Consider the following 72,089-nt stretch of genomic DNA (forward strand, 5'->3'; position numbering starts at 1 on the left):
GAGTCCCATTCACAAATTTAATTGTTGTTACCATTTTCACGACAAACAAAACTTCAACTCACAAAATTTCATATGACATAGGTATAAAACGACCCATACTAGTGAAATAATTGTAATGCGACTATACCACATGCTGATAAAGGGAAGACCATATACCAAGCTTGTCCGAGCAGTCAGGTTTGGTCCTCCGGGCAGCAACCCGGCCAGTATACACCCCACAGAGGAAATTAGGCTGTGAGGTAAGTAACTATATTCAACAATCATTTTCCAACATCGTTCCTAAGCCCTACTAAGTAAAGGGGGATGTGTTCAGTCCCAAACATCTTCATTAATACTCCATCCGCCCCTCGTCGGGGGGTTAAGGGGGAGGATGTCAAAACGTCACCAAATTGATCTCAAACTCAAGGACGAGCTTCACCCAAATATTTTTAGCAATATTAATCAACACACATTAAATTTTCTTCACCAATATAAAAATCTTTCTCAATATGTACAGAAAACCTCAGAAATTGGAATAGCCTCCAAATCTGAGCTAAACTATATATACCCAGCACTTCAATCTTGAAGTGACTTTAACAAAATTCAAGAACTCAGCTCATCTTCTCTTGATTTCATCTCACCAAATTCGTTCTGAAACAGTTGCAAACTAGTCTCAATTGAACTAAATCTCTAGAATGAAGCTTGTTGGAATATTATCAGCTAATTTCAACATCATCTATTCGGATTTGAGCACAATTCTTTCATAGAATTTCATATATGAAAAACTTCCAACTCCCCTAACCTAAGTATTATTTCGATATCAAAATCTTGACTTCACAATAAACCTAGAAGATGTGGCTAGTGAAGTGCGGCGAAGAAGAAGAAGAAGAGGAAGAGGAGGAGAAGAGCAAAGATGTGTTAGCTTAAGATCGGCAAATCAAAATAGCAGAAGCAAACATGGGGAAAGTAGTTAATGGGGGATCAGGGTGTTAATTCTTAAAATGACCGGCCAGGTCATTACATCTTCCCCCTCTTAAAAAATTTGTTCGTCCTCGAACGAGCATAGAGACATAACTGAAGTAGTGAAAAGATGAGGGTAACATCTGTGCATATCCTGCTCGGTCTCCTAAGTCACCTCCTCGACCGGCTGACCCGCCACTGAACCTTCACTGATGCAATGTTCTTTGACCTCAGCTTTCGAACCTGCCTATCCAATATCGCCACTTTCTCCTAGACATAAGATAGATCCTTGTCCAACTGGACTGAACTGAAATCCAACACATGCGACGGAACACCGTGATACTTCTGGAGCATCAAAACATGAAATACCGGATGAACTCCTGCCAAGTTGGGAGGTAAGGCAAGCTCATAAGCAACCTCCCCAACATGTCACAATATCTCAAAAGGGCCAATAAACCTCGGACTTAATTTCCCCTTCTTCCCAAATCTCATAACGCCCTTCGTAGGGGAAACCCGAAGCAAGACCCGCTCTCCAACCATATAGAAAACATCATGAACCTTCCGGTCCGCATAACTCCTCTGCCTGGACTGGGCTGTACGGAGTCTATCCTGAATCACCTTAACCTTCTCCAAGGCATCCTAAGCCAAGTTTGTGCCCAATAATCTAGCCTCGGTCGGCTCGAACCAACCCACCAGAGATCTATACCGCCTACCATACAAAGCCTTATACGGTGCCATCTGAATGCTGGGCTAATAACTATTGTTGTAGGCAAACTCCGCTTGTGGCAGAAACTGATCCCAAGAACCTCCAAGCTCTATCACACACGCACGGATCATATTCTCGAGAATTTGAATAGTGCGCTCGGACTGTCTGTCCGTCTGGGGTTGAAATGCTGTGCTCAACTCCACTTGAGTACCCAACTCATGCTGTACGACCCTCGAAAATTGGGATGTGAACTGTGTACCTCTGTCTTAAATGATGGAAACTGGAACACCATGCAGACGAATAATCTCCTGGATATAAACATCCGCCAACCGCTCCGAAGAATAGGTAGTACATAAAAAATGAAGTGTGCAGACTTGGTCAGCCGATCCACAATCACCCAAATGCTATCGAACTTCCTCAAAGTCTGTGGAAGTCCAACTACGAAGTCCATGGTGATCCGTTCCCACTTTCACTCTGGAATCTCTATCTGCTGAAGCAACCCACCTGGTCTCTGGTGCTCATACTTTACCTGCTAAGAATTGAGGCACCAAGCTATGAACACAACTATATCCTTCTTCATCCGCCTCCACCAATAGTGTTGTCTCAAATCCTGGTACATCTTCGTGGCACCCGGATGGATGGAATACTGCAAGCTATGGGCCTCCTCTAGAATCATCTCCCGAAGCCCATCAACATTGGGTACACATACCCGACCTTGCATCCTCAATACCTCGTCATCACAAATAGTCACATCTCTGGCATCACCGTGCATAACCTTGTCGTTAAGGATGAGCAAATGAGGGTCATCATACTAACACTCCCTGATACGATCAAATAAGGAAGACTAAGAAATCATGCAAGCTAGAACCTGACTGGGCTCCGAAAGATCCAATCTCACAAATTGGCTGGCTAAGGCCTAAACATCCATCGCCATGGGCCTCTCCGCTGCTGGTAAATAAGCCAAACTCCCCAAACTCTCCGCCCGATGACTCAAAGCATCGGCCACCACATTGGCCTTGCTCGGGTGATACAAGATAGTGATATCATATTCCTTCAGCAGCTCTAACCACCTCCTCTAGCGCAAATTAAGATCCCTCTGCTTGAACAGATGCTGCAAACTCCGGTGATCAATGTTGATCTCACAAGGAACATTGTACAAAAAATGATGCCAAAGCTTCAAGGTGTGAACAATAGCAACTAACTCGAGATCATGGACAAGATAATTCTTCTTATGCACCTTCAGTTGTCTAGACGCGTAGGCAATCACCCTATTGTCCTGCATCAATACCGCTCCAAGGCCAATCCTCGAGACGTCACAATAGACAGTATAAGACCCAATACCTTTAGGCAATATCAAAACTGGGGCGGTAGTTAAAGCTGTCTTAAGCTCTGGAAGCTCTCCTCACACTCTTCCGTCCACTAGAATGGAACACCTTTCTGGGTCAGCCTAGTCATAGGTGCTCCAATAGATGAAAACCCCTTAACAAATCGACGGTAATAACCTGCCAAGCCAAGAAAACTGCGGATCTCTATAGCTGAGGATGGTCTGGGCCAACTCTGCACTGATTCCACTTTCTTCGGATCCACCTTTATCCCCTCACTCGATACCACGTGACCCAAGAATGCCATGGAATCCAACCAGAACTCACATTTCGAGAACTTTGCATATAATTTCTTTTCTCTCAAAGTCTGAAGCACTGTCCTTAGGTGCTGCTCATGATCTTTCTGACTCCGAGAATATACCAGAATATCATTAATAAAGACAATGACAAACGAGTCAAGATATGGCTGGAACACACTGTGCATCAAATGCATGAAGGCATCTGGGGCATTGGCCAACCTAAATGGCATAACAAGGAACTCGTAATGACCATATCGTGTCCTGAAAGTAGTATTCGGTATATCTGACTCCCGAATCTTCAACTGATGGTAACCTGAATGCAACTCAATCTTAAAAAACACTTGGGCACCCAGTAGCTAGTCAAACAAATCATCAATACGAGGCAAAAGATACCAGTTCTTCATTGTAACTTTGTTCAACTAGCAATAATCAATGCACATACGCATATAACCATCCTTTTTCTTCACAAACAAGACATGGGCACCACAAGGTGATATACTAGGCCGAATAAAACCCTTATCAAGTAGTTCCTACAACTACTTCTTCAACTCCTTCAACTCAGGATGAGCCATACAATAAGGAGGAATAGAAATGGGCTGAGTGATCGGCAACAAATCAATGCCGAAATCAATATCTCTATCGGGTGACATACCCAGAAGATCAGCTGGAACACATCAGGGAAGTCCCGTACTATTAGGACTGAATCAATTGTAGGGGTATCAACACTAACATCTCTCAACGCGTCACACCCCTTCTCAACCATTCATTGAACCTTAAGGAAAGAAACAACTCTACTGGGAGTGTGATCTAAAGTACCCCTCCACTCCACTCGCGGTACACCTAGCATAGCCAGTGTCACGATTTTGGCATGACAATCAAGATTAGCATTATAATTTAGTTTGCTTTCTTGGAGTCTCTTACTTTGTTCTTTATACTATGGTATCAGAGCCAGCCCATCCTTTCGGAGGGAGGAACAGTTTACTAAATATGTCTGAGTCATTTCCATCATCCTCTTCCCTAACAAAAATGAATATGTCTCCTACTCTATATAAAACCTTGTCCAAAAAATATGATTACCTCTATGAAGTAGATATCCTGCCCGATGAACAAAAAGTATCCTCCACTGAACTACCCCTCATAAACCCCTACTCAGCTTTTGCCAAAAAAGCGTTTGCACCTTGGACCCAAATTCGTTCCTCAGTCCAACACAAACCAAAAAGAGTTAAAGAATATGTTGCTGCCTCAAAACTTGACCAACATCCTATTCTTGCCACTCGAGAGGAACAATTTATCACCCTTCAAATCCCAGATGATTTTCCCAGTTAATGGAGAGATCATGGTTTTACCCATATCCATTTTGGCGCTATCCGAATCGCTTTAACATATCACGAAAGAAAAGGTCAACCTGTTGTAGCTCGACTTTCTCTTCTAGATACAAGATACTTGGAGTACCAACATGCAAATTTGGGTACTGCAGAAGTTACCCTGAATGTTGGGATTGTCTTCATAACTATATTTCCAAATTTCAACATGTCCCTTTATGATCCATACTTAACCGAAGCACTAAAAATTTAAGTCCAAATCCAAGGAGCCCCTCAAGCCAAAGATTCCATCCAAGCCACTCTTCATCACCAAATGGCGTGGCGAGTCCAAAATCATGCCATGGATCTTTGACTTCCCGGAGGAGAAAATGCTTTACTCTTAAATATTGATTCTACCAAAGGAAACACCATGTGCACCCACATACCCAGATGAAATTCTAGAGATGAACTTGTCAAAATTCTTCCTGATTCCTGGATCACAAATTATGAAAAGTTAAGAGAACCGGAGGAATCTCTGCAATCTGGTGAACCAACTTTTACCAAAAGAAATGACAAAACTGTCTGCATAAGCTTTGACCATTCCCATCTCAAAAAACCCAATAAAACCATCTTTTTTGCCAAATGATTCAACCCAAAGATACAACAGATACATGCCCTGAACCTAATGGAGAGGTTTTATGGAATATACAAAGCATCATTGAAGAACATGACTGGTGTCAAAATTTACAGAGAAGGAAAAAGAGCTTGGTGGTTCAAATGCCCCTTTACGGGACATTGCCCTTGGGATCTTGATTGCGACTGCCAAGACTGTTTGGAAGATCCAATTGGAGAATATGATGAACACCACCAGCGTCATTGGGAAAGGTTCAGCCTCAATAAAACCAAACCAAAATCTAATAAAAAGGGGAAGACCACTGAAAAACAATTTCGAGCCAAATATGAAAATAAAGATCCTTCATTTGGCTCATTAAGCCGTCCAGGTAAATATAAATTTCTTGTCGGTTACAAACCCCAAGAATGGCCAAAATTACCAGAAAAATTCCCTCAAAGGTGGGAGGATAGTGAAACCACACCCAAAACCAAATCACCATCAGCTCATACCACAAAATCCAAAAAGCCACCTAAACCTGAAACTTCACCAACTCAAAAAACCACAAATTCCACACAACCACAGATATTCATGCTAAGTCCTTCAAGCTCCAATCATACCCTAGATTTTCCTTCAATCCAACCTTTTGAAAAGAAGGGTATAATCCATGCTCCAAAAAGCCCCCAACAAGTGACATCGAAGCAACAATGAACTGGCAATTAGAAAACTCCATCTGCCAAAACAAAGTATTGAACAACATTGGCAACACCATAAAAACGTGGCCCATACACAAAACAAAATGATGAGAAAAGTGGAAACAATTGAGAAAAAGATGGAGCAAACATCGTCTCACCATGCCGGACTAATCAAAGCCTTGGAACTGAGGTTGGCAAATTTACAATACGAGATTTGTCCTCCAGGAACTTCACTTTTCCAATTTTTCCAACAACAACAAAAGGAGACAATTTCCACTAGAGAACAAATTCAACTTTTGAGAAATAACCGCTTTGAGCCACAAAAGACCCAAGTTTTCCCCTCAAAACCTACCTTCTTCCCTATGTCTCCACAAGCATATTCCCCACCTAAATTAGACTACACCTTTTCTACTTTTCCATCTACCTCACAAAATCCAATCACTTTCACCAAACCCTTAAAAGAAGAACATGATTTTGATATTGCAAAAATGGTTTGGGAAAGGAAGGACGCTCTTGCGGCGCAAAAACAAACAAAGAAAAGGCGAGACCAAGGAGAAAGTTCAAAAGGATTGAACCCCGAAAATCTGATGATTTCTGACCAGAAGGTTCCAGACCTCTATGTCTCCAGCCAAGATACATATCAGAAGAAGATACTCCATGGTCGGAATATCTGAATTCATCAGACGATGAAACAATGGAAGATAGCTCTCAATCAAGCAATGAATCCACAACAAACTCTTCCGAAGATGACAATCCCCCAATATTTGTAAATCAGCCAAGAGACCCAGAAGTATCTGAAGTAGATGAGGAACAAGAAGGAATTCTAGATGAACTAATCCCAGAAAGAGATATGAGCCCATGCCGTCAAAACCAGTTGGAACTGGCTTCCACACTTTCACCTTAGATGATGTCAAGGTTTCAAGATGTCCTCAAAGGATCCAAGACTTCTATACTTGGATGGTGACCAAAAATTTGGTGGAACGAGAAAAGTATATCATCCTGTCAGAACTCACTACACTGTTCTCAGGAATTCTCAGAGATTGGTGGAACTTACTTGGAATTCAAGACAAAAATACTTTTCTTACTTTCCAAGATTTTGCCTTCAACATCAGAATCCTACATAAAGTTTTCTGCGGAGATACTGGCCAAAAATAGGAGAAAATGCGAAGACAACTCTTCGAGATGAAATGTGTATCATTCGACAAAAATGACATTGGCAGGCATTTTCAAAAAATGGCGAAGATTTACTTCGAGAACGGTGGAGACATTAATCTAAAGCAAGCCTTTGTCTCTTCCCTTCCAAAGTTGTTGGCAAGCTGAACCATGAACATCATTGAAGAAAAGTTTCACTCTATAACAATCCTTCAAATTGGTTATATCAGGCAAGCTATTTTCGTTGCATTAGATGACATTTGTATGAAGCGCTCTTCCCTAAAACAAATTATCCAACATAATCCAGCACTTGATAAAGCATGGCGCAAATCTAACCTAATCACCGGGTAAGGATGTTCCTGCCACACATCTAGGCGACTGAAAGAATTTAGGAGGTTCAAATGGCCAAGAATTCCAAACGCAAAATCAAGGTCCAAGAGACGCACAAAATATTTCAGTCGTACAAGGCCATGAAATTTTCAAAAGAAAAATAGATGTTTTATTTGCCACAAGATTGGACATTTCACTAAAAACTGTCCCCAATCGAGAAGATCTGTCAAACTCCTTGAAGAGATTGAAGATTACACTGCCATACATCTCGAAAAAGAGGATGACCTTGAATCCATATTCTCTGTGGATGATAAACCTAATGAAGGAACTTTATTCTCTCTTGATGTCTATGAAGATCAAGGCAATGATCACTACCAAATTTCAGAACCAGTAATCGAAGCCCGAGAGGATATCAACGCTCTCATAGTCGTTTCTCAAGTAGAACTCAAGGTCTATTCATCCAAATGGGATAAACCAACTTGAGTTATTGCTTTCATCGACACTGGAGCTGCTTCCTCACTCATAAATCCTGTTGTTCTCCCTGAAGATCAATGGGTGCCACACTTTAAGGATTTTAACACTGCATCAAATGGAATCCTGACTACCACCGTCATCACAAAGCATCTAGTCACAATTGAGTTCTTTCCAGGATTGAAGTACAGAACCAAGCTGATAGGGTCTGATGTACCAGGAAAAGATCTTATTGTTGGATTTGACATTTACAGACAACTTAGGGATCAACTCCAGATCAAGGCTAACGGGATAGCTTTTAAAAAGCAGTTCAAACTTTATTCTGAGATTCCAAGGCTATTCCAAATCACCAATGACGAACAAATCAAAGAGATTGAGCAAAATCTTATTGAACATTCATGTGCTGAATCCCACAAGGATTTCATGAAGAAAAGGAAAAGCCCATTATGGAAAAACCAAGAGTTTTTTTATCAAGATCCCTTTCAATAAAAATGAAAACATCAATCTGACAAAGGCCAGTCATTCAGGCATGAATCCAGATCATCTTCAGCTTGCAAAGAAAGAATGCAAGAACTTTTGAAAGTTGATCTGATAGAGCAGTCGGATTCACAATGGGCATGCGAAGCATTTTATATCAACAAAAGAGCTGAGCAGACAAGAGGAAAACTCAGGTTAGTTATTAATTACCAGCCACTTAACCATTTCCTCCAAGATGAAAAATTCTCCATCCTAAATAAACTCACTCTTTTCTCCCACTTAGCCTAGGCCAAATATTTTTCCAAGTTTGATTTAAAATCTGGATATTTGCAATTGGGAATCCACCCTGAAGAACGATCCAAAGCGGGATTTTACATCCCCGATCATCACTTCCAATGGAAAGTCATGCCCTTCGGATTGAAAACTGCACCCTCCTTGTTCCAAAAAGCCATGATAAAAATCTTCCAACCCATCCTCCATACCTCCTTAGTTTACATTGATGACATCCTGTTATTTAGTGATACATTGGAAGAACATGTCAATTTTCTTCGTCAATTTGAGGCATTGGTAACACAGTACAGGATCATGCTTTCAGCAAAAAAATGGTTCTTGCTCAAAAGGAGATCGATTTTCTCGGAATACATTTTGTCCAAGGTGAATACAGTCCAGGACCACATATATGTTAGGAATTACTCAAATTTTCGGATACCAACCTCACAACAAAGCAGAGCCAATAGTTCTTGGGTGTAATAAATTATGTAAGAGATTTCATCCCAAATATCTCTACATACATTTCACCGCTCACAGAAATGCTCAAGAAAAATACTCCATCATGGGGAGAGAAACATGATGAAGTAGTCAGAAAAATAAAGGAGATATCTAAAAATGTCAAGTCCCTCTACATCCATTCAGATGGAAAGAAGATACTACAAACTGATGCCAACAATGAATATTGGAGTGCTGTTCTATTTGAAGAAAAAGATGGCCAGAGGAAAATATGTGGATACGCCAGTAGAAAGTTCAAAGATGCCGAGAAACATTATCACTCCACTTTCAAGGAAATTCTTTCAGTAAAGAATGGAATCAAGAAATTTAATTTCTTCCTTATTCATACAGAATTTCTAATAGAGATGGATATGAAGGCCTTCCCAAAGATGATCTAGATAAATGCAAAAATTATTCCCAATCCTCAACTTCTCAGATGGGCTCAATGGTTCTCTCCATACAAATTTCAAGTCAAGCACCTGAAAGGAAAGGATAATATTCTCGCGGATTTTCTGTCTCGATCGAAAGAATTCTCAAAAAGATTTTCCCTAGCAAAACTGAAGTCAATGGAAAAGCTAATAAGCCACATCTTCATGCTTTCAAATATACCATGAACAAGTTCATTAAAGCCAACAGATCATCCACCGGAGTTGTTCAACCTCATGGATCCCTTTGATCCGTCAATTATTATGGAAAGAATAACTTATTATGAGCTCCAAGGTTTCCGGCAACATAGAGGATCCATTCTCAAGCCATATGGGGTCAATCCAAAATATCCGTTCTGCCATATATTCATAACTCAAGCCAAGGATTTTCCATAAGAACTATTATGGTTTTTCTGGTACCTATGCCATCAGTATCATATTTTCATGGAATTCAAATGCAACGTCTTCAAGGATTTTGATAACATTGCACTAACCCTTAAAGTATTTTTGCTATGGTTCAAACCTAGAAGATATAGGATAAAATGTTTCAACGATTCCTACACAACAAAGGTATTCATGTTCCACAGGCCAGTGAAGATTATTAATGGAAAAGTCCAGCCGCAAGTAGAGGCTTGATTCTGGTGGAAATTTCCCGTGTCCATTTTATCAATGGAGGAAGAATATAGCGAGGCACAAAGAATCCTTTTCCAGCAAAATAGGTGCATCCCGAGAGAGATATGGCCAAAAGATTAGGCAAGCTGGAATTATACCAACACTTATCCTCACTGGGAAAGAGTCCGGGAAGTAGCAAAAGAGTATCAAACCCCATACGAAGTCATCCGAGAAAAAATCACTCACAACATTTCCAGATTAAAGTTGCGAATTACATCTCTCAATCCAAAGGAGAAAGAACACAATGGAGAAGGACCGTCAAGTTCCAGGAATTACTACACAAGGTCTTTGAAAAGATGCCTAGAAGACAACCCTAGAATCAATGAAGGATAATTATCTAAATCCCTACTAATCCCACCATAATCCTACATTACCCACCAAAAAATCCTTCAAAATCATCTACCCATGCCAAGACAAATTTCCACATCTTTCCATACTATCCGGGCCCCACTTCCACTTGTTTTCACATGCTTCCACATGCTTCGTCACATGCAACACCCTACTTTCACATGTAGTCACATGCTCCCTCATACTTTCACATGCTACACCATGTATATTTCGCCCCTTTCACATGTTTTCAGGAGCTTTTTAGTTGTTTTGCCTAAAGTCCTTCACATTCCAAGAAGGACCCACATGTAGATAAGTTTGCCATGTAAGATAGGTTTATATTATCACCTCCTAGTCCTATATAAAGGAGGCCTTGTAGTAGTTGGAAGATCATCTTGTAACCTTTGTAAATCTTTTGTGATACATTACATATGAGTGCTTTCTAAATTTCACTCTTGTTCTTTCTTTTGAATGGATGAAAAGGCCGGTCCATATATGAAAATAGAGAAAGAATACTCTTTGAAATTTAGCTTATTGTAGTACGAAAGTTTTCTGAGTTATAAACAGCTAACGTTGGTTATAGTACAAAGATTTTCTGAGTTGTGTAGCTTGGAAAACCGTCCCTTATGGGTTGTTGAAGCCAGCCCCTTTGTAGGAAAACTTTTGCGACTATAAACAAATTAACTGTTTGTGTAGCTTGGCAAACCGTCCCTTATGGGTTGTTGAAGCTAGCCCCTTTGTAGGGAAACTTTTGTATCTATAATTTAGTTTGCTTTCTTGGAGTCTCTTCCTTTGTTCTTTATATTGTCCAGTCCATGCCCAAGATAACATCGAAATCTATCATGCTGAGCAATAATAAATCGGCTCTGGTCTCAAAACCACTAAGATCAACCAAACACGATCGATAAATGCGGTCCACAACAAGATAATCTCCCACGGGAGTAGAAACATAAACAAGGGAACTCAAGGAATCCATAGATACGCCCAAATGCGGGGAAAAATTAGAGGACACATAAGAATAAATGGAGCCTGGATCGAATAAAACTGATGCATCTCTATGACAAACTAGGACAATACCTGTGATGATAGAATCGGAGGCGACAACCTTGGTACGGGCAGGAAGGGCATAATATATAGCCTGGACTCCCCCTCTAGGGCGACCTCTACCTCCCCGACCTCCACCTCTAGTTAGCTAAGTAGGTGGGGTAGCAACTAGTTCTGTAACCATAGCCTGGGAACTTTGCGGGGCACGCTGTGGCTGAGAAGTCTATGGAGGTGCACCCCTCCTAAGTCTGGGGCAATCCCTCACCATATGGCATGTGTCAGCACACTCAAAACAAGCTTTGGAAGGATGTGATGGCTGTGACTGGCTCGGGCTTGGTCTGCTGGACTGACCATTGAAAGCACTCCATGTAGGAGGTGCACTAGATACTGGAGGTGCGTAATAAGGCTCCTAAGGTCTAGGAGGAGCTGGAATACCACTAGCTGCTGGAAGAGCTAAATGAATGGGGTGACTCATATAACCCTTACCGTGGCGAACTGGAGCTGGGGCACGAGTACCAGAATAATGGCCCGACTCTCGAGACCTCTTAGCCTCCCTCTCCTCTCTACCCCAAGCATACATGCCCTCTACTCTCCTAGTAATGCTCACCACCTGCTGATAAGAATATCTACCTCCAACTCCTGAGCCAAGTTAGACCTGATGCTAGGAATGAGCCCCTCAATAAATCGGCGAACTCTCCTACAAACTGTAGCAACCAAGGCTGGTGTATGCCTAGCTAAGTCAATGAAACAGACAACATACTCTAAAACAGTCATAGTGACCTGGTGCAAATGCTCAAACTCTGCACGCCATGTGTCCTTGAGGCTCTAAGGGACAAACTCTCTCAGGAACATATCTAAATACTGAGTCCAAATAAGGGATGCTGCCTTGGCTGGACTATCCAACTCAAAAGTACGCCACCACTATTAGACTGCTCCTCGAAGCTGGAAGATGGTGAAATAAACCCCACTCGATCCTGATATACCCATAGTGCGGAGGATACGGTAATACTCCTCCAGAAATCCCAGGGCATCATCTGATGCTAAACCACTGAATATAGGAGGCTTGTACTTCTTGAACCTCTCAAGCCTCCGCTACCTTATCCTCAGGCTGATCTGGGGCCATATGTGGTACCTAGTCTCTACGACTAGGTAAGCCTAACAATTTGCGGAAAAAAGTAAATAAAGATACAAAACTAGCAATTTACGGGAAATATAATAAAGAAAGTTTAAAATGCCGCTCGACATATACCATAATAACATTCTCGACAAATAAAAATGCTCCCAAAAACCGGAATCTCATGAAATCACAAGCTGTAGAATAACTACAAAGTATTCTAACTCTAGAATGTCTCAACAAAAGTAATTACAGGAGAGCTAAAGCTAGAGGGGAAAATAGAGAGGGACTCCTCGATCTGCGGACGTGGTAGATATACCTTGAAGTTTCTGAAGGTCGCCTCGCCTCACTGATAATATGGATGGGCCGAAGAACCTGGATCTGCACATGAAAAACATGTGTAGGAAAGGGCATGATTACACCATAGTGGTACCCAGTAAGTGCCAAGCCTTACCTCGATCGAGTAGTGACGAGAAAGGTCAGGGCCCTACTGGTTATATACATTAAATGAGGTAAGACAATATAAAATGTAACAGTATAATTAAAGCACTAACAGTTGATAGAGAATAAAATCACAAGGAGAATGTAACTCAGTACACAGAAATAGCAACAGGGGATCTCCCGGGATATCGTCCCGTAGTCCCAAACGTAAATGTGCAGAGGATCTCTCGGAATACTAATCCGCAGTCCAAAAGTAAATATCTAGTACATGGGAATCTCCTAGGTGTCATCCCGTAGTCCCAAATATAGACGTGCAGGGGAATCTTTGGAATACCGATCCATAGTCTCAAAGTAAACATGCAGGGGGATCTCCCAGGATATCATCCCGTAGTCCAAAAGTAAACAAACAACAGTAGCAAGAAGGAAACTATAGTTCTGTTCGTGAATAAATAGAAATTCTACTCTAAACATGCTGCACAAGATACAAGTAAGCAGTTAAAGAAGGTAAAACAATTAGAACACATAGGCATGTTTTTCCTAAGCTAAACAAGAGGCTTCAAGTACAAGAAATGCTCAATTACAAGAAAAACATGAATATTTACTTAATAAAAATGGGGGTTTTCAACAATTAACACGTGTACACACTCGTCACCTCTTGTACGACATTCATATAACAAACAACACAAAAATCTTAAGGGGAGTTCCCCCACACAAGGTTAGGCAAGCCACTTACCTCGAACCGACTCAAAATCAATCTGAAATCATGCTCTTGCCATGAATATCCAACTTCGGGTGGCCCAAATCTAATCAAATTATTATCATAACGTAAATACAACTACAAACAACTAATTTATCTAATGAAATCGAAGCTAAGACAAGAAAATAGAAAAATACCCAAAAATCCTCCCCAGGCTCATGCCTAAAATCGGGTAAAAGTTACAGATTATGAACCCATATTCACTCACGAGTCTAACCATAACAAAATTACTCCAATCCGATACCAAAATCTTGATCAAAACCCCAAAATTAGGCCGAAGAACTTTTCCTAATTCCCCCTAATTTGTCACCCTAAATCCGAAATTAGATGATGAATTCATGTTTAGATTAATGGGTTATAAGCAAAACGGAGTTAAGAATCATTACCCGCAAACTCCCTCCGAAAATCTATCCAAAATTCGTCTTCTACCGAGTTCCCAATTCAATTTTGTGATATGAACTCAAAACACTCGATTTTGAATTTTATGTTCTGCCCAGACGTGACCTTAATCGCGATCGCGGAAACTCCCATATGATCGCGAAAAGCAACTTTCCTGGCTCCCAGATTTACCCTATGCGAACGCGATACTCTCCACGCAAACGCGATGCTTGCACGACTCAGGTCTATGTGATCGCGGTTGACCTCACGTGATCGCGAAGAGTAACTCCCACTCCACAGCGGCCTCACTCCTTCCTCTTCGCGAATGCGGCATTGTGAGCATGTGATTTTTGCCCTGTATGAATTACTCCTATAAAATTTAAGAAAAATAAATTATTCCATTATTTTCAATTTTATAAGATTTTGTGAGAATTTGAGCTAATTGTTTGCATTTCTGTGCATGTTTATTTCTGTTAAAAATCATGAAAATATCAAAAATTCCATTCATTTCTGTTTAAGATTTATTTTCACATTTTAGGGTTAAGTAGTAAATTAGTTGCTTCATTAAAAAATGAAAATCACAAAATTGGCCTACTTTTGCATTTTAGCATTTTAATTCTAAATTAGTAATTTTCCCTTTTAATTTAGAAGTAATTAATTCTTGTAAATATTATATTAGATAATTAGCTTAATTTTGTAAATTATTTTAATTTAAGAGTTTAATTTTTGTTTTTAATCAATTGAAAAAAAAGAAAAGATAATCAGCATAAGGCTGTTAGGGCCAACATTTGTTAAGGCCCAAAATGAATTCCCTCTCAGGCCCAAATTTTTCGTCCAGTCCAACCCATACCCTTGAAACGACGTAGTATGGGGGAAATACTATGTCGTTTTGAGTTCAGTTGTGTAAGTTAATCTTGACCATTCATCTTCCATCATCTAACAACTTTAAGAGCTTCGTCCCTTTTAATTAAAACTGTCTAAATGTAACCAAATTAACCTAGGACCCCTGTGTTAGCTTCTTTTTCATCTCGTCTCTCACCACCATCCGCCACCCACCGGATTTCTCCATCGGCGGCGGTGACGCTCCAAACTCTACCAAAAACTGACCATACACTCTCCATACTCCCTCAAACACTAGGCCAGTGTCGATTTTCCCAAAATCTCCACCCGTCTCCCTTAATTTCAGATCTAAAAGCAAAATCCTAGATCTGTTCCCGTCCTTGATTCATCATGCAAAGACCTGGGTTCATGTTCTCTAATCTTTGAAGACAAATTTTGCTCGAAATGAGTGTTAGTCGCTTGTTCTCACAAGAACAATCGATTAAGACTTATTTCGGTCTTAATCGGAAAACCCGGGGTGTTGCCTAATCTAAGTCATCTGTCCTCCCAAGTATTAGGTATTTCTTTCTCTTGGTTCCTTTTCTGGTTCTCTGTTCCCCTCTTTTCTTTATCTTCTTCTCCTTTTCTTTCAAGAATAACGAAATTTAGTTTTCCTTTCTTTGTGCTTGACATCAGAGTCAGTTAGTTTATCAAATTACTATTAAACGTCTTAACGTGGTTTAGTTTTGTTTAGCCTTTAAATCAGTGTAAGTCTTTACTGATTAGTTCTAATTTCTTTGTTTAGTTTTGTTACGATTCCTTGGTCCAGATGAATTGGTTCATTGTGGTTATTTTTTAATTTTGTTTAGTCAGATTATTGTTGTTTTCTTCTTCTTCTTCTTCCAAAAATTACTTTGTTTTGGGCTTTGTTTGGTTTAGGGCCTGCCTTGCATGCAGACAGGCCCATTAGCACCAAGGCCCAAAGGGTTGTGGGGGATTTTGGGATTCTCAGTTGTATAAAGGGTTTCAAGTCCCAGCTGTGTTGGAAGGTAATTAGAAGGTGTTTTAAGGGTATTTGGGGGAATTTAATAAGGGAAATCTTCCTTAACCGTTTGGAAAATTTCCAGGAAGGTGGGATTGAGGTTGGTTCAATAAACAGGCTCTAATTTCAGGGCTTGAAATGAAAAGATAAAAATTAGGGAAGGGGTAAATAGTGAAGGAATAAAGTCAAGTTTGCTGCCCTAAAGGCTGGCTATAAAGGGCTCATTTCCTGCATGTGCTAGGCAGAGATTAGAGGTCCAAAACACAGAAATGGCTGAAAGATTTCTGACCTCACTTTCTCTGCATTAACCTTCTGAAAAGGCCATTTTCTTACTCTGAAAAAAAATACTAAAAACTCTTGCATCTTTTGGGTTGTAATTGATCTTGATCTTGCTCCTTTGTTTTGGTTGTTAGTCAGAAATCAAAAGCTTCAAGGAATTCTTGTTTATCTGGGTTAAAAATGGTTTGAGTAGGTGAACACTGCTGTGTTTGGATTTGCTGATTCACCTACTCTGCTGCTACTGCTGAACTCTTCATTTTCTTTGGTTTATTTGGATATCCAGGTACCTCTTTGGACTTTATTGGATGTGAAGCTCAAACTTGAAGCATGTAATTGAATGAGGAGATTTAAGCATTAGTTCAGCTGATATTGTGTTGAATCTATCTTTGTTTTTCTTTGCATTACACTGGTTTTACTATGTGATCTACTGAATTTACCCATGCTGTTGATAGTATCTTTTAGGGCTGTATTAAACTTTAGCTTAGCATGTGAGTTTAGTTTTGGATGAATTCTTCCTGTCAAGTATATTATATTTGGACTTTAGTTTTGTCATTTAGTTTTAGCTAATTGAACTCTTACTGTTGTGTCTTTGATTTTGGACTGTTATGGTATGGACTTAATTTAAGTGAATAACATTCAAGTTAATGGTGATGTTGAGTTCCATGTCAACTCTCAGCATGACCTGGTTGTTTTAGATTTTGGTTTTTCATATTTGAATGAATTCAAGAATTATTGTTGCATTGTAATGTCTGGTGTAAATGTCTGAAGTATTCTAATGTGGAAGTCACTATATGTATGAATTTAACATCAGTTAGTAGTAGCTTTGATCTTAAAAATACATGTAGCTTGAGTATTCATTGAGTGCTAGTGTTCTAATGTTCTGCAATTTAGATTTTTAATAGATGGCGAATCTTTTATTTGGTTTGATGAAATCAATTAGTCTAATGTAAATTAATGTTTGATTGATCAAAGTGTAGTGGATATTTGAAATGTTAAACCACATCCTTTAAACAACCAGGCCCATTAAATGGCCCAAGACCGCCTGGACCTAGCTGGCTTGTGTATCTCAGGGACAACCCTTTGTCACTGTCTAGTAGATTTGGTCGCCTGGCCTTAACAGCCCAATGATCTTATACACTAGGCCATTTCTTTGAAACGATCCATGGCCCAATTGTGCTCACAATCAATAGCTTCCTTTAATTTCAAAGCATTTACAGATTCAAGTGTCTTTAGGCCTAGTTAAATATGACCCTTGTAATTAGATTGAGGTGTGCCATGTTTACAAAACCTATAATGTATGGCCCTGAAAAACTAGATCAAGACATCATTTGAGGAAATAGATTTGAGGCATGCCATAAGCAAATTAAATCATCTATGGCCCTCACAAATGTTAATTTAGATATTAAAATGAACTTTGAAGTTTGCTTTAGGCGCGTTAATTATATAATTATCACGGTTACTAAAATCTGGGGGTACATTTCATGTAGCCCAGTTTTAATTTTCTAACAAGGTTAAATAGAACGTGTCGTGACTCACGGGTGCATTTCATGTAGTGTGGCTTATGATGTATTTTAAATAACTTTGAATTAATTCTTTAAATAAATAAAAGCGGTTTTAAAGTGTTAAAAAATACACATAGGTTTAAAAATGTTTTAAAATCAGATAATTAGGCCAATAATAACAGTTGAGCGACCGTGCTAGAACCACGAAACCCGAGAATGCCTAACACCTTATTTTAATTAAAATAATCTCGTTTCGATTGTCACTTAAATTAGAAAACTCCCTTATACCCTTCCGGGGGTACGGAAAAGGAGGTGTGACAGCTCTGGCGACTCTGCTGGGGATCGAACCTAGAATCTCTGGTTTAGAGTTCAAGAATTTGAGCTTAGAATAATTGTTATATTTGGATTTATTTATTATCTAGTTTTATTTACATGCTTGGGACTAATGTGCTAAATGTTGCTTTTTACCACTTTGATATTGTTGAACTGTATATAAATTGCCACGAATCCCTCCTCTCTCTGAGTCTTCTAAATCATTTGAGAAGGATGCACTTCGTGTAGCTTCTCTTCTGTTAGACTCATATCCCAATTTTAGAATGAGGTTCGGACAAGTTGCAAAAACCGGTGAAGCTTCTATATTCCCGGTACGCTTCCCCTCTCGGCTCGAGCTGTCCGCTCGGGTAAGCCAGGTCTAGAACAAGTAAACCCAGGTTTTCAAACCTAGTATAACATAGCCTCATGCCGGACCCCTAGTAGGAAAGCTTGTTTGCATCACGGGCATTTGACTTTAGGGACTCAATATAGGGGTTGGGTTCGTCTAGGACATATGCACCCGAAATCAAAAGACCATCAGATGCATTTTACTTGCTACTTGCGCATTTATTTGACTCGGATTGCATGTTGATCGTCTTCTAGAATAAGTGATAAAAAATTGAGAAAAACCAAATTGATGTGACAGAGGAAATTACCCGCCTATGAAAAACCTAGTGTCCGAATACCCCGAAACTCTGTCGAAATTTTCAGAAAAAAAAGGAAAAAAAAGCTATTTCAAAAGTTTGTGTTTTCTGTTGCGTCAAAATTGACCGAACTACGCAAGTTTGATTCTCACCGAATGTGGGATACATAGGCAACCCTCATCGGGTCCAACTCTATTTTTGCAAAAATAACCCAAAAAATATGAAGTGTCGCTATTTTGTCATAAATAAATTAGGTGACGCCGTTCTTGTCCAAAATAGCCAAAATGCCCCCAAAAAGGCGCCGGAAGGCTGGTTTTGAAAGAATAGCCACCTACGGTCCTTTTTCAAATCTTGGTTGATTAACAAACACAACCCTAAAATTTTCTTTCTTGAGGTGCTGAAGGCCTGTATTCGCAAAAGTGTTTTGTTTTAAATTTTGTGAATATTGGTGTTTTTCTCTTGAGTCGAAGTAAATCACAGTCTTTTAATCAATCACTTAAAATAAATGTGCAGGAGGAGCACGATGGAAAATGAACCTTTCACGGTCCTCGAGGAAATCTCGTTAGAACTCCATATGTGGTGGAATAATTTGGGAGAAGTCAGTAGAGAAAATGTGATAAAAGATTTGGGCGGTCTTGTTGGTCTTCTGAACATTAAGCTGAGGAAGGATATAATTGAGGCTTTGATACCCTTTTGGGACCCAACACATAATGTGTTCCTTTTTGCTGATTTTAAGCTAACCCTTACGCTTGAGGAAATAGCGAGCTACGCCAGTTTTAGTGGGAATCTCAGAAATCAATACCCGGTGGCACCTAGAATAGTGACTCCTTATAAGTTTTTGGACATTCTAAGCTTCAGTCAGAAAGTTCAAGACGCAAATTTGGCCAAGGGATTCTGCACATTCTACTTCTTATACTAACGTTATGGGAATCCCCGTGGTTTTCAGATGCCAGATACCAATCTTACTCATTCGGGGAACAAAGACAAGTGGGAAGCTCGACGGGGATTGGCTTTTATAGTGGCATTTTTGGGTGTTTTGATTTCCCCAAGGAAGGATGGGAACATAGAATTGGGGCTTGTGGGGATAGCCGACTTCATGACTAAAAAGGCAAATGGCACCATTGTACCGATGATGTTGGGGAGATTTACCGAGCTCTAACTGTTTTCCGAGAAGGAGGAAAGTTCTTTGAAGGATGCAATATGCTTCTACAACTCTGGATGGAGGAACACCTGTGCCACCGTCCGGGGTACACGAACTGTGGCATGACCGGTCTTAAATGCATTGAAAAAAATGAGCAACAGGTGGAGGGCTATGAGTTTCCGGATGGTACGGAAGCATGGTTTGCACATTTGATCTCCTTGATTGCAAACAAGATTGAATGGACATTCAGGTGGCTCTCGGTCAGCGAAATCATTTATATGTCGGTCAAAGTATGTTTTCTTCTATTGATGGGTCTCCGTAGCATTCAGCCTTGTGCCCCGCACACAGTTCTACACCAGCTAGACAGATACCAGACCATCCCACATGATGAGGATTTGAGTAGGCTAGTCATCGAAATAGAACCAAAAGCTGCTTTCCCAGAAGAAAGGGTGCGTCAGATTTGGCATCAATATAGGTTCTTAGAGCCAAAGACTTAGGTACGAGATCTGTCCAAAAGTGAGTTGGAGCCTAGTTACACAATTTGGTATGGTAAAAGGTTCCAACTCCATCAAGAGCCCGAACGGCCCGCAAAAAGGCCCCATGTCCAAAAATTCATTGATGGGCGCGGGAGCAATGGGATTGGTTGGCAAAAGAGGCAAGCTACAAGGCCAAAATAAGCAAATTGGAGGGACAAGTCCGAGATCTTAAATTTGGTAAAAGTGTACAGGCCGCTGCCGATGAAGGGGAGAAGAAGAAATTGGCTCAAGAAAACAAGGCCCTTCGAGTACAGATCCAAAAGATGAAAATAGCTGCCGAGAATCAGGAAAGGAGCCAAAAGGATGAAAGACTCATAAATGGTCTTAGGAGGAAAATAGTTGAGTGTGAAGATGATTTGGAAAAATTCAAGGGTAATCTGGCAAGAGACCGGGCACAGCTAGCGAAGAACGCAGAGGGATGAGCAGAGTTTGTCCGTCAATTAAAAAGGAAATATGAGGGAAAATCCACAAATTTGAAGAAAAGGCTAACTATCCTCGAAAATGAGATGGCCAAACAAGCTAAGAACTTTAAATCAAAAAAGGAACATTGCTATGAAATAATGTACCAGCTAGAGGAAGATATGCAACAGTTGCAAGGTCAAACCCACCATGATGCATAGGTGCTAGAAGCTAGGTCTCAGCAAATAGGGCGTTTGCTCCAAGAAAAGGGTATCATCAGGGAGAGGGTTAGAGCAATTGCTGACTACATCATCATGAAGTGCCATGAATGTGAAGACATGACTAGAACCACCTTCTTTGCTGCGATAATGACCTTTGTTCGTCAAATAATGAGTGACCTGGTGCGTCTTCAAGGGGATCTTGCGCACAGGCCCGTGGCAAGACCGACTGATGTCGCATGGGCCCCTGGAGCAATTGAGACACTTATATATTCATGATTTTCATTTGAGTTTGTATATTCACTTTTCTTCCAGAGTCTGTCCTTTTTCGAATCTGTATTTTCATTTTTCTGTTGGAGTCTGTTAGTTCCCCTTTTCGAGTCTGTTGGTTTTTATGATTAAAATCTATAGAAGAAGTAATTGTTATTGAGATGTTTTGTTTTTTTCATTTTATTTTATGAAAATTTGAAAACCCCAAAAATGTTTGTTTTGTTTATTTTTTTTATCTTACACTTATTCACAGAACTACGCTTGGTCTAATTCATGCGGTGTCATGATACGTAAGCAATCCCCATAGGATTCGATCATAACCATGAAATAAGAAAAAGAAAAAAGAAAAAAAAGAGAGAAAACAAGAAAATTGTGGGGGAAGAAAATAATGGCAAAACAAGAGTGTGAAAATGAATGGACCAAGCAAAGAAAAGCAGGAATGAAAATAGAAAAAGAAAGGAGAGAATTTGAAAAATGAAAATTAGTGAAAGCAGGGATGACGCAAGCAGCCGTTCAAATGCATAATAGAAATGGTTAATTGCTTAGGTGCATTGCATCCCCAACATGTGGTTTCCTATCTGTTAAGCTCTAATCGCTAACAAGTTTGATGTTGTCATCTAGTTCAGGCAGGTGGTTAGTTTGTTTGGCATTCTGGTAACTCACCCGTACAACACTAGGTCCAAAGACAAGTTGATCATGGCTAACCAAGAACTGGATGCAAGTGTTATTAATCCCTCAAGAGAGGGGGAAGAGTCTGATGTTAATATGAAAGAGGAGTTATATAAGTTGAAACACCAGATGACAGAGATGTACCAGGCATGGGTGAAAGAGCATCCACCACCATAGTACCCCGCCAACCCTGCTTTCGTCCCGCCGCTGGCTCAATCCCAAGAACCTCCCACTGTTTATTCATCTCTCGGCTTCCCCATTTACCACCACTACCAAGGCACCAATTCCCAAACCCCACAAGCTCCACCACCTAAACCAGTCCCATACCCTCCTCCACCAGCCACCCCTATTTTCGTGGCACCCCCACCCGCTACACTCCATGGATCCTCCAGTGAGCCCTTATTCTAGACCTAAGATAACCAATACTACTCCCCAGAGCCTACTTTCAAGGCCCCAAAGCATTATTCTTACACTCCTCGTTTCGACCTCCTTGTCGAGACTGAGAAACACCTAAAAACCCAAAACAAGAAGAGATGTTCAGGAAGGTAAGAAGCCTGGAACAATCATTCAGAAACATGCAGGGATTGGGAGGCCAGGTGAGCATGGACTACAAAGATTTGTGTCTATTCCTCGATGTTCAGTTGCCTGTGGGGTTTAAGATGACGAAGTTTGATCTGTACGACGGGCACAGAGATCTGGTGGCCCATTTGAGGGGATTCTGTAGTAAAATGAGAGGAGCTGACGGGAAAGGTGAGCTATTGATGGCATACTTTAGCCAGAGTCTGAGTGGCTCGGCATTGGAGTGGTACACTCATCAGGATCACAACAGATGGTTTACCTGGGATGATTTGGCCCAACCATTCGCTCATCATTTCCAGTATAACATCGAGATTGTCCCAGATCGTTTGTCTTTGACTAAAATTGAGAAGAGGCCTAGTGAAAGTTTTAGAGAATATGGTTTTCGCTGGAGAGAACAGGCGACATGAGTCAACCCTCTGATAGAGGAGAGCAAAATGGTAGTGTACTTTCTGCAGGCTCTGGAACCCACTTACTTTGGCCATCTGATATCGGCCATAGGCAAGTCTTTCAACAAGGTAATGAAGATGGGTGACATGGTGGAAGAAGGGCTTAAATCAAGCCAAATCATGAGTTACTCGGCTATCAAGGCAACTACCCAAGCCATTCAGAATGGTACTGGGGGAGTGATTGGAAAGAAGAAGAAAGAAGACGTGGCAACAGTTGATTCAGGATCGTGGTTTGGACCTAGGGCCAGTCACACCATTATACCCAGCCTCGACCCCCTCACCAAACCTACACCCAAACCCCATATAATCCACCCCATCACTACTTCCCATCACCAAACCCTCATATTTATGTCCACCACGACCAGGGATATACTCAACCTCCCGCCTACGCACAACGGCGTGCCCCAGCCCCACAAAATACCTACCCAGCTCCACAAAATGCTTACCTACCCCCACAAGCCTACCGAAACCCTGCCGGCCAAGGTTTCCGGCCTAATCCAGCATTCAAAAATGAGAGGTTGCAGTAGAAGAAAACCTTCACCCCGTTGGGAGAGTCTTATACCAGTTTATTCCATAAGCTGAGGCAGTTGGATATGCTGAGGCCAATTGAGTCAAAATTACCAAACCCTCCTCCAAAGAATCTTGATTACTCCTTGAGTTGTAAATATTGTTCTGGTACTCCGGGGCACAATACAGAGAAGTGCTGGCACTTGAAAAATGCCATCCAAGAGCTCATTGACACAAACCGAATTGAAGTCCAAACCCCAGAAGCACCCAACATCAACCAGAACCCGTTGCCAACCCATCAGGAAACGAACATGATCGAGGTAGTACACAAGGGTGGGGGTGTTCAAAACTGATCCGAAACCGAAAACCGAACCGAACCGCAGTTTAATGTCTTACTGGTAACGGGTTAACGGCTTAACGGACAGGGAACGGATTGAAATTTTTTATTAACGGCTTATCGGTTTAGGGGTGGATTATTCAATTTTCTTAACGGATATTCTGTTAACCCGTTAAGAATATATATATATATATATATATATATATATATATATATATATATATATATATATATATTATTTATATATATTAAATATTAAAAAGACAAAAACCCTTGACCTTTCTGTTCCAGTCGACCAGTACTCTGTCTGTCTTTAGAGCAATATTTGTATAAAATTCATTTTTCTTTTACTGTATCCTCCATTGCCTCTTCCATTTTAATGTGTTGGTTGCTTTTTGCTTATTGAAGGGTCGTTTGACATTTTTGGAGCCAAGTTAAGCAGCATGTTTTTCATTCTACAAGTTGCAGTAACTTTAGGAGAGCAGAGAGACATGTAATCTTGTGTGTTGTTTGCCACTTCTTCTGTAAACTGTAAAGTAAACTTCTCTTGTGCCCTGAGGCAATTCTAAATGCCCCTAATACTTCACTGGAATATGTGGGATAATCATACAGTTGTACAGCTAAACATTGAATGGCATATTGTTGCTGGATCATTACTTCAGGGTATTGCTAGTTTCACTCTCAAATGATTTGTTCTGCTTTTTAAATAGACATGTATGTCTAGTATAATTTCGATTTCTGAATATGTATGCTAGGCCGATAAACCGCCCGATAACCGTCTGATAAGAGCTATACCGATACCAATCCGCCCGATATTTTATTGGGTGGCTAGCGGATTAATACATTTAAAAGACGATAACCGATAAGCCAAACCGTTAAGAGTAAATGACCGCCCAATCCGTCCGATAAGCAGCCCTACACAAGGGAGGGGAGCTCAAGAAGCCTTCACAGATCGTCATGATGATTCAGTCCAATAAGATCAAGATAGTTGAAAAACCAACGGTTGAAGGATCAGTGAACAAGTTGAGTAGGACAAATAGTGAACCATCTGTGGTAGTCAAGGAAGGATCCCCGAGTGATGTTGTGGCGAAGCAAGAAAAGTCAAAAGTGGTTTTTCCAGGAGTGGAAAACAAGCCTATCATAATTGTAGAGGGTGCCCGTATGGATCCTGTCATCATTAAGCCTGTAACTTAGTTGCCGGTAATCAGCACCAAGGCCATCCCATGGAACTATGAATGGGTGATAGTGACCTATAAGGGAAAGGAAGTGAAAGAAGAAGTCAATGAGGCCCAGGGATTAACTCGTTTGGGGAGATGCTTTGCCTCGGAAGAGTTAAGGAAAGATAAAACATCCAGAGATAATCCAGTCCTAGTAAAGAAAGCAGTGGCTGAAGAAGAGGAGGAGGAGTTTCTAAGAAAAATGAAGGTCCAAGTTATTCCATCGTGGAGCAGTTGAGAAAGACGTCTGCTCAGATATCCTTGCTATCATTGTTGATCCACTCAGACGAGTATCGTCGGGCCCTGATGAAAATTCTGAACAAAGCTCATGTCCCCGACAAAAGTTTAGTGAACCATCTGGAAAATATCGCCAACAAAATATTTGAGGTGAACATGGTCACATTCTCTGATGATGAGTTATCGGTGGAAGGTACTGAACACAACAAAGCTCTCTACCTTACGATAAAATATGAAGATTCTATGGTCACCAGGGAGTTAGTCGACAATAGTTCCAGTGCAAACTTTTGTCCTCTCTCTACTCTTAACAAGTTGAAAGTTGATGATGAGAGGATTCACAAGAACAACATCTGCGTTCGAGGTTTTGATGGTGGAGGGAAAGATTCAGGTGGTGATATAGTGCTTGAGTTGACAATAGAACCGGTGGAATTCACCATGGAGTTCCAGGTATTGTACATGGCCGTCTCCTACAATTTGTTGTTAGGTCGACCTTGGATTCATGCCGCCAAAGCAGTCCCATCCACTTTGCATCAGATGGTCAAGTTCGAATGGGATAGACAGGAGATCGTCGTGCATGGCGAGGATAATTTGTGTGCTCACAATGATGCCTTTGTCCTGTCATTGAGGCTGAAGATGACAAAGGGTCTTGGGTCTATCAAGTCTTTGAAATAGTACTGGTCGGGAAGGTTCCAGAAGGGAAATGTGTTCCAACTCCAAAGATAGCCCCCACATCAGTCATGGTGGTTTTTGAAATACTGAAAAATGGCTTTGTGCCCGGTAAAGGTCTGGGTGCATTTCTGCAGGGTATTATACAGCCAGTATCCCTCCCTGAAAATTTGGGTATGTTCGGTCTTGGATTCAAACCTACAACGGCAGATGTGAAAAAAGCTAAAACGTTGAAGCAGAAGGCGTGGGCACTTCCAAAGCCTGTTCCGGGTCTCTCTAGGTCTTTTGTCAAGCCCGGTGCCAAGAAATGCCCAGTGACGGCAGTTCCAAGTTCTCTGGTTCACATTGATGAGGAGTTAATTGAAAGGTTCCAGAGGTTGTTCAATGATGTGAACATGGTAGAAGTTGGAGAAGGTTCTAGCAAAGCGGACGTGCAGTTCGTCGGGCCGAATGTAAAGCTTAACAATTCGAAGGCTACTCCTCTCCCTACCCGAAAAGAGTCTTGGTAGTTTGCTTTGTTTTCCTTTCTATCTGGGTCATTCCAGGGTTGTGATCCAGATTTTTATTTTTTCGCTTGTTGATGTACAAACCCTGTTATCCTTTATTTTCAAGGAAATGCAATTTCCCTTTTCCATCATTCCTAGTAGTTTCCTTTTTGTTTTTCTTTTCTTCTCTGTACAATTCTTTTTATGCTGGTTTCAATGACATGACATGTATGAGGAATCTTCGGCCTAGCCTTAAAAGTCAATCTAATCCTGAAATAATAATCCAAGAAATAGAGTGTGATGATGATCCAAATATGATGAGGATGAGGCCTTTGATGAGATTAGTAAGGAACTAAATCATTTTGATGAAAAACCCAAGCCTAATCTAAATGATACGAAAGCAATCAATCTAGGGGGCCCAGATAATGTCACAGAAACTAAGATAAGTGTCCATCTTGAACCGCAAATTAGGGAAGAAATAGTTAAAGCATTGTTTGAGTATAAGGATATTTTTGCATGGTCGTATGATGACATGCCAGGCTTGAGTACCGATTTAGTGGTCCACAAATTGCCTATTGATCCATTATTTCCCCCGTTAAGCAGAAGTTGAGAAAGTTCCAAACTGAATGAGTGTGAAGATTAAAGAAGAAGTCACAAAGCAGCTTGATGCAAAGGTCATTTGAGTCACGCGGTATCCCACGTGGTTAGACAACATTGTGCCTGTGCCAAAGAAGGATGGTAAGACCAGAGTGTGTGTTGATTACCATGATCTCAACAAGGCAAGTTCAAAGGACAACTTCCCATTGCCAAATATCCACATTTTGATTGATAATTGTGTCAAGCATGAGATTGGGTCTTTTGTGGATTGCTATGCGGGCTATCATAAGATTTTAATGGATGAGGAAGATGCGGAAAAGACGACTTTCATCACGCCATGGGGAACATATTGCTACAGGGTCATGCCTTTTGGTTTGAAAAATTCTAGGGCAACTTATATGAGGGCAATGACGACCATATTCCATGACATGATACACAAGGAGATCGAGGTTTACGTGGATGATGTGATCATAAAGTCCAAGAAGCAGTTTGAGCATGTCAGAGATTTGAGAAAGTTCTTCCAAAGGCTCCACAGGTACAATCTTAAGCTCAACCCTGCAAAGTGTGCATTTGGTGTTCCATCCGGAAAACTGTTGGGTTTCATAGTCAGTCGTCGAGGCATTGAGTTGGATCTATCAAAGATCAAAGCTATCCAAGAATCTATCAAGGAATTACCACCTCCAAGGAACAAGACAGAGGTGATGAGTTTGCTCGGGCGGTTGAACTACATCAGCAGGTTTATTGCTCAACTCACAACAACTTGTGAGCCTATCTTTAAGTTGTTGAAGAAGGATGTTGCGGTCAAGTGGACTGATGAGTGTCAGGAAGAATTTGATAAGATAAAGGGGTACTTGTCAAATTCACCTGTGTTGGTCCTGCCGGAACCTGGAAGACCTTTGATTCTTTATTTGACAGTCTTGGATAACTCATTTGGTTGTGTGTTGGGTCAGCATGACATCACTGACAGGAAAGAGCAAGCTATCTACTATCTCAGCAAGAAGTTCACATCTTATGAGGTTAAGTATACTTCCCTCGAAAGGGCATGTTGCGCCCTGACTTGGGTAGCACAGAAGTTGTAGCATTATTTGTCATCCTACACTACTTACCTCATCTCTCGCCTGGATCCTTTAAAGTATATCTTTCAGAAACCCATGCCCACAAGAAGGCTTGCAAAGTGGCAGATCTTGCTCACAGAGTTTTACATAGTATATGTGACTCGGACAGCGATGAAAGACAAGCTTTGGATGATCACTTGGCCGAGAACCCAGTGGACGAAGAATATGAACCTTTGAAGACTTATTTTCTTGATAAAGAGGTAATGCACATTGAAGAGGGCAAGAATGAGGAAAAGCCTGGTTGGAAACTCTTCTTTGATGGGGATGCTAACATGAAAGGCGTTGGGATGGGAGTTGTACTCATTTCTGTAACAGGGCATCATTACCCTGTTACGGCTCAACTTCGTTTCTATTGTACCAACAACATGGCTGAGTACGAGACATGCATTTTAGGTTTAAGGTTAGCTGTAGATTTGGGAATCCAGAAAGTCTTGGTCTTGGGAGACTCGAACCTTCTGGTACACCAGATTCAAGGAGAATGGGATACACAGGATTTAAAGCTTATACCTTATCGACAATGTCTGCATGATCTTTGTAAACGGTTTCGATCTGAATTCAGGCACATTCCAAGGATCCATAATGAGGTTGCGGATGCTTTGGCTACTTTGGCGTCAATGTTGCACCATCCGGACAAAGCTTATGTTGACCCTTTGCATATTCAAGTTCGTGATCAGCACACCTATTGTAATGTGGTTGAGGAAGAACTCGATGGTGAACCATGGTTCCATGACATCAGGGAGTATATCAGGATGAGGGTATATCCGATACAGGCCACGGGGGATCAAAAGAGAACAATCCGTTGATTGGCAAGTGGATTTTTCTTCAGTGGGGGAGTTTTGTACAAAAGAACTCTATATCTTGGATTGTTAAGATGCATAGATGCTAGACAAGCCACGACCATCATGACCGAAGTGCATTCCGGAGTTTGCGGACCGTATATGAGTGGGTATGTTCTGGCAAAGAAGATTCTTCGAGCGGGTTATTATTGGCTCACCATGGAGCAAGATTGTATCAACTTTGTATGCAAATGTCATCAATGCCAAGTGCACAGAGATTTGATTCATTCTCCGCCATCTAAATTGCACACAATGTCCGCACCCTGGCCCTTTGTTTCTTGGGGTATGGATGTCATCAGACTAATTGAGCCAACAACATCCAATGGACACCGGTTCATTCTGGTGGCCATTGACTCACTACTAAAAAATCAGGTTTTAGCGACAGACAAAATTTGTAGCTAAATAGAAAAATCCATCGCTAATCTTATTAAGCGACGGATTAGCAACGAATTATCAAGAAATTGTACTAACTACGAGCATTTTAGTGACAGATTAGCAACGACGTTCGTAGCTAATTCTAATTTTTTTATAGTGACTATTTCACTAAGTGGGTTGAAGATAAAACTTTCAAATCTATGACCAAGAAGGCAGTGGTCGATTTTGTTTATTCAAATATCATTTGTCAGTTCGGAAACCCAAAAGTGATCATCACAGATAATAGTGCTAATCTTAACAGTCATCTGATGAAAGAATTGTGTCAATAGTTTAAGATTACACATCAAAATTCCACCCCATACCGCCCCAAGGTGAATGGAGCAGTCGAGGCAGCTAATAAGAATATAAAGAAGATACTTCGGAAATGGTACATGAGTCCAGGAAATGGCATGAGAAGTTACCTTTTGTTTTGCTGGGTTATCGCACTACTATTTGCATTTCAGTAGGTACAACTTCTTATTTGTTGGTATATGGCACTGAAGCAGTGATACCCACAGAAGTTGAAATTCCATCCCTTCGGATTATTGCTGAAGCCGAGATTGATGATGATGAGTGGGTCAAGACCCCTCTGGAGAAATTGAGTTTGATTGATGAGAAGAGATTGTCAACAATGTGTCATGGACAATTATATCAAAAGAGAATGGCAAAGCATACAACAAGAAGGTGCATCCCCGGAAATTTGAAGTGGGTCAGCAAGTATTGAAACGCATCCTTCCACATCAGGCTGAAGCAAAAGGCAAGTTCACCCCGAATTGGCAGGGGCCATTCATCATAACGAGAGTGTTGTCCAATGGTGCTTTGTATTTAAGAAGGCAAATGTGTAGATATGACTATCAATTCTGATGCAGTCAAACAATATTATGTATGATTTATGTGGTTTAAATTATGTTTGTTTGTACTTGGCATGTTTTGAAGATTGGAATGACGAAGGCATTTTATTTTGCTATCTAAACACTTTATCCTTTGTTACCCCTTTGAGCCTTATTTATTTTCTTTCATACCCCTCTTTTGGAATCAGTAGCAAAGTTCAGAAACACGGATACCAAAAGGTGAATAAAGAAGGAAAAGATAAGAGAAAAATAGAAAGAAAAAGAATGAAAAAGAGTGAAAAAAGAAGAAAAAAAGAAGAAAAGGAAAAGAGAAGAAAAGAAAAGCGAGAATGAAAGAGAAAAGAGAAAAGTGCCAAAACAAAGCAATTCCTATGTCATGAACTACGTTCGACCTGATTCATGTTAACGATACGTAGGCAGCCTCACGGTTCGGTCCCATCAAAATAAAAATTTAAAAGTCCCCAAGCAAAGAAACTGGGGCAGAAGTTGTGTTTGTTGTGAGAAATCTAATTCCAAAAGTTGTAATTCTAAACCCATTCAAGTTGTTTTGAGCCTTTGTGATATCCTTTCTTTCTAACCCTATCTAAAAGCCCACATTACAGTCCAAAAAAAGACTTTCCGATTAGTCTTCAAAAGATGCCAAGTCGAGCAAGTAGAGATGATTCATATAAGGGGAAACACTCTGGTCTAAGTAGGAAAAATGAAAAATGAGAGAGTCTTATTGGTGAAAACCCTCACGGGTACCGTAAGGAGATAGAAAGCTTAGAGAAATTTAAAAATATGAGAGAGTCTTATTGGTGAAAACCCTCGTGGGCACCGTAAGACAACAATGAGTTGAGACATGAACAAATGAGAGAGGTTTATTGGTGAAAACACTTCAGGGCACCGCGAGCCGAACAAGGTCAGTGATTGGGCGAAGAAATTAGGTTATGGAAATCCCAGGGCATAAAGTATGGCAACTGAAAGGTGATTGGTTGAATAGGCTGGGCTGATTAATCCGAAATACATGTCATTATCATTGGTACCAGATGCTCCACTCAGATACGTCTCTTTCCCTTTTCTCCCTCAAACAGTCATCCAGTTTGGATTTTCTTCTTTATTCCTAACCCTCGAAGTCATTGCATTTCATTTATTTTGGGTTTATTTCTCTAAGGTTTTTCCAATGTCAGCCTTGTTAAGCAAGAAAGAAAGGATTTCAAAGCTTACTACTAACTTCCAAGTTGCAAAGCAAAGTACAGCCAAAACATACCAGAAATAACATGATGCAAAAGCTAAAACAATAAGGTGTTAATGAAAGTTCAAACGAACGAATGGATTGTGAATTTTATGGAAGATACAGAGGTTCAAATGGGAAGGACATAAATTTAAAACGATGGGTTGAGTGTAGAACATTCAGGTCATTCAGGGTCTTGTGGTTGAAATTTAGTCAGAAACGCGAACAATTATTGTCCAGTTCAAGGCGGACAGTCGAAGCAAAGCACGAGAGCAAAAGGTCCACCTTTAGAAAGAATGCCACAAACTAATCACCACATTTTTAAACTGACAAGATTTTTCTTTGATTGAAACAGGGGCAGAAATTTTGTTTGTTTCGGAGAAACCCTCCGTAAAGAAAGCAAGTACCAGATAGGTTCGACCGTAAGTTCTTAGGACCCGCCTGGATAATGGGATTTAATTGGAAGTTCTCAGGACCCTCCTGGACAATGGGACCTAGTTAAAATTCAAAACATTCATGAGTAACAAGATCTAGCATAAGCTCTACCTTGAAGAAATATAAGTTGGATTTGAAGTTTTCATTCTTAAGATGATATGTGATCTTAATCTTCAGGACCCTCCTGAATAATGAGACTTAGATTTAAGACCTCCATTAGATAACAAGATTTCGCGTAAGTTCTGCCATAGGGAAATATAATTTAGCCTTAAAATTGTCACTCACAAGATGAGATTTGATTTTAATTTTCAGGACCCTCCTGGATAATGGGATCTAGCTTTTAAATTCTTAGGGGTATTGGGTAGCATGATTCAATTAACACTCACAGATGTGCCCAACTACCAATCTGGGGCAGGAAAGTTTCTTTTGTTTTGTCTGTTTTGTTGCAATCAGGCACCCACTGGAGAAACAAGGGAAGATAGTTCAAAGAGAAGATAGTTCCAAGGAAAACAAGTCTCAAGAGAAAGCAGTTCAGGTTTAGCAATCAAGCACCCACCCAGAGAACAAGGGAAGACGACAGAAGTTCAAAGGAAAGAAAGAGAATAAAGTTAGATTGTTGGTAATCGGGAGCCCATCTGGAGAACAAAGGGAAGACAGTTCAAGTGTTGGAAATCAGTTGCCCACCTGGAGAACAATGGGAAAGCAATTAAAGTGTTGGTAATCAGGAGACCACCTGGAGAACAAAGGGAAAGCAATTCAAGTGTTGGTAATCAGGAGCCCACTTGGAGAACAAAGGGAAAGCAATTCAAGTGTTGGTAATCAGGAGCTCACCTGGAGAACAAAGGGAAGCAGTTCAGTTTCAAAGAAAAGCAATACAAGTGTTGGAAATCAGGCGCCCACCTGGAGAACGAGGAGCAATTCAAGTCTCAAGGAAAAATAGTTCAAGTTTTGGCAATTAGGCGCCCACCTGGAGAGCAAGGGAATACAGTTAAAGTTTTGGCAATCAGGTGCCCACCTGGAGAGCAAGAGAACACTGTCAAATGTTGGTAATCAGGCACCCTCCTGGAGAACAAAGGGAAAGTAGCAATGTTCAAAGGAAGACGGTGCAAGTTTGGCAATCAGGCGCCCACCTAGAAAACAAAGGGAAAACAAGTCAAGTGTTGGAGGAAAGGAAGACAATTCAAATGTTGGTAATCAGGCACCCACCTAGAGAATAAAGGGAAAGCAGCAATGTTCAAAAGAAGACGGTTTAAGTTCAGCAATCAGGCACCCGCCTGGAGAACAAAGGGAAAGCACCTCAGAATACAATTCAAGTCAGCAACAAAGAAATTTCACCTGGAGAGTACAAGTCAATAGAGCAACAGAAACTGCAAGATCAAGTTTGAAGATATAGATAGGATTCTTGTAATTCATAGATCATAGTTTAGTCTAGCTTCTTTTATTTTATTTTGGTGTAATAAGGAGTTCAGCAAGCAGTAGTATCAGCAACAGCAATAGTGAAATCACAGCTTCCTGGTAGTCCCAGCTACCGAAACTTCCTGAACTACACTGACCTGATTTCTTTATAGCCAATGATATGCAAGCAACCTCAGAAGCAGGGTGCGGTCAAACTTTTCAAAAAGCTTCCCACGGAGTATTCAAACGGGCAAATATTGCTCGTACCCGCTCACTTTATCTTTGCACGAAAACTCTTCGTGTTTCCGAGCAAAGAGGGGCAGCTGTGAGCACGTGATTTTTTCCCTGTATGAATTACTCCTATAAAATTCAAGAAAAATAAAATTTTTCCATTATTTTCAATTTTATAAGATTTTGTGAGAATTTATGCTAATTGTTTGCATTTCTGTGCATGTTTATTTCTGTTAAAAATCATGAAACTATTTAGGATTTATTTTCGCATTTTAGGGTTAATTAGTAAATTAGTTGCTTTATTAAAAAAATAAAAATCACAAAAATTGGCCTACTTTTGTATTTTAGCTTTTTAATTATAAATTAGTAATTTTCCCTTCTAATTTAGAAGTAATTAATTCTTGTAAATATTATATTAGATAATTAGCTTAATTTTGTAAATTATTTTAATTTAAGAGTTTAATTTTTTTTTTTAATCAATTGAAAAAAAGAAAAGAAAAGAGAAAAGAAAATCAGCATATGGCTGTTAGGGCCAACATTTGTGAAGGCCCAAAACGAATTCCCTCCCAGGCCCAAATTTTTCGCCCAGTCTACCCCAAACCCGGTCCAAAGCCTTCAGTCCACGAACCCCTTGAAACGATGTAGTATGGGGGCAATACTACGTCATTTTGAGTTCATTTTTGTAAGTTAATCTTGACCATTCATCTAACGACTTTAAGAGCTTCGTCCCTTTTAATTAAAACTGTCTGAATGTAACCAAATTAACCTAGGACCCCTGTGTTTGCTTCTCTTTCATCTCGTCTCTCACCACCGTCCGCCACCCACCGGATTTCACCATCGGCGATGGTGGAGCTCCAAACTCCACCAAAAACTGACCATACACTTCCTATACTCCCTCAAACACTAGGACGGTGGCAATTTCCCCAAAATCTCCACCCGTCTCCCTTAATTTCAAATCTAAAAACAAAACCCTAGATCCGCTCCCGTCCTTGATTAATCATGCAAAGGCCTGGGTTCATGTTCTCCAATCTTTGAAAACAAATTTGGCCGGAAATGAGTGTTAGTCATTTATTCTCACAAGAACAGTCGATTAAGACTTATTTCGGTTTAAATCGGAAAAGCCGGGGTGTTGCCTAATCTAAGTCGTCTGTCCGCCCAAGTATTAGGTATTTCTTTCTCTTGGTTCCTTTTCTGGTTCTCTGTTCCCCTCTTTTCTTTATCTTCTTCTTTTCTTTCAAGAATAACGAAATTAGTTTTCCTTTCTTTGTGCTTGACCTCAGAGTCAGTTAGTTTATCAAATTGCTATTAAACGTTTTAACGTGGTTTAGTTTTGTTTAGCCTTTAAATCAGTGTAATTCTTTACTAATTAGTTCTAATTTCTTTGTTTAGTTTTGTTACGATTCCTTGATCCAGATGAGTTGGTTCATTGTGGTTATTTTTGATTTTGTTTAGTCAGATTATTGTTGTTTTCTTCTTCTTCCGAAAGTTGCTTTGTTTTGGGATTTGTTTGGTTTGGGGCCTGCCTTGCATGCAGACAGGCCCATTAGCACTAAGGCCTAAAGGGTTGTGGGGGGGGTTCGGGATTCTCAGTTGTTTAAAGGGTTTCAAGTCCCAGCTGTGTTGGAAGGTAATTGGAAGGTATTTTAAAGGTATTTGGGGAATTTAATAAGGGGAATCTTCCTTAACAATTTGGAAAATTTCTAGAAAGGTGAGATTGGGGTTGGTTCAATAAATAGGCTCTAATTTTAGGGTTTGAAATGAAAAGATGAAAATTGGGGAAGGGGTAAATAGTGAAGGAATGAAGTCAAGTTTGCTTCCCTAAAGGCTGGCTATAAAGAGCTCATTTCCTGCATTTGCTAGGCAGAGATTAAAGGTCCAAAACACAGAAATGGCTGAAAGATTTCCGACCTCACTTTCTCTGCATTAACCTTCTGAAAAGGCCATTTTCTTACTCTGAAAAAAGTACTAAAAACTCTCGCATCTTTTGGGTTGTATTGGTCTTGATTTTTCTCCTTAGTTTTGGTTGTTAGTCAGAAATCAAAAGCTTCAATGAATTCTTGTTTATCTAGTTTAAAAATGGTTTGAGTAGCTGAACACTACTGTGTTTGGATTTGCTGATTCGCCTACTTTACTGCTACTGCTGAACTCTTCATTTTCTTTGGTTTATTTGGATATCTATGTACCTCTTTGGACTTTATTGGATATGAAGCTCAAACTTGAAGCATGTAATTGAATGAGGAGATTTAAGCATTAGTTTAGCTGATATTGTGTTGAATCTATCTTTGTTTTTCTTTGCATTACACTGGTTTTACTATGTGATCTACTAAATTTACCCATGTTGTTGACAATATCTTTAGGGTTGTATTAAACTTTAGCTTAGTATGTGAGTTTAGTTTTGGATGAATTCTTCTTGTCAAGTATATTATATTTGGACTTTAGTTTTGTCATTTAGTTTTAGCTAGTTGAACTCTTACTATTGTGTATTTGATTTTGGACTGTTATGGTATGGACTTAATTTAGGTGAATAACATTCAGGATAATGGTGATGTTGAGTTCCAGGTCAACTCTCAGCATGACCTGGTTGTTTTAGATTTTGGTTTTTGGTATTTGAATGTATTCAAGAATTACTATTGCATTGTAATGTCTGATGTAAATGTCAGAAGTATTATATTGTGGCAGTCACTATATGTATGAATTTAACATTAGTTAGTAGTAGTTTTGATCTTAAAAATACATGTGGCTTGAGTATTCATTGAGTGCTAGTGCTCTAATGTTCTGCAATTTAGATTTTAAATGGATGGCGAATCTTTAATTTGGTTTGATGAAATCAATTAGTCTAATGTAAATTAGTGTTTGATCGATCAAAGTGTAGTAGATATTTGAAATGCTGAACCACGTGCCTTAACAACCATGCCCACTAAATGGCCCAAGACCGTCTGGCCCAAGCTGGTTCGTGTATCTCAGGCCCAACCCTTTGTCACTGTCCAGTAGATTTGGTCGCCTGGCCTTAATAGCCCAATGAGCTTATACGCTGGGCCATTTCTTTGAAACGATCCATGGCCCAATAGTGCTCACAATCAATAGCTTCCTTTAATTTCAAACCATTTGCAAATGCAAGTGTCTTTAGGCCTAGTTAAATATGACCCTTGTAATTAGATTGAGGTGTGCCATGTTTACAAAACCTATAATGTATGACCCTCAAAAACTAGATCAAGACATCATTTGTGGAAATAGATTTTAGGCGTGCCATAAGCAAATTAAATCATCTATGGGCCTCATAAATGTTAATTTACATATTAAAATGAACTTTGTAGTTTGTTTTAGGCGTGTTAATTATATAATTATCCCGGTTACTAAAATCTAGGGGTACATTTCATGTGGCCCGGTTTTAATGTTCTAACAAGGTTAAATAGAACGTGTCGTGACTCACGGGTGCATTTCATGTAGCGTGGCTTACGATGTGTTTTAAATAACTTTGAATTAATTCTTTAAATAAATAAAAACGGTTTTAAAGTGTTAAAAAATGCACATAGGTTTAAAAATATTTTAAAATCAGATAATTAAGACAATAATAACAGTTGAGAGACCGTGCTAGAACCACGGAACCCGGGAATGCCTAACACCTTCTCCCGGGTTAACAGAATTCCTTACCCAGATTTCTGTGTTCGCGGACTGTAAACAAAGTGAATCTTTCCTATATTCGGGATTTAAAATCGGTGACTTGGGACACCATAAATTATCCCAAGTAGAAACTCTGAATTTTAAATAAAATAATCATGTTTCGATTGTCACTTAAACTGGAAAAACTCCCTTATACCCTTCCGGGGGTAGGGAAAAGGAGGTGTGACAGGCATAGCCCATGCATCCGCGATTCAACCTTCTACCAATACTATGTGTTCGCATTCCTTTTCCTGCGATCGCATAGAAAAAAATTCCCTCTGCCTCAGCTAAGACTTCGCGATCGAGAGCCTCCTCTCACAATCGCGATGAAGGAAAGTCTGCAACAGAAAAACCAGAAAATTTGATCCTTCTCCAAGTTCAAAAATGGTCCGTTGAGCATCCGAAACACACCGAGGCCCCCGGGACTTCAACCAAACATACCAACCAATCCTAAAACATCATAAAAACTTAGTCCCACCCCCAAATCACATCAGACAACAATAAAACCACGAATCACCCTGCAATCCTAAACTAAAGAACTTGAAATTTGAAGAATCCTACAACTGATGCCGACACCAACCAAACCAAGTCCGATTGACCCCAAATTTTGCGCACAAGTCACATTTAACACTACGGAGCTATTCCAACTTTTGTAATCAGATTCCGACCCTGATATCAAAATTTCACTATTGATCCGGAAGCTTCAAAATTCAACTTTCGGCATTTCAAGCCTAAATAAGCTACGGACCTCCAAAGCACAATCTGAACACGCCCCTAAGACCAAAATCACCCAACGGAGCTAACAGAATTGACAGAATTCTATTCTGAGGCTGCCTTCACACTACTCTAACTACGGTCCAAATTCTAAGCTTAAGTTCGCATTGAGGGACTAAGTGTCCCAAAACACTCCAAAACTCACAATGAATCATCCTGGAAAATCATAATAGCAGAAACAAACATGGGTAAAGTAGTTAATGGGGGATCAGAGCGTTAATTCTTAATACGACTTACCGGATCGTTACAACTGGTGAGTTAGTTAACTCTCGCAATTTCATCCTTATGTGTTCTCATCTCTGAATCTATGGCTTAACATGTTCCTGGTTCACTTTTTAGCACCACTCTGTTGACTCTTGCATCTATTCACTCTTAATGCTACTAGTTCTAAGATTATCTATGCCTAATTGAGTGATCTGAACTTCTTTAGAGCCTATTCAGTTAGTGTAGTGACTCTTGAATGCTTATGAACATGTTTATTCACCCACCCCCATGAATCCCTGCAGTAGTCTATGTTGAAACTTTAGTATTGGTCATTATGGCCCTCGACATGCTTATTTCATTGCATATCCCTTTAATATTTGCTTGTGATCTCAGCATGTTTTGAATTATTACTTTAAGGTATTAGGCTAAACTTTTGGCACAAGCGGAATCATATTTTGTTAATTAGACCTCTTTAACAATGCTCGATTGCTTATCTACTATTTGTGTGTCTTTCATGACAAGGTGAAAAATGGGTTGCTCCCTCAGCAAAACTGGGATAAAGTTGAACCAAAAGATCTCGATTCAAGATAAATTCATAAGGAAGTGGTATATCTTTAGGATCTACTACAGCATTTAGAAATTGGTTAATCGGTAAAGATACATGTACTTGATGCCCTACCCAAGAGAGAGAGCCAAGTCCTAGTAGCCCTGCCAAATGGTGATTCAGCATAGATTCTACATCTTGAAATTAAGCCAATTTTGGCGTCGCTTTATGATAATGAAACCAACCAGCAAAAATCACTAACATTGCAAAGACCAATGCCCCAATTGCTATACAATAGAGTTGTAATTCACTAGCTATTCCAGATGCTCGCCAAATCTGAAAAACCCCAGAGGTTATTTGTATTCCTTGGAAACCCCCGCCTACGTCACCATTTAATATTTCTTGGCCCACTATTGGCCAAACCACCTGGGCACTAGGCCTAATGTGAGTTGGATCACTTAGCCATGCTTTATAATTAGAAAAGCGAGCACTGTGGAAATACATGCTGCTCAGCCGAAGAAATACGATGGAGAGTTGACTGAAATATGCATTAAATATTTTTCGAGATATCTTCTCCAAATCACTGCTATGGCTATCGAAATCGTAAGCATCAGCATGTAGGTTCTAGATCCAAGTGGTAGTATCAGGCCCTTTAGCTATTGTTCTTGAGAAATGACCCGGTCTGCTCCATTCCTCGACCGATGTTTTTACGGTATCCCTATCTACCAAATTTTTAACTTCTGGTTCCGGCAAACAAATAATCATTGAGTCCTCCTCTTTCCAGACAACACATACAAAGAGACTCGCCAACAGTTAAATAATTAGTGAACCTTAGAGATAGAGAGATATTTCTATAATTAGTTCGTTTCTCTTCTACTTTTCTATCTCCCAACTATCTATTTTCTTTAGTTTTTTATTAGAGCAATTCTGATCTGGAAGTCGATCCGGGGCAAGTGTTTGGATCTATTATGACATAGCCTTGAGGCGCTCAACAGACCTTTTAACCTTCTAAAAATATTTTTGTTCTTTGGATTGATCCAAAAAAGACTTTTTGTGCAACCTATAGTGTATTCATAGAAGTTATCAGATGGAGCTCTTTAATTTTTTACCTAGAAGATTTTAATTACTCTATTACAAATCAAGCGAGTAGCCATTAGACATTACTAAGAGACATCCCCACTATATATATTTAGTGATTCGAGGGTTTATTTTATTAGTTTGAATAATAAGAATTTTGTTTAATTTAATATAATAAACGAAGTCTACTTTGTACTGTATTTGTGTATCCTATTTTATTCCTAAAAAATAGCAGATGAAATAGAAGGCTTAGAAGGGAGATAATAAAATTATGTGATTGGGTCTTCCAAAAGCAAAGGAATAATCCGTTTTTTAGTTAATTGATTTGGTGGGTCCAACAATCAATAAATTATAAAAAAATATCTAAATTCTAAATAAAAAAATAAAAAATAATAGACTATGATTCTAAATAAAGGATAATAAATAAATGAGATCTTTTTTTATTCGAAATGTCTCGTGATATTCAACCAATTGTGTGCTTCAATATAATTACTGGGAGTAAGCGCTATAGCTTGTTTCCAATACTCAGCGGCTTGATCGAACCAAGCCTCTACAATTTCAGAATCTTCCTATTGAATGGCCAGTTGTCCCAGGCCAGGATAGGTAGTTCAATTCCTTCCCTTAGAACCGTACTTGAGAATTTCTTACCTCATACGGCTCAGCAATCAATTCTTTTGGTGTTCCATTTTGATCTATATCATATCTAATAAAATCTAATGAGATTACTCATGGATCTATTCCAGTTTTAGGGTTAACCAAAAGAAAAATAGGTTAATTACATGAGTTTCAAACTGATATTTGGATGAATAATCCGTTTATTTAGTTTTATCTTTTTTCCCACCTTCAGAAGAATAAAGCATAGGCATTTCTACTAGTATTAGAATTTTATGAAAGATAATTATCTCGGTTTCGTAGATAAATTTATATAGAATCTTTGAAAAAGACTTTCTTTCATAAGAAAGAAAATACTTACTATCTTTGGGATCTGATCCTACATTGCTGCTCAAGACTTTAGTGGATCGACTCTATTACATAAGTTAATTCCTAATTTTTATTTCACATCATGAGATAAGTATTTCTTCCATCATGACATAAGTACGCAGTTATTATTGTATCGGCCCAAAACCTCGCTAATTGATCTTTACGGTGCTTCCTCTATCTCTATCAATTAAAGCCTTATATCCATAGAAAAAAGTTGCTAGGCATTTTTATTTTTTCCTATTTTGACTTCTATGAAGTTTCTTTCTTTGCTACAGCTGATAAAAATCGTTGTTTTAGACGATGCATATGTAGAAAGCCTATTTGGTTCTACTAGTTACTTTACTAGATTTTTCTTTTTTTTTTTTTTTCTTTCTATAGTGGAGATAGTCGCACGTAATGACAGATCACAGCCATATTTTTAAAAGCTTGTGGTAAGAATGGATTTCGTTCTAGTGCTCAAAAATAATATTCCAAAGCTTTCGTATGTTCGTCATTACTTGTGAGGATAAGCCCTATATAATCGAGTATATAACTTTGATCATAGGGATCAATTTCTAGTCGCATAGCTTTATAATAATTCTGCAAAGCTTTCGCATAATTTTCTTCAGATTGAGCCGATATTCGTTACAGTCGTCATTCAATTGAAAGAATCTCTGTTCCAGAACTGTACGTGAGATTTTCACCTCATACGGCTCCTCCCTTATGTGCATAATGACAATAATACATAGAATCAAAAAAGATTCAACGATGAAAATATTCTCATTATGAACTCAGTAGGAATCAAGAATCTTTGTAACATGTTTTGGCATATGTGTTTGTGATCCTACCCCATTTCTAACATGATGCCCTCCCTTTTTGTGATTATGTTGTTTAGCACAGTGTTGCCTATATACTTGGCACAATTCCCAATCATGTTTCAACCTGTCTAGTGATAATAACCCCAAACAATCCTGCAAACATATTTTTTATCAGTCTCTTTTTAGCATGTAGTTGCTTCTGTGCTGAGTATTGAACCTGTTTCCCTAAACCTACATTAAGCTGTATTTTAAATTCTGTAATTTGGTCAACTGTTTGCCTAATATGTCGATTTGGTCGTGTTTGTTTAAACCCCTCCATTCCTGTCCCTCGACTTTAGTCTTTTCTCTTTCACCTCTTACTTAAGTTATTTCCTTAGCCAGCTGAATGCCAAGGCTATTCAAGTTCTATCCTTTGACCTCTCTCTAGTGTGAGCACTGCTCGGGGACCATGTGAGGCCCTTGTGAACTCTGACACACTAGAACTTGGTCTCTAGTCCCTCCTCTAAATGATCTCTGTTAACTTCCCTAGTGTGAGCACTGCCCTGGGTTCTTGAAGCCCTTGAGAACTCTAACACATTAGGGACTTGGGTTTTGTATTCTTAACGACTGGTTATTCTGTATCTATGAACATGAAATTTGGAGCTGTTATGGGTTGAAGGCCTAGCCTGTCCAGGTGTATTTGGGTCTGCTACAGGCTCCCTATAGTTATACTTTGTAATATTACATCAAATTATAGTCTGTAATAATTATTTTATAATAACAATTCTGGGATGTTTGTGAAATTGGGAAGGGTTTCTTATTTTAGATTTTTTGCGATCAAAGTTGGGTAGAAATCCTGCCTATAGGTCCAACAATATGTTATTATGTGTAATGTGTTAGAAATCCTGTCTATAGGTCCAATAGTGTGCTATTTCATGTTCAATTATCGTGTGTTAGAAATCACACCTATAGGTATCCCATTATGTTCAGCCATTATATGTTAGCAATCCTCCCTATAGGTTCAATACTTGGTTTAAATGTATTAGAAACCATGCCTATAAGGAATTGAATGTTCAATGTGTGTGCAAAAATCTCATTCATATGATGTTCTGCTTACAAATTATAGAAGTCATGTTTATAGGATCTAAAATGGAAAATATTATAGAAAGCATGCCTATAGGTTTGAATCAACATAATTTTCATCTCTGCTCGTTTGTTCATGAATTTCCAAACATTGTGTTGTTACTGTCACTAGAAACATGCCTATAGGATTGAAACAAATAATTCTGGATCTGTTTCTGTGACTTGCCACCGTCTACTATCGCATAAAAACACCTAGACATCATGCCTATAGGTTTAATCTCTATGTTTAAAATCAATAGGTAAATCATACATCTTTTGGAAAGTATAATGGTTTTCATATAACTATTCGCCCATTAAGTCCAGATTCATATAGAGATCATGTCCATAGGTTTCTGCACTCTTAACTATTTAAAATCAGCAACTGTCTTTGTTAATCTGACTTGCGTGCATTTGTTGTCTAATTGCGGAGGCCAACTTAAGCCCATACTTGCTTATAAATGAAAGTCCAATGTGTTTTATATGTCGCCTAGCTTTTGACATTTTTGAGCAACCTAAGTTAATGTCTAGAACCACTCCGAAATAAAGGTCCAAATGCCTCCTAGACCATAGGCATGGAACGGATAGTGCACGTATAAGACACGACTTAGAATTGATTAATGGGCTTCTGGTAAACAACTTAAAGATAGTAATTGGGTAGAAGGAGATGATAGTCCGTGCCCGCTAAATAATATGAGTGACATCCCATCTCGAGTGAGTTACGAAGTATTATTTATGTTGCACGGGGTGATCCTTTAGGCTAAAAAACTTAGGACTCCCCCCACCACCACCTTGCCTTTCAATCTATTATTTGTGTTTAATAATGAACTCCTCAAATCCCTTTATTTTCTTATCTTTGATCACATAGACCAATTCATATAATTGAGTTCGGCCGGGACCCATAGTTGTGGACCTCGAAGAGTGCCTAATATCTTCTCTTTGAGGTAATTTCGAGCCCTTACCCGATCTTTGGTGATGCAAACTGGTTAGACGGAGTTATTTACAAAATAGTGCCCTAACACACCTTAAAAATCATTAGGTGGCGACTCTCTCTTTTAGACCCTTCCTTAAAAGAGTTGTCACAATGTCAAAGTCCGCTTTCGCGAGAAAAAGGGGCGCAACAGCATGGCGACTCTGCTGGGTATATTTTACGCTCTTACCATAAACGAACCTGATGTTTGTGAATTAGTCTTCTCTGATAAGCATGTCTTTCTTATTTTGCTCGTACCTGAATCTCCCGCTCCCATTTTCCCTTTTTATTACTACATGCACATCCTCTTCCCTATTTCCCTTTTATATGAACTCATATGCAACTCTTGTTTAATTTGATTACAATGTGCATTTTCCCTTATTTCCTAATCATGTTTACTTGCTCCAAACTTTTAATTTTGCTATATCATGTCTCTCCCAATCCCTACCCCTTTACTTACTTTATTATAATTCTTTCACTACGCGAACTAACTTCTTCCCTGTTTTTCTTTCTTTTGTGCCTTTACGTTCATTCAATACTGCATTTATTTTAAACATGTGAAAATACTTGACAATGTGTTATTTTATTTTTTTATAAAGCATGCTCCGCATCATATTCCACTCATGCATATTAATACCATAGCGGCACTTGATGAGTGTCCGTACTCTTCCTAAAATCACCCTTTAAACTTGGAAAAGTTTATTTGCGGTAAAACTAGTCGATCAGCGGTGCAATCTATGGTTTCGTGCCTTTCCCTCTCGAGTTGTCCACTTGAGGGTACCAGTCTAGACTCTCCTAGAAACCCCATTCTAAAATCAACTGTGCATGCATCATGTCTAAACCTAGTACGAGTTAGAACGTTGTCCGCGCAATAACTCACTAAGACAAACCCCGTCCAAAGTCCGCCTGGATTTCCATAATCCCAATGGACATAATCACGATCTGTGCATTATTTGGAGAAAAACATGCCAATATGTTGATCATTAACATGTAAATAGCTGAATCTGGAGGGGGCAAGGGCTAACTTTATATGTTTTGCAGAAATGAGGCACGAGGTCCCCAGGTTCGACATGGTTCGAAATATCCCACATTTGCTACTGGATTGGTGGGAAAATCTTGCACCAAACAACAAAAACCACGTGAAAAGAGTTCTTGGGAATTTACCTTCTTTGCTAGACATACAACCAAACAATGTACTAATCGAGGCCGCTACTATATTCTGGGATGAAAAGAGGGATATTTTTCGTTTCGGGGATATAGAATGACTCCCCTTCTAGAGGAAATAAGGGGCTTTCCCGAACTTCCCTAGGATAGCCCCGGTCTATTGGTACCAGAAAATTGCACTTCTCGAGGGTTTCTGAAGATGATAGGCTTTAGAAAGAATGATGAGTTAGTCTGCCTAAAAAAGTCTTACATACCATTCGACTTCCTCTATAAACGTTATGGGCACAGCAAATCCTACCGCCTTTACCATGATGAAATTGCCATTACTTCATTAGATTGGACCCACCTTCGGGTTTTTGTGTTCATTGTCTGTTTTTTGGGGATGCTGGTATTACTAATGCAAGGAGAAAGAATTCGCACCCGTTTAGCTATGGTTACCAAGACCCTAATGGAAGGAATTGAGGGACAGACTTACACTATTGTCCCATTGATCGTGGCAGAATATACCAATCTTTAGACCGCTGCAAGAAGGGATTCAGACATTTTGAGGGTTGTAAATGCTACTACAAGTGTGGTTGTTGGAATATCTTTAAAGGGGACAGTACCGTCAGGAATTTCCGCAGCGACCATGGAATGACCACATAGCTTTTCACCATCCAAAAAGAATGACTTTCATCCCGGACAAGTTTGCACAACCAGGAAATGTTGTGGAATGGGTACACTTCTTTAGCAATTTGACCGACGACAAGGTTTATTGGATGTTTGAATGGTTTCCTACTAACAAGTTCATCATCAGGTAAAGAGATGTTCCTCTTCTAGTGCTAATTGGATTAAGGGGTATTTATCCTTATGCCCCTATCAGAGTCATGAGGCAAGATGGGAGGAAACAAGTTATACCCCGAGTCTCCAAGATGGTTCACTACAAAGCGGATTTTCAAGGTGATGCTATTACATTCAAGTACGAGGAACAACACATGTGGCATCTAAAGGTCATAGTGGGAAAGGATACCATCAAGCCAGATCGATACCATGTTGGTGATGCGCACTTTTATCCATCCTGGTTGGTCAATGACATAGTAGGAGAAGTCAAGCCAGGAATTGATTTGGGAAATAGGGTCATAGATGACGCTGCCAAGGCCCAAGTCAAATATAGGAGGTTACGCAAAAGGATTTTTGAATCTGAGGCCAGGCATTTGGAACAACACAAAGCGGACATGGAAGAAATCAATGAATGGAGAGAAATCACTACTAAATCAATAGAGATGTTAGAGTATTTAGAGCAGGGTTGATGGAGCTGGAATGGAAGATGAGAAACAGGGTTACAGGCTGTCAAAATATGGATGGAAACGAAGGAGGTCTCCTAGCAAGGGCATATCTGCCGCTGGACATGCACGACCTGGGGAAATTGATTGATGGAGCAAAGAAGGACAAGCATGGAGAAGGTCCCTCTGGGACCAAATAGATTAGAAATTATGTTTTACTTACTTTCTAGACTCATTTAGGCTTTGGTTGTAATAAGGCACGTTCCATTAGTGACTCTTTATCATTATTGGCATATTAGTAGAGACTCGGTTTATTTCTCATATTAATGAAATGACGCAGTTATTGGCATCAATTTTCTCCAAATCTATATGTCACTTAGGCATACCTCGGGCACAATGAGTTCCCCAAATTAGGACGCAAATTTATAATTCCGCAATATGTGTTTAAATACCGCAAACAACCTTTTAATACTCCTTACGGACTTGTTTACCTTTTTGTTTTCTTTTTTTCTTGATTTGTTTATTCTCATCCCCTAAGGTTGGTTCGTGCATACTGGCATCGTTAACATATCATACAAGATCAAGAGGTCCTCCACCTCCTTCTCCTCCTCCAAACAATCCTAAAAGCAAAGCAAAGGCTAGAATGGATGATACAAGCAATATCAGGAAAGACAATGCCACACATTAAGAGAATGTCGAAAACTTAGATGGTCGAAGCACTCCAGCACCAAACAACTTGGTTTTACGGTTGGAACAAAAGATATTGGAGTTACAAAGGAAACTTGAGCAGGTCCGGAACTTGGAAAATCTCTCCCTTACCCTGAACATCCCCGATATCAACCAACAAAATACCAAAAACCCAGCACCTCCCCAAAATACACCAAACCAGCATCCACAAAATCCTCTCGCACCTCACCAATATGCCACACCGCCTCAAAATCCCAATCCTCCACCAGTACCGACTCCTCCACAACATCATCATTAGCCAACCCAGTATCCACAAGTCACTACCTATCACACTCCTCAGAACGCAGCACAATCTATCTCCGATCCTCAAAACTCAACCAACAACCACCACTATACCCAAATTCCTGGAATCCATCAAAGTAACCCCATATATGTGGAAACCTTACCCCACACTCCACAACAAACCTTATACATACCTGAATCCGCCAAGAAGGACCTGTTCATCAAGAATATGGCAGAAGAACTTAAAAACTCACAAGTCGAGTCCAATGTGTCGAAGGAGGTAAAGGCATTGATGGATTGAACTATGAGGATCTGTGCATTCAGCAGGACGTAGAATTGCTAGAGGGTTACAAACCTCCCAAGTTCGAGATGTTTGACGGAACAGGTGATCCGAAGGTGCATCTAAGGACATACTGTGACAAGCTCATAGGAGTTGGAAGGATGAAAGAATTCGCATGAAATTATTCATGAGGAGCCTCACTTGAGATGCCCGATCTTGGTACATCTGTCAAAATCCAAAGAAGTGGGTTAGTTGGGTAAGCATGGCATCAGATTTCATGGATCGGTTCAAGTTTAATACAGAGAATGCACCAGATGTCTTCTATCTCCAGAATATCAAGAAGAAGCCAACAGAGACTTTTCGCGAGCATGCTACTCGGTGGAGATTGGAAGCTGCGAAAGTGAGGCAAGCATTGGAAGAAGAGCAGATGAACAAGTTCTTTGTTCGGGCCTAGGATCCACAGTACTACGAAAGGTTAATGGTTATTGAGAATCACAAATTCTTCGACATCATCAAATTGGGGGAAAGGATTGAAGAAGGAATCAAGAGCAGAATGGTAACTAATTTTGAGGCATTACACGCTACGAACAAAACTTTGCAGTCAGGGGGTATATCCAAAAAGAAAGAAGTAGGAGTTGTGATGGTAGCCCAAGGACCAAAATCTCCTCTCACATACCAAACCCCACCACCCACATATCAGTCTTCACCTCCCAGATACCAACAACCCATCGCCACCTACCATACTTATAACCAATACTTTAAAAGGCGAGGGCGTGAGGCGAGGTGAAAGTCTCGAGACACAGGGTGTAAGCCCCACAAATCTTTAATTTTTTAATTTATGAATTAATAATATAGTATTATAACACAATAAAAATATAAATGATACATTATAATTTCAAGAAAACTAAAAATAATTAAAGAAACTCATATAAAATAAATTATTTAGCATGTTTTAGAAGTATAAATAATATAATATTGTTAAAGTTACTATGAAATATAAATTAACTACAACCTCTTTACTTTCAAACACTTAAAATTATAATTTATTGAAAAATATTATCAAACTGCATATTTTACCTCTTTAAAAGTAAATATCAATAAATTTTATCAACGCTGTCATTTAAAATATTACTCCTTCATGAGTAAAGATAAAATAATTTTTAAATAGTAAAATAAGAAATATATGATAATTTTGAGAGACATAGAACTAATACGTGAAGATCTATCAAATAAAGATATAAATTTTGGTTATCCATTTTTAGAAGAAATATTCAAATGATATTCACCTTCACAATGTTCTCAATTAGTAAATATACAATACTATAGTTCGTAATTTGAGTTATTTGCAATTTTTATATTTCTACAGATAGAAAGAAATTTAATCATTCATTTGTTAAAGAATTTTGAGAGTCAACAGTACAAATTAGTGAATTCAACCCATGATTTGCATATGAACTATTGGGTGAGTCCCGAGCATTGAGCATTAGGCATGTTTAGGGCGCACAGTCGGGCGTTTGGGGGAATAAGCCTCACAGAACTAATCTCTACACATGAGTCTCAAGGCGTTTTGATAGTGCCCCACCCCGGGGTATGCCCCGAGGCGAGTCCCAAAAAGCCTTTTAAAACATTACTTATAACACACAACCCGCATATTACTACTCAGCACCACCAACCCACCAAAACTACTAGAAACCCAAACCAAATTTCGACGGCAGACCACCCAGACAATACACTCTTATTGTTGAACCCATTTATCAGCTCTACAAAAGACTGAAGGCTACCAGTTATGTCACCCCCATTCCCGCTGTTGCAATGGAAAACTTTTCCCAATGGGTTAATCCGAACAAGACATGTGCCTATCACTCGGGCATGAAGGGACACACCATCGATGAATGTCGCACTTTGAAGGATAAGATGCAGTCGTTAATTGACACTAAAGTTATACAAGCAAAAGAGGCCGCACCAAATATCCACAACAATCCCCTCTCGGATCATAGGGGCGAAAGGGTAAATGTGATCGAAACTGATGAAGAATGGGATCCAGAAGGATCAATTGGACTCATTCGTGAAGAGGATGAAACCATAATACCTCCAGTCACTATCACACCCATTATAATGTAAATTCAGTCAACAATTAAGGTTGAAATAGCCGCGCCAACTCCGTTTGAGGTTAAAACAACAACGCCCTCAGCCACACCAACTCCTTTTGAGGTAGAAGTGGCCACACCCTTCACGATGATGGTGGCACCCACACCATCCTTTAATTCCAATGTTATACCATGGGACTATGCTGCAGAGGCAAGAAGAAAGGGAAAAGGGAAAATGGAAAATGGAAGTAACAAGTGCCGCACAAGGCATGACCAGGACCGACAACGTTTACACGCCTGAGCATTTGGGAGGAACAAGTAAAGAAGCCGCTCCCAATCAGCCTATCATTGAAACAGGTCCAGATGATCTTTGGAGAATGGTGTAAGCAAGAGAATATTCTGTGGTTGATCATCTGAACAAAACCCCTGCTCAGATATACATTCTATCATTACTGAAGAATTTTGAAACGCATAGGAAAGCATTAATGAAAGTGTTAAATGAAGCTTACGTGCCAACAACGTCACCAGTGGAGAGATAGCCAACATGGTAGGGCAAGTATTTGAGAGCCACAAGATCACCTTTCACGAAGACGAACTACCACCTGAAGGACTGTGTCACAATAGGGCACTACACATCACAATACTATTTGAAGACAAATTCGTCACCAGAGTCCTGATAGATGGGGGTTCAAGTCTCAACATCTGTCCATTAACCACTTTGAAAAGGTTGGGTAAGGATTTCCATGAAATACGAGCAAGGAGTATGAATGTGAAAGAATTTTATGGGTCTTAATGGGCCACAATTGTAGAAATCAACCTTTGTTTACTGATGGGACCGACTTGGTTTGATGTTGAATTTCAAGTATTAGACATATCTACTACGTACAATCTATTATTGGGACGACCTCGGATACATGTTGCTGGAGTCATAGCTTCGACGCTACACCAGGCCGTGAAGTTCAAATGGAATCATCAGGAAGTGATCATTCATAGAGATAAGAGTAACCCCACTTACACTAATCAAACTGTTCCAGTTGTCGAGAATAGAAGGAAGCTGGGTGGAGAAACATACCATCGCATTGAGCGTGTCAATGCAATTAAGAAGGATAGATGGTGGAGCAGCAAAATAAAAAGTATATTGACATGGACAGGGTATGAATCAGCAATGGTCTCAGCAAGAATCTCCAAGGGATCACCAAACTGATACAGTTAAAGCACCACAGTACAACCTTTAAGCTTGGATACCAGTACACCTGGTAGGAGTACGATGATTGGTCGTTCCCATGGCGTGGTCCCTATTAGCCTCTCGAACAGCCAATACTACATTTGCACCAGACGTTTCAACAAGCAGACATTTTATGGGGATCTAAGAAGATGAGGTTTTAGCTGGCCTATGGAATCTATTTCTGGACGATGAAGACATGGACTGCAATGCAATAGTTGAGGAGGAGGAAGAGGAGGAAGACCTTACAATCCAGACCGTGGGAAAGGGAATTATTTTCATGAATTGGACTGCTGCACCATCCCGGGCCCGTCGAGTTCCTGGGTAGCCTAGCAATTAGCATGATATATTTTTAAGCAATTTTAAGCATTTAAGACATTTTCAGTATTTTGTTTAGACGCATTTTGTTTTGAAATAATTGCTCAAGTTATCGGGCCGTACTTGTTTTAATGTTCTCAAGATTTATCAATGCATTGCTATTTTAGTATTTATTATTATATTTTACATTTTTCTCTCAACAACATTATTATTACTTATCCTGATGAACTAACGATTGTGACATGTAATGAGACAACGCGACATGAGGATAGTGACTCAAAAGAGTTAGATGAAGAGGATGTAATACCTGAGGAAATTTTCAGAGAAGTTGAGAATTTTGAGAATAAGCCTAAGTCTAACCTGGACAAAACTGAGATAGTCAACTTGTGTGATTCCGAAATAGCCGAAGAAACCCGCATAAGTATCCATTTGTCACCATCTAAAAAAGAAGAATACACCCGTTTTCTGAAGGATTATGAGGACATTTTCGCATGGCCTTATGATGATATGACTGGTTTGAGCACATTTATAGTGGCTCATAAACTACCTACCATCCAATGTGTCCGCTTGTAAAACAAAAACTCAGAAAGTTCAAGCCTGATATGAGTCTGAAAATCAAAGAGGAAGTCACCAAGCAAATCAAAGCTAAGTTTCTCAAAGTGGTTGAATACCCTACTTGGTTGGCCAACATCGTGCCAATTCTGAAGAAGGCTTGGAAGGTCAGAGTATGTGTCGACTATCGAGATTTAAACAAAGAAGGTCCCAAAGATGATTTCCTGTTACCCAATATACACATACTGATCGACAACTGTGCCAAGAATGAACTCCAATCCTTTGTGGATTGCTTTGCGAGATACTATCAGATCTGGATGGATGAGGAAAATGCCAAGAAAATAACTTTATTACCCCGTGGGGGGATGTATTGTTATAAAATGGTGTCGTTCGGCCTGAAAAATGCTGGAGCCACTTATATGAGAACCATGATGACCATTTTCCATGACACGATTCACAAAGAAATGGAGGTGTATGTGGATGACGTCATCATCGAATCCAGAAGAAGCGCAGATCATACAACAGATTTAAGGAAATTCTTTAATCGGCGTCGAAGGTACAATCTGAAACTGAATCCTGCAAAGTGTGCCTTCGGAGTCCCTGCTGGAAAATTGCTAGGCTTCATCGTTAGTCGCCTGGGGATTGAATTGGACCCTTCAAAGGTCAAAGCCATACAAGATTTGCCACCTCCGAAGAACAAGAAAAATGTGATGAGCTTCTTGGGGCGTCTCAATTACATCAACCGATTCATAGCACAATCGACCTTGATCTGTGAGTCAATTTTCAAAATGTTAAAGAAAGATGCTGCAACAAAATGGAATGAAGAATGTCGAAAAGCCTTTGATAGAATCAAGGAATACCTATCCACACAACCAATCTTGGTCCCGCCGGAACTTGGTAGAGCTTTGCTACTCTATTTGGCCGTACTAGATGGAGCTTTCAGTTGTGTTTTGGGAATACATGACGAGACGAGAAGAAAAGAACATGCCATATATTACTTGAGTAAGAAGTTCACACCTTACGAAGCACGGTATTCTCTACTGGAACGCACTTGCTATGCTCTAACATGGATAGCTCAGAAATTGAGGCAGTACTTCTGTGCCTACACTACATATCTCATATCAAGGATGGATCCCCTGAAATACATCTATCAGAAACCAATGCCAATAGGGAAACTAACAAAATGACAGATATTGTTGAGTGAGTTTGATATCGTCTATGTGACTCAGAAGGCGGTCAAGGGACAAGCCTTAGTAGATCCCCTCGCAGAAAATGATGTGGGAGGGGAATATGAACCATTGAAAACGTCTTTTCCCGATGAAGAAGTGTTGTTTGTAAGAGAAGATATTACTAAAGCCTACGCCGGTTGGAGAATGTTCTTTGACGGAGCTACAAATTTCAAAAGAGTGGGTATTGGAGCAGTTTTGGTGTCAGAGACACGTCAACATTATCCGGTATCCGCGAAGCTCAGGTTTCTGTGAACCAACATCATGGGGCTCAATTTGGCCATCGACATGAATATACATGAGTTGCTGGTAATTGGTGTTTAGATCTTCTGGTACACCAGGTTCTAGAAGAGTGGGCTACCCAGAATACAAAAATATTGACATATCTGTATCACATACAAGAGTTGATGAAAAGATTCACAAAGATAGAATTCAAACATGTTCCGAGAATCCAGAATGAGTTCGTAGATGCACTAGTCACTTTGTCCTCCATGATACATCATCCAGACAAGAATTTCATTGATCCTATTCTAGTAAGAATCCATAATCAGCCAGCTTATTGTGCTCATGTTGAAGAAGAAACAGATGGGAATCCATGGTACCATGATATCAAAGAATACTTGGCAAAAGGAGAATACCCGGACATTCAAATAATACTTAGAAACGCACGCTCTGGAGATTGTCCAATCATTTCTTCCAAAGTGGAGGAATTTTGTATAGAAGGACTCCAGACCTAGGGTTATTATAGTGTGTTGATGCCAAAGAAGCTTCCAGACTGCTCGAGAAAATACATGCTGGAACGTACGAGCCGCACATGAATGGTTTCGTTCTAGCCAAGAAGATATTAAGAGTAGGATACTTTTAGATGACTATGGAAACAAACTGCATCAGGTATGTCCAAAAGTTTCACCAGAGTCAGGTACATGCAGATATGAGACAAGTACCACCAAATGAACTCAATGCAACAAGTGCACTTTGGCCTTTCGCCGCTTGGGAAATGGATGTCATTGCTCGCCGCTTCAAACGTGCACAAGTTCATTTTAGTGGCCATAGACTACTTCACAAAATGGGTTGACGCTGCATCTTACAAGGCTGTAACCAAGAAAATCATGGCTGATTTTGTCAGGGATCGTATTTTTTGCCGATTCAGGGTACCCGAATCCATCATTATCGACAATGCTGCCAACCTCAATAGCAATTTAATGAAAGCTATGTGTGAAACCTTCAAGATCAGGCATAAGAATTCCACAGCATACAGACCTCAAATGAATGGAGTCGCGGAAGCCGCCAACAAAAACATCAAGAAAATTATGAGGAAAATGGTAGATAACCACAAGCAATGGCACAAGATATTACCATTTGCCTTATCAGGATATCGTACTACAATTCGCACATCAATCGGAGCAACTCCCTACATGCTGGTTTACAGTACTGAAGTTGTCATTCCCTTTGAGGTCAAAATTCCCTCTTTGAGAATTATACAGGAAGCCGAACTCAGTGATGCAGAATGGATAAGGAGTCACTATGAAAAATCAGCTATTATCGATGGAAAAAGAATGAATGCAATATGTCATAGTCAACTTTATCAGAACAGAATATCTAGAGCTTTCAACAAAAGGGTCAAACCTAGACAGTTCACACCAGGGCAGCTAGTGTTGAAACTGATCTTCCCACATCAAGATAAAGACAAAGGAAATTTTTCACCTAATTGGCAAGGGCCCTACATGGTTCACAGGGTACTAACAGGAGGAGCACTCATACTTGCAGAAATGGATGGATATGTTTGGCCAAAGCCTGTCAACTCGGACACAGTCAAGAGGTACTATATTTAAAATTTTTTATTTGATGTAGCTGAACTACGCTTGACCTGATTCCCGTTTAAAAGGGGATACATAGGCAGATCTGTGGGTTTTGTCACATCTCAATAAAATTTTCATTTTCCCCACAACTAGAAACTGGGGCAGAATTTTGAGTAGGACCCTCAAAATTCCGGAAAAAGTCCAGCCGAAGTCATCATATGCAATAGAGTCAGAGAAAGCGGTTAAATAACTGGGGCAGAATTTTGAAAAGGATTCTCAAAATTCCGGAGTAAATCCAACAAACTTCATCACATGCAGAATGACCGAAGAATTTCTTACTAAACTGGGGCAGAATTTTGAGGAGGACCCTCAAAATTCTAATGCAAAGAAGTCGCACTGTCTCTAAAGTGTCGCAGTCATTGGTTCATTTAATTTACTCAATAGCATAAACTACTATATTTAAAATAACTATATTTATCAAATGCATGCATACTTTTCAAAAACATTATTTCTATGGTAGCCAGATGTTACCCATGGTAACTCAAACAGGATCTTCAGAGCAAAGCAAAGCAAAACAAGCAGGAAAAGGAATGAACCAACCTCCCCTACAAAACTCATGATTTTTCTTCAATTCAGACACAATGAACATGATAGGAGCATTCACAAGTATACACGTACCAAAATCACTATCTTCATAAAATAAGGCTGCCAAAGGAAAATATACCTCCAGATAAGAAAATTCTCTACCACTACTTATTATTTGTTCACTGCATGAGGCTAAGCTCTGCCTCCTCAATTGCATAAGGCTAAGCACTGCCTTCCATTTCATAAGACTAAGCATTGTCTCCTCTTCTTGCATGAGGATAAGTCATGCCTCCTCAATTACATGAGGCTAAGCTCTTCCTTTCCTCGTATGAGACTAAGCATTGTCTCCCCATTTTGCATGAGGCTAAGCCTTACCTCCTTAATTGCATAAGACTAAGCTCTGCCTTCCATTGTATGAGACTAAGCATTGTCTCCTCTTCTTGCATGAGGCTAAGCCCTACCTCCCTAATTGCATAAGGCTAAACACTGCCTTCCATTGAATGAGACTAAGCTTTGTCTCCATTTTGCATGAGGCTAAGCCCTGCCTCCTTAATTGCATAAGGCTAAGCACTGCCTTCCATTGCATGAGACTAAGCATTGTCTCCATTTTTCATGAGCCTAAGCCCTGCCTCCCTAATTGCATAAGGCTAAGCACTACCTTCCATTGCATGAGACTAAGCATTGTCTCCTCTTCTTGCATGAGGCTAAGCCCTGCCTCCCCAATTGCAAAAGGCTAAGCTCTACATTTCCCTGCACGAGACTAAGCATTGTCTCTCCTTGCATAACCACAAAATGTTGCGTTGTTCAAAACCTTGCATTACTCTCTTATCCTGGGGCTAAGCTCTACCCCCCTCCACCGACCTTACACAAGACTAAGCTCTGTCTTGTTTCATCTCAAGCATCATGTCTTTGCATCTCATGAGCTGAAGCATAGCCAAATTTTTCAAAGGCGTCATAGTCTGAAAGCATCATCCTCAAAGTCGAAAGACACCATGTCATGCCCTGAGGATCTCTCAATAATAAACATCATTATTCAAAGGCGTCATGGTTCAGAGGTACCATTCTCATAGCCCGAGAACATCATTTTATGGCCTGCGAATCCTTTATCTCATGATTCATGGCCTAGGACGTCATGGTCTAAAGACATCATCTCACTGTCCGAAGACAATCTTCATAGTCCAAAGGGAATTTGCATCATGTTGAAATTCTCTCAATAACCCATATATGTTTTGCATGCATTGTATTTTAAGTTTTGTAGGTAATCCAGGAGGAAATCGTCCTTCAAATGGGAGCAACCTTCGCTCTGGTTTCCGCTCTCATTATTCACAACCTACCATTATTTCAAACGTAACCGACTCCCATCAATTACTCGCTTTTACTCTATGGTTGTTCAGATATATGTCCTATGATACATCTATAACATCTCAAATTCACATTCGTGACTTATCATAAAATCATCTGATACCATCCTACTCAAAAGAACCCTTTAAGAAACGCACGACCATTCCTATAACAACGCCATCTTCGTTCACTATTGGGTCTAGAACTACACATGGCCTGATTCCTATAAAACTAGGGATATGTAGGCAGCTCAAAGATCAAAGTGCAGCCTATATTTGTCAAATCACCCCATTCGGTTGAAATCGGTCATCATTTCTTTACCCGACAACTCTTTCATCCTTACCGGGTAAAGGGGGCAGTTATTGATACCCAATTTTGCTCATATTTTCCATATATATATATATACTTTCAAAATAGTGCATATGCATTATCATTTGATTTACAATCATGAACATGTATTTTTCATAATTTTCTATAATTTTAAAGGCTTTAAATCAATTTATTTCTGCATTTTATTATATATATATCCATTAATTGCCTTACAAATTATTTTTATGATTATTTTATCATCTAAACTTATCATTTACACTCATATTAGTTTTTAAAACTTTTAGTGCAATTACATTTGCATTTTAAGGCTAAATTGCATATTTTGCAATAATAACCCATACATGCTTATAATTACTTTATTTATGAAAAAAAATAACCTTTTATATTTTTATAATATTAAATAATTATTTTTATTTATTTTTATGCACAAATGATAATTTTGTTATTTATCTATTATTTTTACTAATTATTTATTGTTTAAATTTGGGTATTTAAAATCTGGCCCAATTTTTCAATTGATTTCGGACCTAAAATTACCCAAACCAACCTAATTTACCTAATCCCAATACCCTGGCCCAACTACCCTTACCCGTTTAATAACCCAACCCAGTCCGCTTAAATCCCAACCGTTGATCAGAAATGATCAGCGGCTCATAGACAAGCACCCATCTTCCTTATATCTCCGCACCCCAAACCCTATCCCTCATTTTCCCTAATATCGCATGTTTCTCCCTCTGATGAACCCTAATTCCGCCGCCTCACTTAATCTCCCCAAATCCCATTCATAATGGGATTCTTTCCCCATTTACCAACCATCTCGAGATATTTCCCTTATTTGGTGCTATGTTATGGAATATCTTAGCTGCTTGCCTCAACATAGCAAGTACCCCGCTTTGATTCTATCTCAACCAGTGTTTACCTATTGAATCTGGACGACCTTAAGTCCAAATGTGTTATTTCGTACCGATTCTCTCATATCTCGCTGATTCGCACTTAATCCTAAAGTTTAGGGTTTTAGATTCTCTTTGATTCGAACCTAAACTAGTTCAAACTCTGATTTTTAGTAGTATTATGTCTTAATTCACTCTATTACTTGTGAATCTGCCTATTTTTGTCGATTTCTTTTACTTACCCTAATTTAGGGTTTCAGATCCTTTTAAATCAGACCAAATCTGACTAGATTTTTGATTTTGAATGGATTTCTGTCTATGTTCATCTCATGCAACATGTGATTTTATTTTTTTTATTTCTGTCAATTTGTGTACTATACCTAAAATTAGGGTTCTGAAATTTCCACCTTTCTGATTTCGATTCTTTTCCTTTGTTGTGTTTGGCTACTTTAGATTTTCTTTTTTTCTGCTTTATTCTTTGCCTAAAAACGATTTTGGTACTATTTGGTGTTTCTCTTTTGATTTACTGAACCCCTTGATTTATGCCCTAAAATCGATCCTAATTGATTCCTGAATAAGTTTTCCCTTATTTGTGTTTGAACAACATGTTTCCCATGTTTACTTGCTCGATTTCTACACTATATTAACCCCTCCACATTTCCCCTTTAGGACAGACTTGGAAATCAATATAGCTTTACTAGATCTAAACTTTACTCTGTTATTTCTCATTCTATACTGTGGTCTTGGCTGCCAAAAGCCAAGGCCATTGAGTTTCTGGGTTTTGCTTCTCATGTTCGATTCAGAACATTGTGGCCTTTTGTTCTTTTCTTGCATTTCTCATTTAACTGGTGAGTTACTTAACTCTCGCAATTTCATCCTTATGTATTCTCATCTCTAAATCTATGGCTGAACATGTTCCTAGTTCACTTTTTATCATCATTCTATTGACTCTTGCATCTACTCACTCTTAATGCTACTAGTTCTAAGACTATCTATGCCTAATTGAGTAATCTAAACTTTTTTAGAACCTATTCAGTTAGTGTAGTGACTCTTGAATGCTTATTAACATGTTTATTCACCCACCCCTGAATCCCTGCAGTAGTCTGTGTTGAGACTTCAGTGTTGGCCATTATGGCCCTCAGCATGCTTATTTGATCCATATCCCTTTAATATCTGCTTGAGACCTAAACATGTTTTTAATTATTACTTTAAGGTGTTAGGCTAAACTTTTGGTACAAGCGGAATCATGTTTTGATAATTAGACCTCTATAACAATGCTCGAATGCTTATCTACTATTTGTGTGCCTTTCATGCCATCCAGAATCTTTATAACATGTTTTGGCATATGTGTCTGTGATCCTGCCCCATTGCTAACTTGATGCCCTCCCCTTTATGGGATTATGTGGTTTAGCACAATATTGCCTATATGCTTGGCATAATTTCTAATCATGTTTCAACATGTCTAGTGATAATAACCCCAATCAATCCTGCAAACTTATTTTTTATCAGTCTCTTTTTAGCATGTAATTGCTTCTGTGCTGAGTGTTGAACCTGTTTCCCTAAAAGTACATTAAGCTGGCTTTTAAATTTTGTAATTTGGTCAACTGTTTGCCTAATATGTCGATTTGGTCGTGTTTGTTTTAACCCCTCAATTCCTGTCCCTCAACTTCACTTTTTTCTCTTTCACCTCTTGCTTAAGTTCTTTCCTTAGCCGGCTGAAAGCCAAGGCTATTCAGGTTGTGACCTTAAACCTCTCTCTAGTGTGAGCACTACTCGAGGACCATCTGAGGCCCTTGTGAACTCTGACACACTAGAACTTGGTCTCTAGTCCCTCCTCTGAATGATCTCTGTTAAGTTCCCTAGTGTGAGCATTGCCCTAGGTTCTTGAAGCTCTTGCAAACTCTAACACACTAGGGACTTGGGTTTTGTATGCTCAACGACTAGTTATTCTGTATCTATGAACATGAAATTTGGAGTTGTTGTGGGTTAAAGGCTTGGCTTGTCCAGGCGTATTTGGGCCTGCTGCAGGCTCCCTATAGTTATACTTACTTTTTAATATTACATCAAATTCTGGTCTGTAATAATTATTTTGTAATAACAATTATGTGGTGTTAGTTAAATTGGGAAGGGTTTCTTATTTTATATTTTTTGCGGTAAAAGTTGGGTAGAAATCTTGCTTATAGGTCCAACAATAGGTTATTATGTGTATGTGTTAGAAATCCTGCCTATAGGTCCAACAGTGTGCTATTGTATGTTCAGTTATCGTGTGTTAGAAATCACACATATAGGTATCCCATTATGTTCAGTCGTTATATATTAGCAATCTTGCCTATAGGTTCAATACTTGGTTTAAATGTGTTAGAAACCATGCCTATAAGGAATTTAATATTCAATGTGTGTGCAAAACCTCATTCACATGTTGTTCTGTTTACAAATTATAGAAATCATGTCTATAGGATCTAAAATGGGAACAAATTGTAGAAAGCATGCCTATAGGTTTGAATCAACCTAATTATCATTTCTGCCCGTTTGTTCATGAGTTTCCAAAAATTGTGCTATTACTCTCACTAGAAAAAATGCCTATAGTATTAAAACAAATAATTCAGGTTCTGTTTCTGTGACCTGCCACTGTCTACTATCGCATGAAAACACCTAGACATCATGCCTATAGGTTTAATCCCTATGTTTAAAATCAATAGGCAAATCATACAAGTTTTGGAAAGTATAATGGCTTTTCGTATAACTATCCGCCCATTAAGTCCAGATTCATATAGAGATCATGTCCATAGGTTTCTGCACTCTTATCTATTTAAAGTCAACAACTATCTTTGTTAATCTGAATTGCGTGCATTTGTTGTCTAATTACTGAGGCCAACTTGAGCCCTTACTTGCTTATAAATGAAAGTCCAATGTGTTTTGTATGTCGCCTAGCTTTTGACATTTTTGAGCAGCATAAGTTAAGGTCTAGAACCACCCTGAAATAGAGGTCCAAATGCCTCCTGGACCATAAGCATGAGACAGGTAGTGCAGCATAAGACACGACTTAGAATTGATTAGTGTGCTTAAGGTAAACAACTTAAAGATAGTAATTAGGTAGCAGAAGATGATTGTCTATGCTCGCTGAATAATATGCGTAATACCCCATCTCGAGGGAGTTACGAAGTATTATTTATGATGCACGGGGTGATCCTTTAGGCTAAAAAACTTAGGACCCCCCCCTCCGCCCACCTTGTCTTTCAATCTATTATTTTTGTTTAATAATGAACTCCTCAAATCCCTTTATTTCTTATCTATGATCACATAGACTAATTCAAATAATTGAGTTCGGCTGGGACCCACAGTTGTGGACCTCGAAGAGTGCCTAATACCTTCTCTTCGAGGTAATTTCGAGCCCTTACTCAATCTTTGGTGACACAAACTGGTTAGACAGATTTATCTGCAAATAGGTGACCTAACGCACCTTAAAAATCATTAGGTGGTGACTCTCTCTTTTAAACCCTTCCTTAAAAGAGTTGTCACAATGTCAAAGTCCGTTTTCGCGAGAAAAAGGGGCGCGACAGCATGACGACTCTGCTAGGGATATTTTAGGGGCGCGATAGTGATTATATAAGACTGTAAGTTAACATTGATTTTCTTTTTTGATGTAATAAAATAGACTCTAAATTCCAATGTAAGAGTAGAGGTCTAAGGATCGATTTCTTTGTTACTTTGTTCTGGGGTTTATTTCGCTCGAGAGTTTGTTTTGCCCAGATTTTGTTTCCTTTCTTCTTCCGGATTCCCCTATCTTGGTACATTTCTCTTTTAATTTTATCATCTTTTTAGAAAGGATCAAAATTGATGCCAACATAAGAATTATTATCATCTTTGAAACCTAAGTCCTTTGTCTATGAAATTTTTCTTCGGATTTAATAATTTTTGGAAGTGATGGACTCCTCGTTGAAGGTGTTCTATGTTTGTTTTGGATTTTCACAACAATGGAGGTACGAGGAAGGTAGGAGAAGACTTTTAAAAGGGTTTTCTATTTCTACAAAAAGAATAAGAAAATGTTAAAACACACGTCCACTGTGGCAGTTTAATAGCTAGGTCCACGACCACATTGCAGCACCGTTAAGAATAAGGGTAGATTTGAATGCTTTGTACTTTTGGACTCAAAGAACTAAAATGTGTAGAAAAAAAATATGGTGACCATTTTATATATAATGCCCTTTTAAAGGGTGTTATACCTTAATGGTCGTTTTCCCAGTTAAGTATAGCGCCCTTTTAAAAGGCGCTATAGTTGAAGTTGAAAAGACGGAAAGGTATAGCGCCTTTTATTAAGATGCTATAGCATAACGCCTTAATAAAAAGTGCTATACCCACATAAAAAGCCGTCCTCTTCCCTTCCCCACCAAACCAGAAACTCCCCCCCCCCCCAATTAAAACATAAAAAAATAGTTGTCCTCCCCTCCTATTATCAACAAAAAAAGCTCGAGTGGAGCCCACATGTGCTACAAAAAGTAAAGATTCTCGGTCCCACATCCTAGCTAAGACGTTATCTCATAGTGGGTAGCTCGTTTCGGCTCTAAATCACCAAATCTTCGACTTTCTAAAAATCTTAAATCGAGGTATTCCGACTTAGTTTTTGTTAATAAAAAATACATATTAGTTGTTTTTACTATGCTCTATATTATTTTGTGATTATTTTGCGATTTAACTAATTTATTATTTTTTATCCGGAATATAGTATTAGTGTGCTAAAAAATTAGTAAATTAGAGAAATTGATATTAGTTGTTAAAAATATTAATTAGTTACTTTTTACTGTGGTATATGTATTTTTGTGATTGTTTTTGATTAAATTAATTTGTTGTTGTTATCCGTTTATATTATTTAATTGCTAAAAGACTAGTAAAATAGATAAATTGTTAATTTAGTTCTCTGTAGTGGTATCTTGTGACCTAATGTAGTGCTCGTATTTATAATGTAGTGCCTTTTTAGCATAGTAAAATGTAGTGCCTTTTAGCGTAGTATCCTTGTAGTTATTGAAATAAATCATTTAAGTATATCTTATACTCAAAAACACGTTAAAAAGTTGATAGTTCAAACACAAACTCTCTCCAATTCTAGTCAACAAACGTAAGAAAACAACATGAAGAAACAACAATATTTGTCAAACTAAGTATTGTTATATGAATATTTAATAATTAAATTATGTATAGTTATAACAACTAATTATTTAATTTTACTGTAGCAAAAAATAAGTGAGTGACAAACGAACATATAAAATAGTAAAACTAACATATAAAATAATAAAATAACTGTCACAACCTTAGACCCAGACCCGGTCGTGATGGTGCCTCTCGTGAAGACAAGGCCAGCCGATACACACCCAATTCACTTTAAGCAGTTAAAATAATACAAATTAAGTCTTTAACATAATAGTAATCCCAAAGTAAAGGTGAATAATACAATTTGCGGAATAGACATAGCTCGACATCGGGGTCTCACCAGTCATGAGCATCTATCATAAAACTACAAGTCTGAAAGAGTTTACACAAACTATTACATAACTAGGATAAGGGAAAGAAGTAATGATAAGAGGGAGAGACACTGGGCTGCGAACGGCGAGCAACTACCTAGTGAACTCCGAAGTATGCAGAAAGCTCTCAACCCTCGCAAGCAGGACCTGAAGCACCTGAATCTGCGCACGGGGTGCATGGAGTAAAGAGAGTACTCCAACTCAGTAAGTAATAATAATAAATGAAGACTGAACGATAAGAAATCACGTAAAAGCACATCAACATGCTATAAAGAAGCAGTATAAAACCCGTAAAAGCAATGAAATAGTGAAAACACATAAAGACACCTTAGTTCAGAAGAAGCTTCTTTAAAACACCTTTTTAACAATTAAACAATTAAGTGAAAAGCATCTAGAACAGATAAACACATAAAATCCGCCCCTCTGGCACAATGTCAACAGAATCCGCCCCTTGGTCAATATCATGGAATAACACCTCTTACGGTCCAAGCACTATATCAAGCCATCTTGTGGCATAATCAATAGGCTCTCGGCCTCATATCGACAAGTCACCTCGTGGCGTAAAACCTCAGGCCCTCGGCCTCATAATCATAAATCAGTGTATCCTCACAACACAGGCCCTCAGCCTTACTTAGTCAGAATCTCATAAGACACTCGGGAAACAGTAAAACATGAAGCTCAGCCCAAATTATCATTTCAAATATCTTTTAATGTGTCAAATCAGTGTAAACATAGTTGAGTTATGAAAACAGTAGAATATAGCATGACTGAGTACAAGTATAAAGTCAAGGCAGTGAGGAAATATCAGTAAAAATCCCATAAGGGTCCAAATAGTTGGCACAAGGCCCAAATATGGCATTTAGCCCAAAACAAGGTGATAGCAAACACTTTTCAATCAAATACGCGGTAAAACAGTCGTTCGGGACATACTAAGTCACAATCCCCAATGGTGCACGACCCTACGCTCGTCATCTAGCGTGTGCGTCTCCTCAATATAGCACCACGATGTGAAATCCGAGGTTTCATACCCTCAGGACAACATTTAAAATCATTACTCACCTCAATCCGGTCCAAACTCTAGCCCGCGATGCCTTTGCCCCTCGAATCGGACTCCACTCGCGTGGAATCTATCCAAAATCAGAATAACGACGTCAAAATGTGCTAAGGGAATGAAGCCGAAGCGAAAATAATCAATTGACAACATAAATCCCAAAATAAACTAAAACCCAACCCCCAGGACCACGTCTCGGAATTCGATAAAATTCACATCAATAGATTCCTTATCTCCCCACGAGTTCATACATATCAAAAGTCCCAAAATCCGACCACAAATGGCCCCTCAAATCAACAAGTCAAGACCTCCAATACCAAACCTTAGTTTCCCAATTTTTAACCCTTAATTTCCATAATTACAGCTCTAATCCGTGAAATAATACCATAGAAACGAGTTTTAGGTTCAAAAATCTTACCTCAACGAAGCTCCCTTGAATTCCCTCTTCAAAATCTCCCAAAAAGCTCCAAAACCGACTTAGAAAAGGTGGAATCAAAAATTCGCGAAGGAATCCTTTTATACCTTCTGGCCCAGGCATTTCGCACTTGCAGACAAAATCCTGCTCCTGCGGTACCGCTTTTGCGGTCCGAGCACCGCTTTTGCGGTCACCACTTAAGTCGCCTTCCGCACCTACGACCCTACTTCCGCATCTGCAGTCACGCAGGTGTGTTTCACATACCACATCTGCGATTTCACCCAACTATGCCTTTGGACGCATCTGCGGCTACAACCATGCTTCTGCGATACCGCACCTGCGGTCCCCTAGCCGGAGGTGCTATTATGACAGCAATGGAACATCTTCAGCTGCCAAAACCAACTTCCAAACTTTTCACTAACCATCCGAAATCACCCCGAGGCCCCCGGGACCTCAACCAAAAGCACAAACGCATTATATACCACTACTCAGACTTGTACCAATCCTCAAAACACATCGAACAACATCGAATCAACCCAAAACACATTGAATTCAAGCCTAAGGTTCCAAAACTTCCAAATTCCGCTTTTGATCAAAAAGTCTACCAAACCATGTCTGAATGACCTGAAATTTTGCACACACATCCCAAATGATACAACGAAACTACTGCAACTCCCAGAATTCCATTCTGACTCCTATATCAAAATCTCACCTATCAACCGGAAAAATGCCAAAATTCCAATTTCGCTAATTCAAGCCTAAATCTACTCCGGACCTCCAAAACACATTATGATCACCTCCTGAAGCTATGCGAACAATCGGAACTCACATCCGAGCCCTTTAACACATAAGTCAATATCCAATTGACTTTTTCAACTTAAGCTTCCTCAAAAGAGACTAAGTGTCCCAAACCTTACCAAAACTTTTTAGAACCCGAGCCAACCAACCCGATTACACATAGAACCGATAAACAAAGCAATAAGAACCAGAAATGGGGCAAACAGAGCATTAACTCATGAGACGACTGGCCGGGTCGTCGCAATAACATATACAATAATAAACTAACATATAAAATAATAGACATGTTGAGTGATAAATCGAGAAAATTTTCTCATCCTGAACATAAGAATTCAGGATACCTTGGTGCTACTGGTCCTCAAATATCGAGTCCGAAACCTAAATATGAATATTTAATAATTAAATCTTGTATAGTTATGAAAATTAATTATCTAATTTTATTATAGTAAAAAATAGGTGAGTAATAAAAAAACATATAAAATAATAAAGCTAACATATAAAATAATAAAACTAACATATTAAAGTAATATATAAAATATAAAATTATAATATTGAAAATGTATCAACCTAATTAACAATATAGTAAAAATATCGAATAAAATTTAATATTAAAGTTATTTCAATATATTTAAGAAATGAACAAGAAAAATAATGTAATTTGTTATAAAATAAAAACTATAAAGTAAACAAGTATAGAGAGAAACTGATATATTATTCGAATTCAAACTGATGTACATAATGAACTGAAATCTCTTCTATTTATAGAAGAAAGGAAGCTGTTATGTAAGCTGCTACTATACCAGATATGGATAATCTTCTACTGAGAGCAATGTTTATCCATAAAAGAGTACTTAAAGGATAAGCTCATTATACCCGATATGGATAATCTTCTACCGGGGGTAATGTTTATCCATAACTGGGAACTGAAAGGATAAGCTTATTATACCCAGTATGGATAATCTTCTACTGGGGATAATATTTATCCATAACTTGGTACTGAAAGGATAAGCTTATTATACCCGGTATGGATAATCTTCTACTGGAGGTAATGTTTATCTATAACTGGGTATTGAAAGGATAAGCTTATTATACCCGGTATGGATAATCTTCTATCGGGGGTAATGTTTATCCATAACCGGGTATCGAAGTGATAAGCTTCTTCAGAAAGCTTATTTCCAATAGAGTACTTAAATAGATAAACATATTTACGGTGGAGTCCCATATGGATAAGCTTCTTTAGGAAGCTTATTTACAACGGAGTACTAAATGAACATCCATAATATAATATATTTATAACACTCCCCCTTGGATGTTCATTAAAAGATAATGTACCTCATTAAAACCTTACTAAGAAAAACCACGTGGGAAAAAATCCTAGTAAAGGAAAAAGAGTACAGATATTTAGTAATACGCATTGCTGGCTGCCTCATTAAAAAACCTTATAAGGAAAACCCTGTGGGAAAAACCTTAGTAAGGGAAAAAGAGTACAACGCGCATTTTACTCCCCCTAAAGAAAGCCTTATTTCAAATATTTGAGTCTCCGCATTCCAATCTTGTATACCATATTCTCAAAAATTGATGTTGGTAAAGACAATCTGTTGGATTGTCACTTGAACTAATTTGGTGCACATCAATGTCACAATTTTCCTGAAGATCATGTATGTAGAATAATTCTGGTGAATGTTCTTCGTTCTATCTCCTTTTATAAATCCTCCCTTTAATAGTGCTATGCATGAAACATTGTCTCCGTATAATATTGTGGGTCTTTTATCACATTCCAACCCACATGTTTCTCGAATGAATCACTGATCTCAATCATATGCACTCTCTGCTTGCCGGTTTGAAATTGAGCTTTATGGGTATCGGATAAATAACCTGCATCTGCATTACCAATACGATCTGCACCACTTTTGTTAGCATTAGCAAGATAAATAAGTGCACCATCTACACCGAGATAGAGTATTTCAGGACCAAGGAGCTCCTCATCCTCTTCTAGAGGTTGGAACGGATCCTTATTCACTTCAAGTGATTGAATATTCATTGGTGTACTTAATGGGTACACTTTGTCCATGTAAAAGTATTTTTAAGACCCTCTTGGAGCTCTTCCGGAGTTCCAATAAGATTTATGTCACCAACATAAACAGCAAGTGTAACAAATTTTGATGACATTTTCTTTATAAAAATACATGGACAAATAACATAATTTATGTAACTTTCTTTCAGCAAATATTTACTGAGGCGATTATACCACACGCGCACAGATTGCTTTAAACCGTACAAAGATCTTTATAATTTGATCGAGTACATTTCTCAAGACTTTGAATTATATGCTTCGGGCATTTTCAATCCTTCAAGGATCTTCATATAGATTTAGCCAAATAAGTCATATAGGTTAAGACTTGTATCTAAATGGTATGACATCTTCAAGTGTCTGGACTGCTAGTCCGATCCTCACAATCTTTTACAATATTGTGCACTATATTGTATTAAATATATCGTCGACGATCATTTTGTGTCAGTTCCGAAGCGACATAACTTGTGGAGATCTCATCACTTTCTTTATTTTCAGGTACCTGAACTTTTTCGGGAGTTTCATGAAATGTTATGTCGTGGGCTCTTCTAGAGCTTATTTCCTCCTCATTATGATCATTTTGATCATTAGCTCCTACTATTTTTCAAGGATTGTTACCTTTGGAACCGATTGGTCTACCACGCTTCATGCGTACAGTAAACTCTATCCTTCAGGGACTTTAATTTTAATAGGAGCATTTGCAGCTGAAATATGATATTTAATTTTGGATCAACAAATGCTTCTGGCATTCGACTTGAATTATCTTCTAAGTGAGGATCATGATAATTCGATTCATATAGCATATTTTTCAACTGTTTATTCCATCCCCCAAATGTTAGAAAACCTAACATATATCCTCAATCATCTTTGGGAAACATATCTTTGTGTATTATGGTAGAGAAATTAATCATATACCACGCAACAAAAGATAGTAAAAATATTTGGTTTCTGATCCTAAACCAATTGTGAAGGGAGGACTTATCATATATTGTTGATCTGATGCATACAAGTGCTGCTATATGCAATTTAGAAAATCTTAGACCAACACATGAAGCTTTGTTCTCATAAGCAATGGTTTAGCCATTAATAGGAGGTATTCAATGCTAAACCAGCTTGGATATAAACCAGCATTATCAAGATGAACTGTCTTGATTTCATAATCTGAAAATTATGCTCTTAATCGAGAAAAGCAATTCCAAATGCCAAACTGCAGGTTGACAATAATTATACATGTAACCATCTCATATATGCGCCTATAAGTGGTTCACATGATAGGTGAACGGGCCCATATTCACCTTTTATATATTTCAGAATCAGGGGTCTTAGTCCCAACTTTAGTTGGTATAATCAATTCATTATGAGAACAAGCAACACATGAGAATTCCTGAAGAATCTTCTAGTTCTTTAGTATATGCTTATCTGAATTCTCAAATAGCTCATTTAAAAATGACAAATGAAAACTTCAAGTTTATCATGTCATGTGCTATCTCTTAGTAAACTTCTGGTTTATTATGGCATAAACTTTTGCTTTAGTAAACTTCTGGTTTACTGTGATACATGATATAATACAAATTAAAGAATAAGGCGGGTAACTTCTCACATACATATTATTTTACCCCTTATGATTGTGAAAACATGAAGATTATCAATCTTCCAATCATTTGTAGTCTCAATATGATAGCCATTTGTATTAGTAAACTTCAGGTTTACTACAACATATGTTTTGACCATAATCATATAATATGAATGACATATTTGTATATAAGCTCTTCGAGAGCCTTCATTTATTATCCACAATCTAATATTTATCTGGCACTACTGGTGTCATGTATTCTTTAGGCAAACATTTAGCTCTTCAGGAGTTGTTGATACATTTTGTACTATCAAATATTGCTCAGACACTGCTGGTGTCATGAGAGAAAATCACAATCAAATAAACAATGTAAAACAATTGTTTAAGCACACGAAAACTCCTCTTCATAATATTTTTCCACTTCAGGAGGCAATTTCAATTGTGTTACTTCTTCAGGAGCAAATTTAAAATACGAAATATTGAGTATATATTCTCTCAATTATATTAACTCTTCTGGAGGTGAATTGTAATGTATTCACATCAAGAGCGCATTCATATTTACCCGACTTATTAGTATTGTCATATTCACTTCAGGGAATAAATTAATATTATCAAAAGTTCTCATCCTTCAGGAAATCGAACATACTTATCTGAATGCGCATTAATCACATCAAATTGTGATGCCTCAACTTCTTTTAAAATATTTACTACTTCAGGAGCAAATCGAGGCGTGCATTTAATATAGAGAATATTTATGTAGCTTATCTTCAATTGTAACCATAGAAAGCCTAAATTATCACTTCTGGTGATCATAGGCATATACCACTTCTGGTAGTTAACAAAATATAATTACAATGAGATATATGAAATATAACCACTTCTTGTGGTTGTATATTTCTTGCAAACTCTGCTAGAGTTTAAGTTGATCTAATAATGTTATCCATATTCTTCAAAATGACATAAACAAGATATATTATAGTAAACATCATTATCAAATCATAATTTTTCTTTATGTACAACAATTACATAACCATACTATCTATTACAAATAACAAAAATTAAAATATTTACATTTCTACAGATTCACCACCGATTACATGACTTGTTTCTCCTTCTGGGAGTGCAAGGTAATCAGTTACATCCAAATGCATGAAGTCTAAATTATCTTCAGAAATAAAATTTGCTTCAGCATTTTTCTCTGTCTTCTTTAGGGAGGCTTGATAAAGCTCAACCAGGTGCTTTGGCGTACGACAGGTACGTGACCAGTGACCTTTTTCTCCACATCTATAACATGCATTTTCTGCATTTGGTGATTGCACCGCTTCATGCTTTTGTTTGTTCCTTTTCCACCGCTGGTGGTGAGGAGTGTTCTTTGGTGCATTATTATTACCATGATTAGAGTTTCTTTCCCGACCACGGCCATGACCACGACTGGGGCCACGACCTCTTCCACGTTTAGCTTGGTGGAAGTTCGTCTCATTCACTTCAGGGAATGGACAAGAACCAATAGGTCGGCTTTCATGATTTTTCATTAATAGCCCATTATGTTGCTCTGCTATAAGAAGATGTGAGATAAGTTCAGAATACTTTTTAAATCCCATCTCTCGATATTGCTGCTGCAGGAGCATATTCGAGGCATGAAAAGTGGTGAAAGTTTTCTCCAACATATCATGATCAGTAATATTATCACCACATAACTTCAATTGGGAAATAATTCTGAACATAGCAGAATTATACTCACTGATAGATTTAAAATCTTGTAGCCTTAGATGAGTCCAATCATATCGTGCCTGTGGAAGAACGACCATCTTCAGGTGGTCATATCTATCTTTCAAATTATTCCACAGTATGACTGGATCTTTAACAGTAAGATATTCCATTTTCAGGCCCTCATCAAGGTGATGGCGTAGGAATATCATTGCTTTGGCACGGTCTTGGTTTGATGCCTGATTTTTGTCTTTGATGGTGTCTGCCAGACCCATCGCATCAAGATGAATTTCAGCATCAAGCACCCAAGACATGTAGCTTTTGCCCGATATATCCAGGGCTACAAATTCAAGTTTAGAAAGATTTGACATTATTTAGGAAAAGAAAGTTCTTACCTCAGATACTTTCAAAATATTTGCTCGAGATGGCAGAGTCTCGTGCTGATAACGTGTTATAAAATAAAGACTATAAAGTAAAGACAAGTATAGAGAGAAACTGATATATTATTCGAATTCAAACTGATGTACATAATGAACTGAAATCTCTTCTATTTATAGAAGAAAGGAAGCTGCTGTGTAAGCTGCTACTATACCTGATATGGATAATCTTCTACTGAGAGCAATGTTTATACATAACGAAGTACTGAAAAGATAAGCTTATTATACCCGATATGGATAATCTTCTACCGGGGGTAATGTTTATCCATAACTAGGTACTGAAAGGATAAGCTTATTATACCCAGTATGGATAATCTTCTACCTGGGATAATATTTATCCATAACTGGGTACTAAAAGGATAAGCTTATTATACCCGGTATGGATAATCTTCTACCGGAGGTAATGTTTATCCATAACTGGGTACTGAAAGGATAAGCTTATTATACCCGGTATGGATAATCTTCTACCGGGGGTAATGTTTATCTATAACCGGGTATCGAAGTGATAAGCTTCTTCAGGAAGCTTATTTCCAATAGAGTACTTAAATAGATAAACATATTTATGGTGGAGTCCCATATGGATAAGCTTCTTCAGGAAGCTTATTTACAACGGAGTACTAAATGAACATCCACAATATAATATATTTATAACATAATTAATATTGTTCAAATTATAGTAGTCATCATGGAGGGTCCGCCTTTGCATCCCGGACCTGCCTCGCTCTACAGGCCGAACATAGGTCTTCCTACATATGGGAGGGACAGTTATTGGCC

The 72,089-nt window shown here is 38.8% G+C and overlaps 2 protein-coding genes across 2 annotated transcripts; both read left to right on the forward strand.

Annotated features, from left to right (window-relative positions):
- Positions 1–25,535: 25,535 nt before the first annotated feature.
- LOC138887257 (uncharacterized) lies at positions 25,536–26,051 on the forward strand. Its single transcript, XM_070168982.1, has one exon. The coding sequence runs from the start codon at positions 25,536–25,538 to the stop codon at positions 26,049–26,051; it is 516 nt and encodes a 171-aa protein (XP_070025083.1).
- A 27,710-nt stretch (positions 26,052–53,761) lies between these two features.
- Positions 53,762–54,634, forward strand: LOC138887258 (uncharacterized). The gene has a single exon (XM_070168983.1). It carries the CDS (start codon positions 53,762–53,764, stop codon positions 54,632–54,634), a length of 873 nt encoding a protein of 290 aa, XP_070025084.1.
- The last annotated feature ends 17,455 nt before the right edge of the window (positions 54,635–72,089 follow it).

The sequence above is a fragment of the Nicotiana sylvestris genome, chromosome 3, assembly GCF_000393655.2.
Source record: "Nicotiana sylvestris chromosome 3, ASM39365v2, whole genome shotgun sequence".
Classification (NCBI taxonomy): Eukaryota; Viridiplantae; Streptophyta; class Magnoliopsida; order Solanales; family Solanaceae; genus Nicotiana; species Nicotiana sylvestris.

Excerpts from the sequence above, each read along its gene's own strand:
- LOC138887257 (XM_070168982.1), top strand. The coding sequence starts at position 25,536 with ATGGTCACATTCTCTGATGATGAGTTATCGGTGGAAGGTACTGAACAC.
- LOC138887258 (XM_070168983.1), top strand. The coding sequence starts at position 53,762 with ATGCAACAAGTGCACTTTGGCCTTTCGCCGCTTGGGAAATGGATGTCA.